The 60948-nt window shown below is 35.8% G+C and overlaps 13 protein-coding genes across 25 annotated transcripts; 6 read left to right on the forward strand and 7 right to left on the reverse strand.

The window, feature by feature from the left end:
* Positions 1-2517: 2517 nt before the first annotated feature.
* On the reverse strand, positions 2518-6318 carry LOC18605211 (uncharacterized). 2 transcript variants are annotated; one of them, XM_018118115.2, is made up of 5 exons: positions 6055-6315; positions 5804-5923; positions 5616-5705; positions 4185-4793; positions 2518-3037 (listed from the first exon to the last, which is right to left on the reverse strand). In XM_018118115.2, the coding sequence occupies exons 1-5, from the start codon at positions 6199-6201 to the stop codon at positions 2717-2719; spliced, it is 1287 nt and encodes a 428-aa protein (XP_017973604.2). In that variant the 5' UTR covers positions 6202-6315; the 3' UTR covers positions 2518-2716. The 2 variants fall into 2 exon arrangements, with proteins under 2 accessions (XP_017973604.2, XP_017973605.1); XM_018118116.2 differs by having other exon boundaries at positions 2897-3246; positions 6055-6318.
* Positions 6319-6508: 190 nt separating this feature from the next.
* LOC18605212 (glycine--tRNA ligase, mitochondrial 1-like) lies at positions 6509-10271 on the forward strand. The gene is made up of 9 exons (XM_007038098.3): positions 6509-6797; positions 6995-7377; positions 7470-7587; positions 8106-8300; positions 8403-8627; positions 8848-8907; positions 8985-9065; positions 9240-9645; positions 9856-10271. Exons 1-9 carry the CDS (start codon positions 6612-6614, stop codon positions 10083-10085), a joined length of 1884 nt encoding a protein of 627 aa, XP_007038160.2. The 5' UTR covers positions 6509-6611; the 3' UTR covers positions 10086-10271.
* Positions 10272-10348: 77 nt separating this feature from the next.
* On the reverse strand, positions 10349-13116 carry LFY (floral meristem identity control protein LEAFY). The gene is made up of 3 exons (XM_007038099.3): positions 12643-13116; positions 11727-12085; positions 10349-10894 (listed from the first exon to the last, which is right to left on the reverse strand). The coding sequence occupies exons 1-3, from the start codon at positions 13094-13096 to the stop codon at positions 10532-10534; spliced, it is 1176 nt and encodes a 391-aa protein (XP_007038161.1). The 5' UTR covers positions 13097-13116; the 3' UTR covers positions 10349-10531.
* Positions 13117-16916: 3800 nt separating this feature from the next.
* On the forward strand, positions 16917-20811 carry LOC18605214 (Tetratricopeptide repeat (TPR)-like superfamily protein). Of its 3 annotated transcripts, XM_018118060.2 has the most exons (4): positions 16917-17097; positions 17405-19572; positions 20167-20342; positions 20469-20811. In XM_018118060.2, exons 1-2 carry the CDS (start codon positions 16986-16988, stop codon positions 18919-18921), a joined length of 1629 nt encoding a protein of 542 aa, XP_017973549.2. In that variant the 5' UTR covers positions 16917-16985; the 3' UTR covers positions 18922-19572; positions 20167-20342; positions 20469-20811. The 3 variants fall into 3 exon arrangements, with proteins under 3 accessions (XP_017973549.2, XP_017973548.2, XP_017973551.2); XM_018118059.2 differs by having other exon boundaries at positions 20167-20811; XM_018118062.2 differs by having other exon boundaries at positions 16921-17040; positions 20167-20811.
* A 188-nt stretch (positions 20812-20999) lies between these two features.
* Positions 21000-24087, reverse strand: LOC18605215 (uncharacterized). 2 transcript variants are annotated; one of them, XM_007038102.3, is made up of 6 exons: positions 23650-24086; positions 22408-22666; positions 22255-22291; positions 21940-22045; positions 21675-21785; positions 21000-21582 (listed from the first exon to the last, which is right to left on the reverse strand). In XM_007038102.3, the coding sequence occupies exons 1-6, from the start codon at positions 23785-23787 to the stop codon at positions 21466-21468; spliced, it is 768 nt and encodes a 255-aa protein (XP_007038164.3). In that variant the 5' UTR covers positions 23788-24086; the 3' UTR covers positions 21000-21465. The 2 variants fall into 2 exon arrangements, with proteins under 2 accessions (XP_007038164.3, XP_007038166.3); XM_007038104.3 differs by lacking the exon at positions 22255-22291 and having other exon boundaries at positions 21940-22034; positions 23650-24087.
* Positions 24088-29088: 5001 nt separating this feature from the next.
* GUT1 (Exostosin family protein) lies at positions 29089-33258 on the forward strand. The gene is made up of 4 exons (XM_018117853.2): positions 29089-29694; positions 31276-31664; positions 31897-32138; positions 32489-33258. Exons 1-4 carry the CDS (start codon positions 29586-29588, stop codon positions 33000-33002), a joined length of 1254 nt encoding a protein of 417 aa, XP_017973342.2. The 5' UTR covers positions 29089-29585; the 3' UTR covers positions 33003-33258.
* Positions 33259-33859: 601 nt separating this feature from the next.
* Positions 33860-35232, forward strand: LOC18605218 (Rubredoxin-like superfamily protein). The gene is made up of 4 exons (XM_018117854.2): positions 33860-34268; positions 34369-34427; positions 34714-34831; positions 35000-35232. The coding sequence occupies exons 1-4, from the start codon at positions 34042-34044 to the stop codon at positions 35082-35084; spliced, it is 489 nt and encodes a 162-aa protein (XP_017973343.1). The 5' UTR covers positions 33860-34041; the 3' UTR covers positions 35085-35232.
* Positions 35233-35444: 212 nt separating this feature from the next.
* On the reverse strand, positions 35445-38261 carry CRL (crumpled leaf). Of its 2 annotated transcripts, none has more exons than XM_088804309.1 (9): positions 37784-38261; positions 37624-37673; positions 37302-37362; positions 37180-37215; positions 36984-37037; positions 36612-36704; positions 36179-36283; positions 35864-35956; positions 35445-35767 (listed from the first exon to the last, which is right to left on the reverse strand). In XM_088804309.1, the coding sequence occupies exons 1-9, from the start codon at positions 37961-37963 to the stop codon at positions 35627-35629; spliced, it is 813 nt and encodes a 270-aa protein (XP_088660435.1). In that variant the 5' UTR covers positions 37964-38261; the 3' UTR covers positions 35445-35626. The 2 variants fall into 2 exon arrangements, with proteins under 2 accessions (XP_088660435.1, XP_007038170.3); XM_007038108.3 differs by having other exon boundaries at positions 36984-37034; positions 37784-38259.
* A 1108-nt stretch (positions 38262-39369) lies between these two features.
* Positions 39370-40557, reverse strand: LOC18605220 (uncharacterized protein At4g14100-like). Its single transcript, XM_007038109.3, has 2 exons — positions 39812-40557; positions 39370-39731 (listed from the first exon to the last, which is right to left on the reverse strand). The coding sequence occupies exons 1-2, from the start codon at positions 40275-40277 to the stop codon at positions 39547-39549; spliced, it is 651 nt and encodes a 216-aa protein (XP_007038171.3). The 5' UTR covers positions 40278-40557; the 3' UTR covers positions 39370-39546.
* Positions 40558-40888: 331 nt separating this feature from the next.
* SDHAF2 (succinate dehydrogenase assembly factor) lies at positions 40889-43158 on the reverse strand. Its single transcript, XM_007038110.3, has 5 exons — positions 43000-43158; positions 42811-42918; positions 42590-42716; positions 41332-41400; positions 40889-41243 (listed from the first exon to the last, which is right to left on the reverse strand). The coding sequence occupies exons 1-5, from the start codon at positions 43083-43085 to the stop codon at positions 41097-41099; spliced, it is 537 nt and encodes a 178-aa protein (XP_007038172.3). The 5' UTR covers positions 43086-43158; the 3' UTR covers positions 40889-41096.
* Positions 43159-43657: 499 nt separating this feature from the next.
* LOC18605222 (short-chain dehydrogenase/reductase 2-like) lies at positions 43658-46924 on the reverse strand. 2 transcript variants are annotated; one of them, XM_088804405.1, is made up of 5 exons: positions 46760-46924; positions 46522-46636; positions 45666-45924; positions 45298-45492; positions 43658-44492 (listed from the first exon to the last, which is right to left on the reverse strand). In XM_088804405.1, the coding sequence occupies exons 2-5, from the start codon at positions 46614-46616 to the stop codon at positions 44097-44099; spliced, it is 945 nt and encodes a 314-aa protein (XP_088660531.1). In that variant the 5' UTR covers positions 46617-46636; positions 46760-46924; the 3' UTR covers positions 43658-44096. The 2 variants fall into 2 exon arrangements, with proteins under 2 accessions (XP_088660531.1, XP_007038173.1); XM_007038111.3 differs by having other exon boundaries at positions 46522-46924.
* A 2307-nt stretch (positions 46925-49231) lies between these two features.
* On the forward strand, positions 49232-52926 carry LOC18605223 (stress up-regulated Nod 19 protein). Of its 3 annotated transcripts, XM_088804740.1 has the most exons (6): positions 49278-49438; positions 49544-49660; positions 50099-50945; positions 51034-51192; positions 51962-52216; positions 52640-52926. In XM_088804740.1, the coding sequence occupies exons 3-6, from the start codon at positions 50103-50105 to the stop codon at positions 52775-52777; spliced, it is 1395 nt and encodes a 464-aa protein (XP_088660866.1). In that variant the 5' UTR covers positions 49278-49438; positions 49544-49660; positions 50099-50102; the 3' UTR covers positions 52778-52926. The 3 variants fall into 3 exon arrangements, with proteins under 3 accessions (XP_017974009.2, XP_088660866.1, XP_017974008.2); XM_018118520.2 differs by lacking the exon at positions 49544-49660 and having other exon boundaries at positions 49232-49383; XM_018118519.2 differs by lacking the exon at positions 49544-49660 and having other exon boundaries at positions 49283-49438.
* A 1078-nt stretch (positions 52927-54004) lies between these two features.
* LOC18605224 (calcium-dependent mitochondrial ATP-magnesium/phosphate carrier protein 2-like) lies at positions 54005-59055 on the forward strand. 5 transcript variants are annotated; one of them, XM_007038115.3, is made up of 5 exons: positions 54006-54597; positions 54711-55244; positions 57419-58204; positions 58349-58442; positions 58619-59055. In XM_007038115.3, the coding sequence occupies exons 2-5, from the start codon at positions 54800-54802 to the stop codon at positions 58809-58811; spliced, it is 1518 nt and encodes a 505-aa protein (XP_007038177.1). In that variant the 5' UTR covers positions 54006-54597; positions 54711-54799; the 3' UTR covers positions 58812-59055. The 5 variants fall into 5 exon arrangements, with proteins under 5 accessions (XP_017973553.1, XP_017973554.1, XP_017973555.1 ...); XM_018118064.2 differs by having other exon boundaries at positions 54005-55244; positions 58352-58442; XM_018118065.2 differs by having other exon boundaries at positions 54005-55244; positions 57419-58201.
* The last annotated feature ends 1893 nt before the right edge of the window (positions 59056-60948 follow it).

Below are 60948 nucleotides of genomic sequence, written 5' to 3' on the forward strand. Positions count from 1 at the left end.
ATCTCTGGTTTATGGGGCTTGTGCTTTGGATATTTGTGTTGATTGGTTTTATTTTAAAAATTTTTAATATAGTTTTATGAAAATAATATACATATGAAAAATATATTGTAAAATAGTAAAATAAAATATATTAGTGCTATAGTATGAATATTAGAAATATGGGAAAGAAAGTTACTTAAATAGAAAAATGGAAAATATATAGTTATAAAAAAATAGACTTTTATACATGAAATCAAATATAAGGAAAATAAAATAGGTAATAGAAATGAAATATTTAGCTATACAATCTATATATATATATATATATATATATATATATATATATATATATATATATATATATATATATATATATAAGTATATATAAAACTAAAAAATATGATATAATAAAATTATAAATATAAAAATAGAGTAGATGTTTGGATTTATTCCGATGATGGAATTTCATCCGAAAAGACAAAGAGTTGTTATTTTTGGGAAGACTTTCCTAGGAACGGAATTCAATTAAAGTTTTCTCCGAGAAGTGTTTGGATAAATCCTAATTTTGTATTTCAACATTTTGATTAATTCAAGCAATTGCTTTAAAATTAATAAAGAAATAAATTCATGTAATATTCTATCTAAAATTAAAATTGATATAGTTATTAATTAATTTAAACAATTATTGCAAATAAAAGATTAGTTGTTTATTCAAAAATAGTTTGAAAAATAAAATAATAATAACGCATAAAATTAATGAAAAATTATAGATTTGAACAGAACATTTTTTAAAAGTATATAGTAAAAATAAATGAGGTATTAAAGTTACATTAAACTTTTAAATATATATTTATATAAATTGTAATGAACAAAATTATATTCATCAATGCGCTTATGTGACATTATCCATAATTTTATTTTAGCATAGCTTATGACATGTTTATTTTGTTAATAGGATGAGAATTCCAATGATGGGATTTCCTCGAAAAACTTGTAAAGATGAGTTCTTCCAGGGACATTCCTAAGTGAGGAAAACTTCGAGACTTCACCAAAACGTTGAGATGATTTATAAAAAATTTTTCGATACTAGGTTTTCACTTCTCGTTATTTAAAATTGATAAATCATGACAGCATTTCATAATTGCATCATATGCATCTGTAAAGCTGAATAATCAAAGTTTAGTTTAAAGAATAATAAAAAAAATAAATAAACAAAGGTTAGAGAAACATAACAGTAAAATTAAAAGTTAAGGTTGATACAGGATAACATATGATTAAATGGTATCGTTCGTGAAACGGGTGTCACGAGATGCTAATTCTTCCCCGTGCGTAACTGTACTCCTGAACTCAATTCTAAAAAATCACAGAGCAAATTATTATTCTTTAGACGGATTTAAAATCAATTTAGGACTTTGTTGAAGGGAACAAATTTAATAGGTAACTAATTGCACCTAGACAAAAAAAAATTGATGACGACTTCATAATTTTTCTACGTCTAGCGATCGGGTCTTTAGGCCCACATGTTACGACAGTGGCTCACCCCTCCTGCTAATCCATATGGTAAGACATCAACAATAATGATGTGGAACACTAGATGGACTTCAGTTTGGGCACCAACTCCAGCTTGTATGCCACCATGCAAATCCTCTTCAATACTCAATAAAGCCCCTCGTAGCGCTTAATCAATCACTTATGGAGCCCCCTGTGTCTTAACACTAAATGAAGCTTCACCATCACTAAGTCTCTCACCTTTAAATGTGCTTCCTTCTGAAACTAATCAGTCCACTTCTTCGCTCTCTTGGTGACCTTATGTAGACAAGCCGAGCAAACTCCTGTTACTCATGCCAAACTCGAGCATACTGGTATGTTGCGTGTGCTAGACCAGTGTATCCCATTTCCACGACACTCGACATGAGAGGTTACTGCCCGATCACTACTTGGAAAGAGCTTTGTCCCGTCACCTCACTACGTTACAGGTTGTGTGAAAGCTGCACCATGCTCAACCACCTTGGCCAGTTGACTTGTGTGCTGCAAATAAAATGGCGCAAATATAATTCCAACAAGACATTCACCCTCTCGGTCTGATCATCCGTCTAGGGGTAAAACTCAGTTGAAAAGTTAAGTTCAAAACCCAACAGTACAAAGAGCTCAACCTAGAACCATAATTCCCATAAATCGACCATCCTTGTCACTTGTGATGGTTCTTGGCACACTCCAATATCTGACCACGTATCTCACAAATAACCTCGTTGCTTTCTTGGTAAGACACTCTCGTTGGCAAGAGCAAAAGTAACGTATTTGGAAAACCAATCCACCACGACCATGATATTCTCCACCTTCGGAAGTCTTATGATGAAGGCGATACAGAAAGTTTCTCTGCTCTCATGGTTTCTAGAGGAAAGGAACAGGGTTACATGCGCCAACAAAATCCGATTCATTTCCTTACATTTATGAGCTTTTCCCTCAACAAACAAATAAATTAGAGTCAGAAATGTTCTTACTGCCTTTTCTTTTTAAAGATCAATAAAGAATCATTCATGCCGATTGCCAAACTTTTGAATGTCGCTACAATATCAAGCTGCCGATTATTACGTTACTGAAACATGCGTCTCTAGTTCCCGAACCAAAAAAACAGAACAATAGCATAATATCGCAGGTCCATTCGCTCATTGGAGAAGTACCAAGGTTCTTTTTATTATAATGACATTGACAATGCCAACAAACTTTACGAATTTCATCAAGAATTCAGGGGAAAGGGGCTGATGCGTTTCCGCCAAACCACATGCTGAATTGCCGATGAAGGTGATAAGCCCAGGGGGATCCGAGTGTCCAGGCATGGGGTTTGTGGACTCAGAGCTTGCAAATGACTCCCAATGACTGGGCTGTGAGAGAATGCAGGTCTTTCTCTCCTAGATTGATGACGCTTCTTGTTGCTCTCAAAGTACAGAAGTTCTTTAGGCCCCATGGGACTCCCAGGTGTCTCAAACTTCCTCTTCTTCCTCTGCAGTTCCCACACTAGCTTGTAATCGTTTGCTTCAGCTTCCTCCCTGCCAAAGAACTTCAGGGAAGTAAAACAGTAAGAGCAGTTTCCCAACACTGTCCAACAGTCCCCATAATTTGCCCTTCAAGTGATTCCCCATCCCATTTGCAAGTTTAATGCAAATGCTCTTGCGGCCAAAGCAATCACTGTGCAGTTCACATGTCTTACTTCCAGTAATTCATGCAGAATGTATTGACGTCAATGTACCTTCTGATTTTTTCCATTGACTACAATAAAAAGAAACAGAATAGCTTAAAGGAATAATGGGTTTCATTATGCCTCTAAAATCTGTTCTCTCAATAGACTGTGCGAAAAGAATTATCAAAGAAAGCTTAAAAAGAATTTTCTTTAATAAATCATAATGAACTCCTGAAAGCATAAAAAATGTACAAAAAATAATGGTAGCTAGAAATTAAGAGATAGCTATAGAACTAAAACCAATGATAAACAAAGCAAATCATGGCATTGTTAAGACATCCTAAAAATCAATTTGCGCACCGAAAAGAATTTGCCCATTGTCTGTCTTAGTAGTGGACCGGGTGGTAACCATGCCAATGTCATAACAAGGAACGTGAGGAGAAAATTGAACTTCAGTTGTCTTTTCATCATTTAGGACACGTTTGTTTGGGCAGGGGCACAGTGGAAAATTCCGGGTGGAACCCCCCACACTGCACTGCCCAAACAAGCAGGCCCTAAATCAGATTGTTTAACCAAGAGAGTATTATGACTGCAATGTAATTTCCAATCAATTGATATTTTTATTTATATTTTTTAAAATAAAAAAAAAGAAAGACAAAATAAAAAATGAATAGAAAACCAAAACCAAATAAACAAAAAGTAAAAAACCAAAACAAAAGCCCAAACTAAATCAAAGGAGTAGTAACTAAAAATAAACCACTATCGTATTGCATTGACCACTGATTGATTAATAAATTACTAATCCACTCAGGTCAAGTTAATTAGAGGCTAAGGAGTCAGCAATTGTTCATCGCTTGGTGGTTAGCCGTGAGTGGCAGCCCTTAAGCTATACCGATGCTCCTTTTTGGACTACTAAACCTAGGGTTCGTACTTGGAACTGAATAGGAGAAAGCTTCTTAGGTCAGGGGTTCATTACACCAGACTGAAATAGTGAGATCTACAATGTAAAAGGCCTAGAAAAATGTACCTTTTGTGAAACAAGATGTTCAATATGCTCTTTTTCGATACCGGCAAGGAACTCAAGGTATTCGTTCAATCTCATCATCTTTTCTTCCGACTCCTTTAGCTTGCACAATGCCTTGATCCTTCCCTCCTCTGCTATTTTGATCCTCCTTCTTGCTTCCTCTAACTCAATCCTACCATTTCTCATAGATCTTTCCATCTCATCCACAATGGCCAGCAAGCGCGCACATGTTCCAAACTTCAAGTCAGCTTTCAGGCCTTTGACATAATCCACCATCGGGTTACACATTTGTTTAGTTAAATCTTGCATTAGGCTCTGTATACCATCCTCTACCGAGCTAAGGACTGCATCTGTTTTATCATATATGACTTGAAGAAGCTTCCGTGTGATCAGAATGGTGTCGTGGTTTTGACTTTGAAGAGACATAAAATTGGAGGCTTTCTGGAAAAGTTTTTGGAGGAAGCCCCGCCAAGTGGCAAGGCTCTCAAGAATGTCGTCCCCGTGAGAACTGACTCGGTTTTCAATTTGTCTAAGCAGGTGGACAAGCTGCGTTTGTTGCTTCTCAAAAAATTCTTTGCCTGCTGTCGTGGCCTTAGTAGCCCAACTTTCTTCCTGCAAAGTTGAAAATCTCGGTAAAAATGTGAAAGATGATTTACTTTAACACTTACGTTTGGTAGGAGAGAAAGAGGGAGGAGGGAAAGGCAGTGGAGAGATGAAGGAAAATGGATGGATTTACACATTTTTCTTCCCTTCAAATCTAATCTTTTCAAATTGGGAAGAATTCATTCTTTCTACTTAAGTTAATCATTTTATATATTTACAATTTTATTTTTAATCTTTTTTTCTCTATTTCCTACCTTTCATATTAAATACAAGAACGAAAAAAATCACTTTCTTGCCTCTTCTTTATTTTTTCTTTTTTCTCTATTTTCCTTTCTTTCTACCAAACTTAGTGTAAATGTTCTCTTTGATTATGCAAAGCCATGGCAGAATCTCCAACTGCAATCAATTTACAAGTAAGAGAAAGTAGTAGGAGTTAGATAATCTTCACCCAAGTTATATATCTTCATAACATTTGAAGGTACTATATGAGCTGAGTTTTGTATTAAAACATCACATAAACCCAATATTCTTGGCTGATTTCTTTTTACTCTGGCGAATTGAGAAATTTGGTTACTGTTGGGGACTGAATTTTGATATTTAATTCTAACATTGGTCATGAAAAAGTTCTGCGAATAAATGATTTAAGATGAGAGTCCAGGGGCTGAATTAAGATCGTAGGAGCTACTATCCCTACCTTACTGGAAAGGAGCTAAATAAAGACTAGAAGTGTGAACTTTGAACTTGATTAAATGTGCTCGCGAAACGAAAATAAATGAATTCTACAAAATTTATGAAATTTATTTCTATTTCATTGACAATCTACCATATTACCTCTCTGTGAATCTGATTGTCCCATTCTCCTCCGGCGGCAGTTGGTGATACCACTGGTGATTCGGTTATGAGACGGCTCCTGCAGAATCCCTGCCATGAAATCAAATATCTTTGTTTTTTTTAAGAAGAGATGAAGGAATAATATAATTCGTGAATTTAGGTTCTAAAAATTTAGAGGAGTTGATTACAGGGGAGAAATCAGCATCGACGATGATAGTGGTGAATCGTCCTTCTTCAGCCATTTCCTCTGTTTTCAAACCGACCAGTTTCATCAACGGAATCGCCAAGGAAGAGAACACCTCCTCTGCCTGGGAAATAAAAAAGAAATCAACGACGATTCCTCCTTTTAATTTCTCAAAAAAGAAAAACACGAAATCAACGGAAGTGGAACGAGGAAAATCACGATCAGTAAGAGAAAAAAAAATAATCAGAGCAATACTTCAGCCAAACCGATTTTGATCTGCAATTTTAGTTGGTGATAAGCGATCTTCACTTGCTCCTGCTGTGAAACTAGTCTCTTAAGCTTGACGCCGATCTCAGCCGTTGATTTAGACGCCGAGATCTGCAGTCTCCGTCGTTTCTCCATTTTTGGCGGGAAATAATCCAACTGTAACTGTAAAATGGAACCTATGCTCTCAAGCCTTCATTTCAAAATTATGAAACTGAAGAGTTTATGTACGGTAAGAGTTGTCCGAAGAAAAACCAATTAAAAAAAAAAGAAAAAGAAAAGGCAAAAACTTCACCGTTTCTTTGAAGGCACCGGAAATATCTTACTGGACCACAGGGTTATTCCCTAGATATTTCACTATTTTTGGAATCTCCTAGCTAGGCAACATGGGTGAAAATGACGGCGGAGGTCAAAAAGATCCGAAAAGAAAATATCGAAGAGAATATCCTAATCGTTAAACCACTGAAAGCAGGCTTCGGCGCTCAGAAATTGCCTTGCGAAATCACTCGCGGAGAAGCAAAAAGGCGAACACGGCCAAAACCAACGGCATGGCGAGTTACGGTGACAGTGACGTCGTTAACCGGGATGCTTTCCGTCAAGCCGTCGTTAACACCCTCGAACGCCGTCTCTTCTACGTTCCGTCGTTTAAGATATATGGTGGTGTTGCCGGGCTTTACGATTACGGTCCACCTGGCTGCGCCGTTAAGTCTAACGTCCTAGCATTCTGGCGTCAGGTTAGCCTTTTCATATCTCAACTTCCTACTGAAAATGTGAAGTCTTTAGCTGTTTGCTAAGAATTCGTTGCTGTTCACTACGTAGGGGATTTTTGAAATAAGATTCTTGGATTTGATCCTTGAACCTTAGACATCTTGGGGATAACAATCAATAAACCAAGTTTGCTAATTCTTTATTTGTTGAAATTTTATAACAGCATTTTGTGTTGGAAGAGAATATGTTGGAAGTGGACTGCCCATGTGTAACGCCAGAAATTGTGTTGAAAGCGTCGGGTCATGTGGATAAATTCACTGACCTTATGGTGAAAGATGAGAAAATGGGAACTTGTTTCCGCGCCGACCATTTGCTTAAGGATTTTTGCAAAGATAAGCTGGAGAAGGACATTAATGTGACAGCAGACAAGGCTGCCGAGTTGACGCATGTTCTGGCTGTATTGGATGATCTTTCTGCTGAAGAATTAGGTGAAAAGATTAGGGAGTATGGGATTGTTGCTCCTGATACTAAGAACCCACTTTCTGATCCTTACCCTTTCAATCTCATGTTCCAAACATCAATAGGTCCGTCCGGGTTGAGCCCTGGGTAAGCTTGTGGGTTCTGTTTATTGCATACGCTTTTTTGGGATCGCTTCGTGTGTGTAATGAGCCTTGATTTTATTGATTTGAAACATGCAGGTTTATGCGCCCTGAGACGGCTCAAGGCATATTTGTCAACTTCAAGGATCTCTTTTACTATAATGGGAACAAGCTCCCTTTTGCTGCAGCGCAAATTGGTCAGGCGTTTAGAAATGAGGTATAAATCCTTCAATACGAGATACATATCTTTTATTTTTAGTGGAGACTTATTGTTGTAACTGTTATCTTTGATGAAGTTGATTTCACTCTGTCCTCTGCTTCTTCTCTGTTTCCAACGTCATTCCCGTAGTAGTAATTGACTAGGGAACAGTGGAAGGAGCTATTCTAGTTTGAGAATTCTGCACTACTGAGCCCCAGCTCTACCCAGCCAAATCTTGTTGAAAATTTTTATGGGTTTCCCAACTCAGACATTCTCAAATCCGCTTCCATTTCCTTCTGATCACAGTGATGCTAGTTATTTGTTAAACGTTGACCTAAAGGCTTTCATGTGGTAGTAATAGTCGCTATGCTGGAATGGCAAACATTGGTGGTAAGAATAGAGGCTGTTGCAGTAGCAGTCTCTTAATTCATTCTTCACCGAACAGCACTATCCTTTTTCTTCTTTTTGTGAATATGAAGCTTATATCGCACTAAAAATGAGGAATTTAACTATTATCTGGAAAATTCAAACTACAGATATCTCCCCGCCAAGGTCTCCTAAGAGTTCGTGAATTTACACTAGCCGAGATTGAGCATTTTGTGGATTCTGACGACAAGTCACACCCCAAATTTTGTGAAGTTTCCAATTTGGAATTCTTAATGTTCCCAAGGGAAAAACAAGTGTCTGGACAACCCGCAAAACGATTACGCCTTGGTGAAGCAGTTTCAAAGGTTGGTTGGTTTATGTCCAATTTAATTTTAGCTTATACCTAGCATCTATCTCTCAAGCATGCTATTCATCATTGATTGTGTGACTATTTATTGTTTGCTCAGGGCATTGTCAACAATGAGACACTGGGCTATTTTATCGGAAGGGTGTATCTTTTCTTGACGTGTCTGGGTATTGACAAAGATCGACTCCGTTTTAGGCAGCACCTGGCCAATGAGATGGCTCATTATGCAGCAGACTGTTGGGATGCTGAAATTGAATGCTCTTATGGCTGGATCGAGTGTGTTGGTATTGCAGATAGATCTGCATATGATTTGAGAGCTCACACGGTAAGTGAACAATAAAACTCAACCTGAATATCCGACTTCATAGGCGTTTGAAGCCATGGCACTTTCCTTAAATATTTTGAAATAGAGGAAAAGGAAAACAAGTAAAACAACACACCTGTCTATCTTCTTGTTTTCTTTTTTCAGCTAAGATATCAAGTAATTTATTGTCGGATACAAATTTATTGATGTAAACATGAATGTTTCTTCTACCCTTTAATAGGATAAGAGTGGTGTTGCCCTCGTGGCGCATGAAAAATTTTCAGAACCAAAGGAAGTGGAGGTAAGTCTCTTAAATTTATCAAATTATGAATAGTCTTATAGTTGTTTAATGACTTTTTTGCCACTTTATGATTTCAGAAACTTGTTATTGCTCCAGTTAAAAAGGAGCTGGGCCTTACATTCAAGGGTGACCAGAGGATGGTTTGTGAAGCACTGGAGGTAAATAAATTAATTTGTGATGGGTGTGTGATGCACAAATTGGTGAAATAGAGAAAATAATGAGACGGCGGAAGGTTTAGGTGTGGCCTATTGTTAATATATCCAATCCCTTATCTTCGATATGAGGTATTTTACAACAAACTCTAGTGAACTGTGCTGCATTTCCTCCTGCAGGTCATGAGTGAAAAAGAAGCTATGGAAATGAGAGCCAATTTGGAGTCCAAGGGGGAAGCGGAGTTCCATGTATGCACTCTTGCGAAAGATGTCACCATAAAGAAGAACATGGTGACAATCTCCAAGGAGAAAAAGAAGGAACATCAGAGGGTTTTCGTTCCGTCAGTGATTGAGCCATCTTTTGGTATTGGACGGATAATCTACTGTCTTTATGAGCATTCATTCTACACAAGGCCTAGCAAGACTGGTGATGAGCAGTTAAATGTTTTCCGCTTCCCTCCGCTCGTGGCACCGATCAAATGCACAGTGTTCCCACTAGTGCAAAATCAACAATATGAGGAAGTTGCTAAACACATTGCCCAAATATTAACTGCTGCTGGGATATCATATAAGATTGATATGACAGGTATGCACCCATGCAGGGAAATAATAAACTGCTTGTGGCTCTTGGTTTTATATAGTTACCACCGCTGCATTTAGCAGATTAGCGAATGCACTAAGTGTTGGGTTTGTGTAGAGATGTAAACTTGGCAACTGATACCAATAGCACTCATAAACCCTCAAGACTTTAGCCAGATGAATTTAGATTCACTTGTTTGTATCTTTCTGTCTTCAGGTACATCTATTGGGAAGAGATATGCTCGAACAGATGAACTTGGTGTACCATTTGCCATAACAGTGGATGCAACTTCCTCAGTGACAATCCGGGAGAGGGACAGCAAAGTTCAGATCCGAGTTAATGTGGAGGAGGTAGCAAGCGTAGTGAAAGAGGTGACTGAAGGCCACAGCACTTGGAATGATATGCTCTCAAAATACCATAATCCATCTGCGCTAGATGATGAATGATTTCAAGAGTACATTTTCTGCTATTTTGCATGTGAACTATATTCTTCAACCCCAATACATTTTGATTTTATAAGGTCGGGGAAAGCACACAAAGGAAAGGTTATCCTTTTGGATTTTTTTTTTCAGTTTTTATCTTGTTAAATATGCATCATGCTACTATATATATTATATTGATATTGGCTATTATACACTCTGATTTGAGACAAAAGTAAATTATTTCTGGCCTAGTCCAGTTCAGAATAATGCACAATTATACAATCTGCTTAAGCTAAAATAAATACGTAACTACATTAATTGTCAACGATTGTGATTCAAAATGGACTTACCATACATACATAATATAACACAAGTAGATTTCTTCCTTACCTCATTAATCAAACTTGTGCCTAGTTCTATCTCTCTCACAATTATAAGCGAACTGCAGAACTGGTAGTGGAATCAAAGCTTTAGAAGGCCATATGATCAGGTCCGCCGGAAACGGAGCTAGAAGCGGCTGCATTGTTGCGTTCAGCGTGACAAAGCTGTCGGAGCTTGGTGGGAACATACCAAATAGCAAGACGGCGATGAGCATTGAAAATTGCATCAATGTCCCAACCCTGGCGCGCCGCTATGGCCACAAGAGGCTTGTAGCAGGCCTGTCTCCAAGCCCCAACATTCTCGCCTCTCTCCTTGAAAGCTCTCCTCAGAGCATTCGATGCCTCCTCGTCAAGGCAGTGCAGGGCATAGCAATGCACGTAGTGTCGCATCTTGGGTTTGTTAATGTAGCTTGCCCCAGCCTTCTTAGCATACCTGAAAACTTGATTGGTCACCTGTATAAAATTTTCAACCCCATTAAATTGGATGCTGCCCACATATAAAATGTGTCCAAAAATCTTTTTCTCCTTATGCTGAATAGGAGTAGAGTACAACCTTTTTACATGAGATTCAAATATAGAAAATCGTGAAGATTTGATTCTTTCTCTTTATTCCGTATATTTAAACGAAGAAACAAACATACGATTGTGTGAAAGACTAGTGCTAGTACAACAGCATATAATAGAATTTTGTTTAGACTTGAGAGTTTTTTTCTCGGGGCAGGAGAGGAAGAGGGAGCATATAGGCATGCTGTACAACCAAGACAAGCTAGGATCCAAAATGCAAAGGACTTGGTTCTGAAAACGTCGTTAAAATGGTGCAGCTGTCACATGGGGGGCATGCCACCTCAACCCATTCTGACAGGGAAAATATGGCTAAAAGACAGAAAATTATTGAAAGACAAAGTACCCTTTAGGGACCCTACCCTGCAAAAATTTCGACCCACATTTCCCAGACCCCACCCCTCCCGTACCTGACTTGTCACATTTTCTGTGGAACAGCTGGCTAGAACCCGTAGCTTTATTGGGAGGGTCCAATTCCAAGATTCTAACAAAGCCATGTTTTACAGCTAGTCACGAGCCAAGCCTCGTGCAGTATGCAGTGTGCAAAATGCACAATTGTGATCAATTTCCAAGTTTTCTTTCTTGTTCGGTTAAAAAAGCCTCAATGAATAACCACCTCTTAAAAGCGGTTAATTCTTCTCGTTTGATTGCATAAAAGAGAACAAAAATAGTATAAATCTGAACCGTCCAAATATTTTGATGATAAGGGTATTAATTTTGTTACCTTCGTGGGGCATTTTTCCCCACGCTCCTTGGCAATGTTTTGGACTTGAATCAAGAACTCCCGGCATTGCTCGTAGAGATGGAAGAGGTAATCGAGACCGTTCTTTTTGCCTCGTGCTACCTCACCAGGCTCTGTGACAATGAACGGGTGCTCTCGCTGTCTCTCGTAGCCTCCAATATCACCATTTTCATCATCTTCAGCACCTTCTAATTCATCTTCATTATCAACTTCTACCACTTTCTTCGGCCCCTTCCTGCGCCGCTGTTTCTTCCTTCCCCCAGCTACTACCACCTCCCACGTGCCCCCTCCACCGCTCCCTGCCGCCTCTTTCTCTTGCTGCACTGGCTCCTCTGATAAACCTGTCCATCACACTCTTTTCAACACCCCCAGCAAGAAAGAAGAAAGAAACAAAAAGAAATATTACTTCCATACACTTTACTACATCAAAATATTGCTTCCTCTCTCAGGATAAGATTTGAAGTTAAGATTTTTTTTTTTTTTTCTTTGGTCGAGAAGTTAAGATAATGTTGCACCAGCCAAGATAAAATAAAGAGCTACACGTTAATTTTTAAAATCTAAAGTCAAAACCATCCAGCAAAGTTATGTAGCTTGCTTCGCAACAATTTTCCCATTCAGATCAAGCCAACTTTATAGAACTATCACGATCAGGTTTTTGTACAGAAAATGAGCTCAGCCCTCAAAAGCAGCTGCTCAACATTTACGTGTTATAGTATCTGTCCTAAAATGAACATCATATATGTATATTACCAAAGAAAGAAAAAGAACAAAAAACTGTCACTGGATATGATACTCCTTTTACAAGTCATTTCTAGAGTCTATTACGTCAGGCGAGAGCAATCATAATAGTAATAGGAAGTAAATTAATTAGTATAACTCTATAAACTTATAAACAAACCTTCCTGGGAGAGGGCATCAAGAGCGTTGGTGGTGTCACCAGAAACCAGGTGTCGCCGCCTAGAATCCTCTTCTTCAAGCCTTCTCCTTTCAGCTCTAACGGCCGCCTTAATACCATACCTCTCACCCACTAGCAGCTCCCACCTGAATATCTGCGACACGCTATTCATCATCTCATCTAACTCCTCCTCCTTCATGCCTAAAAGGGTGCTCACAGTGAACCCTAACTCGGCTATCTTCGCAGCAGTGTAGTATCTGATCCCATAAGCTTGAAACAACTCCTCTATCCCTCCGAGCTCCCTAGGCGCCCTCCCCATGTAAGCAGCCGCAACCGCAGCAGCCGTCTGCGGCTGAGGAGGCGCCACAGCCTCCATCAAGCGCGCCGGGGTTGGCGCCACTACTCCTCTTGGGTCCCACTTGAAGAAGCCCCCAGTAGTGAAAGCCTCAGGGTCCATTCTCTCTCTCTCTCTCTCTCTCTCTCTCTCTCTCAAGAAAAATGGAGTGAACAAAAACAACAAAAAAAAACACTTTCTTTCCTCTTTATGTTTTGTAGGGTTAGTTGGCGAGGGAAGCTGTCGGTTGCTATAAAGACAGGAATTTCGGAATCCCCAAACTACCCTCGCATGACTGGTTTTTTTGCGTTGTTAGGGGGCAACCAAACTTTTGGAACCCAACCAGTAACCAGCGAGGGACAGTCATTCGGCTTACCCTTCCCTTGCAGTTAATGTTGCATTTCCGTCGGTTTGTAGTGTGACCAATAGGAACTCGACACGTCGTGGAAGCGAAAATGATTAGACCTTTCACGTACCTGATCCCACGAAGGGGTACGGCGGATTTCGGTGATTTAGATGAGGTTTAGGACTTTAATGTGGAATGTTTTGAGCCATCTGATTGGTGATTAGAGAGATCCGTAGGGTAATATTGATGCATCTGAGGAGTGCCAGATACTGTTTCCTTGACTTTTCTTGTTGAGCATGGGTTTTCGTTTTAAAACTTCGTTGGACTTGCCTGGTCTGATTTCGTTAAGCAAAACGATCAACATTCCATTGCTTTCAATGTACCAAAATGCCCCCTATTTTTGCCGAAAATACTGTTCCCCTCTCCTTTTCTAACAATAATATTTTTCTTTTTTTCTTGCATGGCTCCAATTTTTTTTATGTATGTAAGTTTTTTTTTCCTTATTTAGAAAATAAAATCTTTTGATTAAAGGATTCCAATCTAAGTCTTTGAAAATATGGTATATATATTTTTTATTTGATCAAAATACTTAACTGTATAATGTTAAAAAAAATAACCAATGGATAATTGGCTTAATAATTAGTAAATTATTTGTCCTATTAATCCTAAATTTTACTTTTATTAATAACCTTTCACTGCTATATTGAAATGTACAACACAAACAACTTATTTTTGCCATTTAATTTATTGGGTAAAATACTCCAAACTTACTAAATTTTAATCATAATTACACAAAAATTTAATAGTTTTCAAAATAAACATTCTATCTCAAACATTTTAAACAATATTAATGTTAAATATAAAATATTTAAAATACCTCTTTTTTTTCATTATTTTTTTTATCTCAGGTTGATTGGCAACATCCCTTGCACTAGTTGACCACCCAACACTCCCCAGGGAGGGGAGCTTCGGTCGAGCTCCCCAAGTGGAGCATCGGTGCTCCCTGAGGAGCTCGATCAAGACAATTTTTTTAAATTAATAAAAATTTGATAAATTTATATAATAGTATTTTTTAAAATTAATAAATAATAAAATTATTTTTTTAATATTATTATGTCATCAAACTAACGGAAACACTAACAATTGATTAACAGTTGAACCTGTGTAACTAGCGGAAGATATTTTTTTGAGACAAAGTGTCCATTTCGAAAATTAATGAACCTGTTTAAAATTTAAATTAAAATTTAAGAGATACAAGTATTTTACCCTAATTTATTTGATACTTGTATAATGTCTTTTGTTTACATCACATAGTCATTGTACTTATTCTTATTGAGTTTGAATTTTCAAATTTAAATTATTTAATAATTACATAAATTAAAATTTAATTGAGTGATTTATTTATTTACACACTTTACAATATTGAATATGGCTGACTAGATGCAATCTTACTTCTCCCAAAAAAAAAAAAAAGGAATAGATGTGAACATAGATTGAATCCACATATATTTATATAACTTTTATCTGTCCTTTACTGCAAAAGGCCATAGATGCAAGCACACTCAATGAAATATATGCAATATAGGATAATGTAAATATTATTAATATAACTAATATTATTAATTTGTACCTAGTGCCACCTATTGGATGCATGTAAAAATAGTCAACTTTAATTGAGTGAATATTTGGGATAAGATCTAAATTTATCATTTGAGGGTGATAAATCAAATTTATCATTAATTTTTGAATGAGTGTGATTTTACTATTGTATTTTATAATTTATCATTAATTTTTGTACAATATTTCTTTTTTTTTGGACTTGATGGAAAAAGGATTTAAATCATATTTTTTAAATAAGTAAATCATACATCAATTACTAAACCAAATGTTTGAGTGTTTGTAAAATACTTTATTTTCTTATAAAACATTCCTTTATTTTCTTATAAAATACTTTTTTATCGTTAAATTTTAGCTAATTTTGAATTAAATAAAAAAATATAAAAACAAAATTATGTCCATTAAAATATGAGTGATAAATTTGATTTACATGGAGTTTAGAATTTGAACCTTATGAGTGAATATTTCAAACACTTGAAGCTTCTCCTCACAAGCTTGATTGAATTCAAAGTAAAAAATTACAAAAGAAAAAAATAATTGAGTTTGATTGAATGAATTCATTGTGTTTGAAAAGTTAATTACTTATTTTTGTTATAACCAGAGAGCAAAAATATATTGTGAATAGGCAAGTACATTATCTACGTTGGCTTGGAAGGAAAAAGATGAAAAAAGAAGGACACTTGTGCATTAACTAAATGCAGGGGCAGGAATTTAAAGAGAGGGCAGATAGGGTTTCGCTCCCCGAATGCCACCCAAGGCAAGGAAAAGTTGTAGTTGTAGGGGAACAATGGAGCCCTCTGAAAAGGCTTTTCTGCGACTGCCAATCTGAACCTGAAGCCTTTCAATTAAGACAAGTTCTGGAAAGGCTAGCATCGTAATTTCAAAGAAAATAGCCAAATTAACTTTCTAGTTAATTTTTTTTTTTTAAAAAAAGACCATTATTTTATTAATTAATACACTATTCATTGGCAATGCAAAACTTCAGAGAAGTACAGAAATGGTCAGGTGTTTCAGCTGAACCCGGTTGCCGAAGCTCTCTGATAAAGACTGTTTTCATTTGTACTTTCGAAGACAACATCACTTCTCAAAGCCATGATCTAATGCTCTTCTTCCTGTCTGCTCCCACCATCAAGACCAACATGATTGGTCCATGACACGAAACACTGAACACATGTGCAGATGTCATTGGTGGTATGTATTTCTAGGTTCAAAAGTCTACTGTTTGGGGATTAAGGAAAAAACATGGGAAGAAAGTGAAGAAACCTCCTGCACCTATGAGAGATCTTTATCTTCTTTTCAGAATTATTAAAGATTAAAGAAAAAAAACTTTGGTCAACCGGATGGTCACTTTCAGTTTGACCAATGGAAAGACGACACGTCATGCCTCTGCTGGATGCTAACAATTCGCCTCATGACTGAGTCAGTGGCGTTTGCTTCACCAGAGAAGGCTGATGGGCTTACACCCAGCAACAGTACTCTTCCTTTTACAACTTTCTTTGTCTTTTCTTTCTTTCTTTCTTCCTCCCCCCCTCTCTCTCTCTCTCTCTCTCTCCTCAATACCAACATCTTTTTGTTTTGTTTTTTTTCTGTTATGCCCTTGATTCAGTTTTGGGTCCTCTTCCTACCCTGCTGTGCTGGCTACAACCTGAAACTGTGCTACTGTTTTGGAACAGATCCTCCATATAATACATTTAATTTTTTAATTTTTTATGTTCATTTCATATTATAAATTCAAATTTCTTATAATATTGATATACAATGTTTTTTATATATAAAAAAAATAAGAGGGCAGTTACCATATATCACAAGTATTAAAGTCAAGCTTAGAAAGCGAGTTTGGACTTTTGGGTCTTGAAAATAGAAATCCTAGGAAACCAGAACGAGCCCATGGGTATGGGTTCATTCAACCTTACTGGAAAAGAAGGCCAGCCCAGTCCCACTTACATGTTGGCAACAACCCATTTCAATTGGCAATGTTATTTTCCCTCAAAGGCTGGCTCAGTCCAACGGAAGGGAAAAGAGGCAGAAACAGAAAGGTAGAATAAAGATATGCAGAGAAATGGAGTGAAGAAGCTGATTCAACAGACCTCCGCGGCAATCAGATGTACCCATTCTCACACTTCACTCTCTTTCTCTCCTGATTTCCTCCACCATTCTAGAGGTGCCTGTTTTCCGTTTATTCTTATTTCTTTCAATTCATATCTTTCTTTTTACTAGTAGTAGCAGTTAGAGGAATCCAACAAGTTAAAATACATAAAATGGTAATTGAAGCAATAAAATATGTTCATTAATTGAACTCAATTCTATGATGCCGTGTACGCTTTACCAATTGTTATGGTTTTGTATCTGAAATCATTGGAGAATTTCGGGGGTGGTTTGGTTTAATGTCTTAACGTTTAAAATACCATCTTCTATGAACCCGTCTTAGCCTCAACTTGATTAGTGCGGCACTTTTTATATTTTTATAGATCATCGTACAGTATGTGAGATTCTTGAAGCCTGCAAGCTCTCCTCAGATTATAAGACTGCAAGTGCAATCCACGCAATAATCTTTAAACTCGGGTATGGAACTTATCCATCTCTTGTAACTACTTTGATATCGACTTACTTGCAATGTGGTTGGCTCGTTCTAGCTCATCAACTTATTGATCAAGTTTTTCGATCGGATTGTAATTTGGTCATTCTGAACTTAGTTATTGAACATCTAATGAAACTTGGAGAATATGGTTCTGCAAAGAAGGTGTTTCATAAAATGCCCGTTCGAGATTTGGTGACATGGAACATAATGATTGGAGGATATGTTAGAAATGCACGCTTTGAGGAGGCTTTGACCTTCTTTCGTGAGATGCTTGGCTCAAATGTAAAACCAGATAAGTTTACATTTGCATCAGTTATCACAGGGTGTGCACGACTTGGAGCTCTTAATCATGCCTTATGGGTGGAAAGTTTGATAACTGAGAAAGAAATTGAACTAAATGCCATACTGAATGCAGCTCTAATAGACATGTACTCAAAGTGTGGTAGAATTCACACTGCAAAGGAAGTTTTTAATAGCGCAGAGCACAATGATGTGTCTATCTGGAATGCAATGATTAATGGGTTAGCAATTCATGGGCTTGCTTTTGAGGCAATTGCTGTTTTCTCAAAGATGAGGGTGGAAAATATTTTACCTGATTCAATAACTTTTATTGTACTCTTAACTGCGTGCAGCCACTCTGGTTTGGTTGAAGAGGGTCAGAAATACTTTGATTTAATGAGTGGCCATTATTCAATTCAGCCACAAATTGAGCATTATGGGGCAATGGTTGACCTCTATGGTCGAGCTGGCCAGCTAGAAGAGGCTTATACCATTATTAAAGCAATGCCTATGGAGCCAGATATTGTTATTTGGAGGGCACTTTTAAGTGCTTGTCGAACTTATAGAAAGCCAGAACTGGGTGAAGTTGCCATTGCTAATATATCACGTCTTGAGAGTGGTGATTATGTCTTGCTGTCAAATATCTACTGCTCTGTGAAGAAATGGGAGAGTGCTGAAGGACTCAGAGAAATGATGAAAAAAAAAGGAATTCGTAAAATTAGGGGTAGGAGTTGGATTGAGTTGGGAGGAATCATTCACCGTTTTAAGGCAGGTGATAGATCTCACCCTGAAACAGAGGGATTATACAAAGTGTTGGAAGGGCTGATACAACGGACAAAGTTGAAAGGGTTTCTTCCTGAAACGGAGTTGGTTTTAATGGATATCTCCGAAGAGGAAAAGGAAGGAAATTTGAATCATCACAGTGAGAAGTTGGCACTGGCGTATGGAATCCTAAAAACTAGTCCTGGAACAGAAATTATGATCTCAAAAAACCTCCGGATCTGTCATGATTGCCACAATTGGATAAAAATGGTTTCAAAACTATTAATCAGGGTGATTATTGTTAGGGATCGAATTCGTTTTCATCGGTTTGAAGGTGGTTTATGTTCTTGTGCAGACTATTGGTAGCTTGTCTTTTTGCTCTTTCAAGTTTTATTTTTATTGTTTAAGGCATTTCATAAACCAAGGTAGCATTATTAGTATATCCCCTGGTGCCCATAAACACTGGGGAGCTGGTTGGCCAGGATTGAGGGTTCTTCTGGGAAGAATAGTTATTCTGACATTTTTGGTAGGTGTATCTCAAAGTATTGGTGGGAATTATTTGTACTTAATGCGGCATTCTTCATTTGTTGCTGTTCAAGCAGTATCCTATCATTTGCCTTCCTCCATTGCCTAAAGAAAATGGGGAAAAAAACAAGTATCCTTATGAAGCCAATCTTTTGTAACACATGAATTAGTATTGTCGTATTGCTTGGAAGAGGATCCAACTTAATTGATATCTGGTACCATGCTTGTCAGCTTATACCTAAGCAATTTGGACCCTTTATGGAATCAGCTGAAATTTTTGGAAGGTTTTTGTGTTTCTATCATTGCTATATATCATTGATGGCTGATAAGATATTCTTGGCTATAGGATGACATTTGTTTAACTTCAGTACAGCAATTATTTGATTAACTGTGCAGTAAAATTTGTTTAGTTAGATACTTCAGCGCTGTTGAGGGATGATCTCTACTGCTAAACTGATTTGTTGGAGCAGATGGAAATGCTGTTAGACTCAGGTGAATTCCACATCATTTTACTTGGAAATAAATAACCCTCAATACAATCTTTTTTCAGTAGCATTACGGTTCTTGGTTTTTCTTTGGTGCCATTGTACCTTATTAACTAACTCATTAAAGTTTAATATTCATAGTTTGTCATGGACAATATTTAGAAACTTGTATAATGATAGGTGATTAATTTCTGTTTAATGAAAGCTTGCCATTGTCATTGTTCTACTATTAACTATGTGCTAATTTCTGACTAAATCATTAACAATGAGACAAACAGCGCTCACTTCACTCCCTTTCATGTCTTAATAAAATGTGAAATTGAAAATTGAGTCTTTTATAATCTCAATGTCAGTACCTATCGTCCTTTACTGTTTTGATGGAAGATAATTTGGTGTCTTGGCTTCAGTTTAATTATAGCTATATTGGTGTATCTAACATCTGCACAATCTTTTATGTAGCTGTCCATGTTACATTTTTTATAACTGCCATACATCTCAGTCTCTTGTGTTTGTCTGACTTGTCATTATTGGTTAGTTTATTTGGTTTGGTGTATAAATAATTGTAGATTAAATGTCTTTAAGATTTTGTGTTTCAATACAGATCTCCAAGCCATATCTGGGTGTGATTTTGGGGTCACACAGCAACTGTGTTGAATGTGAATCATCCTACTTCAAGGATGGACATCATGCTTGTGGTCCCAATGCCTGTGAATAGTTTCCTTTGGTGCCTGTGGCAACCAGGCATGTCTTCACCTTATCTCAAAATGTTGGTATGAGGTCAGTTTGTTGCTCATAAGCTGCCCTAATCCTTATGATCATGCTGAGCACGTTTCTCTTCAAGGATTTTCTCTCTCTTCCTTGAGGTTCAGCATGCTGCATTTGGCTCCGTTGGTGACCTTGCAGATAACCTGCAGTCAGGAACTTGAAAAGGATTGCCCAAATGCTTGAATTACATTTCTAAACCAAGTGCTCCTTTGGCTGCTGATTTGCGTGGCAATAATGAAAATGCTTTGACAATATTTGCTGGGCAGCATCCTCAAAGTCAGAGTTCTGCATTTGCACCTTGCGAATTCCTTTTCTAAACTTATAAAGAGTTTTGTTCATCGCTTGGCTTCTGGTTCTGGGTCATTTTTGGACATTAGGCATATACCTGAACTATAAAGTTGTTGATTGAGCTGCCATCACCTGAACCTGGTGCCTCGTTTTTCTTTAACTTACATTTGAGTATGCTTTTTTTTAGCAGTCATGGACTAATCCACCTTAGCTTACTATCATGTTAAATTCAATTACCTTTAGACTAAATATTTTGATCATATTGGATTCATTTCTTTTTCCTGTTGTTGGATGATTGAAATTTTGACTCATCCAAAATAGGAAGAAGAATACCGGCTAGAAGCCTAGAACAGGTTAAATTCTGCAGAAGGTAGCAAAGAATGAATGGAAATTATAAGGTTCATATCCAACCGATTATAGACAACAAGAATGAGATAGAATCACAAAACAATAATTTGCATATATTCACTCTTGCACGCTGGTGAGAGAACTGGAAGCCTCAGTTATGTTTCACCACAATAGTAGGTTTCCACTAAACTATTTTTTGCTGCCAATATTTCTCTTTATAAGTTTTGCAGATCTTGTTGGGATTTACTGTCTTATTGAAAACCAACTTATCCTACTGCCCGTTGATAATGGCTAAACCTTTCCTGCATACGAAATCTCTGCGTCTCTCCAGTTGCTTATTGAGCTTCCAAACACTGCTCTCAATCCCAAGTTACTCTTTTAATGGACGTCATGAAATAAATGAAGATATATAATTTCAGGGAACAGATGGATGCATCCCATTAAAGTCTTTTAGCAGACTCTTTTAGTCTAAAGAGTGAACTAAGTTCATATATAGTATTTAGCAGTCATGAATTGGAACCAATGGCAGTTTGCCACCATATGTTTCTGGGAGCTGGCTCTCGTCTATCTCTTCAAGCAGAGTTGATTTGAGCGTCTTGTTCCCAACGAATACGATCTGTGAAGATGCACACAAACTTTTTATGTCAGTCTACGGTAATGTGATAGCTAATTTAGCTTCAATTTGTTGTCAAGAATTCAGAACTTTACCTTCTCCCGGGTTTTGTTGTCGATAAAAGGGTAAACAATCTTCCAAGCTGTCATGAATATGTACGGTGCATGAACTATGAAGAGCTTTTCTAGTCTTTCAGGGTAGTACTCCTGCCAGTTTCAGGGAAGAAATTATGTTACGTATAATCTTACGGCTAATGACATATCTTTTTCCCCTGATCATTTGAGCAGGGAAGAAGATAAAAATGGAAAACGATGTATTGGTACTGGGCAGTTTCTTATATATTTAATTAAAGTGCTGAACCTGCACGAGAGATAGAGCTGCAAGGTATGCACGGATGTCGCTGTTTGCATATCCCCAACCTTCAAGATCTCCAATAACAACGAATTTCTCTTGTCCTGGAGGCATCCTGGCACAGCAAGATTGCATCAGATATTCAAATACAGCCTATAGATAGGTGCCATAATCCCAAAATTCTATGCTGCTTCAGTCTGATTACTGATCATGAGCACGTGATTTTATATTGTGCTAGGCACCTCTGCCTGTGCGTACGAGTGATACAAATGTATCCTCAAGAACAATTGATGGGCTGATCAATAAACATGGATAAGAGATTACCTAGCAAATATTTTGTCAAAAGCGTAGACTATAAAACCTGTATATTGAAGTAGCAGATTAAAATAAATAAAGAAACATGTCGGGGCAAAATCAGATCAAAATTATTAGCAGCCAGACTTTGATAAATGTTTTGGAGTTGGAAAAGTGACGTACGCTTGAATTCTTCCACACCCCCTTTATGTTGAAAATGTCTTGCAGCAAGAACAACTGCTATGAGTCGTCCTTTCTTGTCTGATCCTTGCAGAAACATCTTGTTCTGTTCAATTTCTTGTGCAACTTCTGATGGAGATATGGAACCGTTCGGAACAAAGTTCCGTCTCCACTTCAGGTACTTAAGGAACATGGCAGATGCTTTCTCTACATCTAAATCACGAGCTCGCAGAAATCTTCTGAATGTCAAATCATCTACTTCCTGCAAATTGAAATTCAGCGCCATCTTCTCAAACCATCAGCAGTCCAGTGGCAATGAAATAGAACACAAGCAAAAGCTCGGTGACTTCAGGCAAAGGACTTGATAGACTATACATTTTTCCATGTTGGTTATTTTAGTACTTCTGAGTGTTCGTACGTCGTGGATTTCCACTTTCTGCTCAACTTTGTAACAATTGATAAAGTTAAGCAATAATTTTCATGCTAGAAGAAGATATTAAAGGCAACACGTACTGTCAAGGAATTGTACAGAATTTCTTGCCCATGTATTGTAAGAGAAGGGTAGGTTGAGATTCACATGTACAAGAAATGAAGGGCAGGCAGGCACCTCCTGACCCCAGGCTTAGGATCTGAGGTATGTTGCTGGTAATGATTATCCATTTCATCCTTTTACATGGAAAACACTACATGAATACTTCAATTACATGATAAAATGAAAATCCAGATAAATGAAAAACTTAATGAAGTTATCCGGAGACACCTAGATTTGGTGGTAAAGGACTGATCAGGAGATTCTTGACGTCTTTTAACTGGCATGTTTATGGAGAATGGAGAGTTGTTGATGGTGAAATCTAGGCTGTGGCATAAGAGTTTCCTTCTTGTTATCCGGAAACATGAAGGAAGAATTAATATATCTTAGAGAAAAGTTTCCTCCATTGGTTAATTAAGGCTTTAACTTCATTCCGGGTTAGAACATGGCAAACAAACGTGAAGACATCATGATTTTGTAGACTGTATACGAAGGAAACTTTGTCTCTTTACAAGGTACCATGTGTTTCATTATCTCTTTTAGAATCTTACAACGAAGGAAAATCGCCAAAACTAAAAAAGAGAGAGAAAGAAACAAGAATGACTAACAATCAAAAAAGGAGCAAACCCTCTGTTCTGCAGATGGATAGGATAGCTGCAAGAAATACAACAAAACAGAAGGGAAAAGAAAGCCAGAAATTAGAGAAGCAAGCAAACCTTGGAAGAGGGATCTTGTGTTTCGACCAAAGTTCTCATAAGACTTATTTTGGTCTTCTCTATCCCATTGCTTTTAAAGCTCTCTTCTTCTGTTTCCGTGGAGCAGTCCATGCTATCAGAACTCATCATCATCATCATGATTCTCGGTTCCCTTCCTCAGTGTATGTATATAAACCATGCGGGAGAAGGCTACACTTTTCCACGCAAAGATTAATCTTTTCAGAACAGAATCTAGTCCTTATCGGTCACGTCTCTAACATTAAAAGCAAAATTCAAAGCTAAAGCTGTTGCCGTTGAATTCAGTTCGCCGCTTAGACAGTCCGGGAAGTTGAACTACACATTGAAAGCGTCGTTGTTAGGTAGCTTGGCCAGACAACGGTGAATCCTAGACCTCATTGAAGACTTTGAGTTTTTTTTTTTCGTTTATCAATTTTTTATTTACTCGCATAACTTAATATATTAATATATATAATTTTATGTACTATTAATATTTTAACAAAATCAGCCTTTAGATTTAATAATTTATTCGTGCTCGTCATGGATTAAGGTAAAGTTTTAAATTAATCCAATATTTTTATTATATCAATGGACAAAAATTATTAAATTATCATTAATAATATTAAGAGATTGAAATTCATATTTATTAAAGATTATCTTCACTTTATAACTGTTAGTCTTCTTAATTGTTTTTATTAATTTTTATCCATGATTTTTTAAAATAGATAAAATTTAATATGTAACATTTTAATAAATTAAATCTTAAAATAAAAAAATTTAACAAAGTTATATGGAAACCTTCTTTTTATTATCTTATATTTACAGTTTTCTATCACGGTTAACGAAAGATTTTAAACTCAACATAATTTAATACTATCTAAAAATGGCTTCATTCCACGGATATTTCTCTGCACCGTACTTGACCAGTTGGGTCGGTCAGAAATGGTTAAAGACTCCATAGTTGCTTTCATTTGTCGCCGACATAAATGGTTTGGTTACTTACAAACTTTTCTTTGCCGATTGTCAGCCATTTTGACCATACCCTTACCCGCCTCTCCACTCTCCGCACAACATGGAATTGTATAAGCCTATTATCCAGCTTATCTGAATAGAAATTTAATTAGTTATAACATGCCATTCACGCTTGCTTGGGAAGCAGGGACTGACGGAGTAAGGGTTCCAGCCAGGATCACGTCCAGGTCAAATCCATCCTAATATGAATAGGATCGCGTTGCTCATGCATCGAGATCCTGGTCAACTACAACGAACCCCAGATCTTGGCCATGAAAAACGCAGCAAATTTGTAACCTACCATGGATGATGCAGCCTCAGCCGCTGACTTGGGTACCAAGGAAAGCGAAGGGATTATATATGTTTGATAACAATGAATCTCTAACATCAATTAAATAATGTTAGCTAAAAAGAGAATTCAGTTCCCAAATTCTGGTAAACTAATTAGCTGATTCCATATACTTAATTAGGATATGTATGTAGTCATGAGCTTTTCATGTGTCATCTACTTAACATTTTCCCAACAAGTCACATCTAAGTTAACCAGGAAAATTAGTTCAAAGGGAAGTAAAATAACAAATTAAAGCACTAACCAGTATAGTTTCTTTCCACAGTTTAATCGTACAGCTTCGGTTGTTCATCATATTAATTACTCATTCATAAATTTTTTTTTTGTGATTGTAATTATCGCTGTGATAATTGAATCACATGTTGGGTAGGTGTAGGTCATTTTCTGTATTCAATGCAACATGCATAACTTTTTTGTACTATCGACTTCTCAGTACATTAGTAATTACTGTCTTTGTTTTGGGAATTTTTCTTTTGGATTGAATACTGTCTTATTCTGGTGGAGATAAATTCAAGTTAACTAGGAATTATATGCTCATAGTTTAGAAAATTAGTGGTAATTAAAAAGTTAAGTATTTGGTAGAGCGAGAAATGCACATAAATATTAATAAATTCTTCAACCATTTCAATTGTATATTCAATAAATTAAGATGTGGCATACAACTTAAACTTATGGTATCACTGTATATATGAAATATTAAGATATTTTTTAAATTCATATCTTGGATTTGAAGTCCAGAGTTAGAAACCACCATTAGCATGCACTTGTACAAGTTTTAAGAGAAGTTAGATAATCTCAATAATTAAATGTTCTCAAACCAAATATTAGAACTAAATGGAAAAAAATAAGAACATAATACTTAAAAAAGTATTGAATTATTCAGAAATATTTAAATAAATTTTTATTTTTTATTATGTTCAATCAAATTTTTATTTTTTTATTTTGAATTTAATAAATTTTTATAATTAATAATTGACTAATTATACGTAATTAAAATATCACTTATCATTATATGTCATGTGACGTTAGACATACTGACATGTTACAATTGATGATGACGTGATATGCTATCATGTGATATTTTTCACTCTTCACGTCAGTATTCAATCAACGTTATGTAAATATAAAATAACAAATCACAATTTAACTAATGATAATTAGTCAACTATTAGTTATAAGTGTTTATTTGATCTAACAGAAAAATATATGTTATTGATTAACCATAATAAAAAAAATAAAAAATTTTATTTAAAATTTTAAAAATAATTTAAGAAATTTTGTAACATTATGTCAAAAACGAATTAAAATGAGTTAGTTGAAGCTAATGAAATAGGAAAACTATCTCTCATTGTAAAATCTATTTAGCATTTAATAGTCGCACTTTACAGGTAGCACAATTCAGTCTTTATAAGGACCGAAATTACTGGCTGCTGATGAATTACTTGCCGTTTAGGTATCAATCCTTTTCTCTAATTAATGCAACATACATGTATACGTTTTCTACTTAAATATCATTCCATTATATTAAGTAACCATTACATTTTCTGAATTTTCTTTTAATCGATTAATTATCCACTTGCAACATACATAATCTGATTGAATAAAGTGGGGGGCAGCTTGTATCCGTCATAATCGTAATAATGTCCCATCAAATTCGAACTCAAAACTCCCAAATGATCCAATTAATTAGAGCCAAATTGAGTAGGAAATAATGAAAGAGTCATGTTTTGGGACTTGAGTTAACAACCCAATCTCGACAAGGGGCCTGAAAAGTACAAAAAAGGGAATGGGCCTATCGTGAGGGATAAATAAAGTTCAGGGCCCTTAGGGGCTTGGCCCTATGAATTACAACAATGAATTTGGTACGCATGAAAAATTAGCGAAATAAAAATAAAATTGACGTATTTAAATATTTGATTTATTATTTAGTACATAATTTTTTTATTTAAAAAATAAGATTTAAATTCTCTGTCAATAAATACATACAAAGGGCTATGAGTTCCAAGGAGCAAACATAAGACAAAGCAGGCTGACCCTCTTTGCTTACTGCCCACAAACAATTATAGAAACACTCTTCTTCAGCTGCAATTTTTGTATCATTCATAACCCTCTTTGCTTACCGCGCAACTGATCTGGTCAGGGCAGGCTGTAGGCTAAGGCAAGCTAAGCCCTTGCTTTAGGCCCAATATTTAATAGGCCTCATTTTTTTTTTAAATGCTATATCTTTATACCTTGAGCAAGTCAATGTACAAAAGAGCAGGTGATGAGGTGAACAAAAACCATCACTGCATAATGGGCACTTACCGTCTCAGTCTCTTGACGTCTTATAATTTTATAATAATAAAATTAATTTATATTAAAAAATATAAAAATTAAAATAATTAATAAAATATTTAATTATCATCTCATATTTAATAAATATTTATTTTTTCTTATTTTTCATATTTTTTAATTTTTAACTATTTAAGTTATTTTTTATTAAAAATATATAAAAATTAAATAATTAATAAAATAATATATTCTTTCAATTCTTTAATTATGTACTTAATAAATTTAAATTTTTATCACTTTTTTAATTTTCACAATGATATTAATTATCAATTATTTCTCTTATTCTAAATTAATTAATAATAATACGTATTTAATGCTCTCTAATTATTTCAATAAAAAAAACCTTAGTTTCTTAATTTTAAAAAAAAATTAATTAAATATTTAATTTTAGACTCTTGAAGCTATTGAGCAGCTCCTGGATCTAGTCACTCCCCAACCATTCAACAATAATCAACGGAAGGAGCTCGCTAGATGGATGACGAAGTCTGAGAGAAATGCCCCCTACTCTAAGCACGAATTGGCGAGTATGTTGAAACACATATTCCCAGTGGGTGATGTGCTACATCAGTGGCCCTTGGTTGATTTTGCAATATCAGCATCAAAGTTACAGACCATTTTCTTGAATTATTTCCACAATCCAGGCAATCTCTAGACTACATTTAACCTTAACTCCCGCTACCCATACAAGTTTTGTTATTCACGAGATTGTCAGGATTGGGTGCATCATAGGTTAAATGTTAGGTGTTGAGGAATTGCCATGCCTGCTTGAGAGATTAGAAGCTTTCAAGTTCTGACAAAAACAAGACAAGTGGTGGTGCATGACGGCCTTCACTCATTCATTATAAGTCTTTGCAATTTTGAAAGCAAGTCCTTGGCTCTTGTTTCTGTCAGGTTGCTAGCCATGCATAAGAATCCAATACATTTACTAAATACCATTTGAATTTCTCATACTCAACTCTTTAGACTTGATTTAATTCTTACTTAAAATACTTATTTTTTACTTTTAAAAGCAAAAAAAAAATGTTTTGGATACATAATAAATAATAGCACCATTGTATTTTTAAATGATTTAAACATAACTGAAGAGTAATTAATGTGATATTAAATTATTAACATAAAATATAACACATTCTACAAAATTTTTATTTTATTTTTTAAAGTCCCAACTCATGATCATGACAAAAACAAACTTTTCAAACCGCAAACCTAAATTAAAACCAGCCACAAATTCAAATCAAATGCGACCTATTGACCCATTTATATAAAAATAAAAGTAAATTAAAATATGTAAAAAAAAGAGCCTAAAATAGTTACTTGTACTTGATCTCCAGTATGGTTAATTCTTGAGCTGTAGAATCTAGCTGGAGTCATTAATACCTTGTAAATACTTTTATTTGGTTTTTTTTTTTGGTTTTTGCTAAGAACATAAACTTAACTGGCATAGCATAAATAAATTGCCTTTAATGCTAAACTTTAACCCTTCAATTCCTTCTTACTATAAACAAAGTAATCATCATTCCTTTCCCATGAAACAGGGTCTACCTACCCTCATTACTTTTAATTTCCTCTTCATTTTCAGCTAAAACCAGGGGGAAATGAAAAAAGAAAATACTGAGAAAATATCAAAGTAGAATCGTTGGGTGTCGGCAGCGCCACGTTGTATTTGTTTTAAATATTAAAGAAATTGATTAAATAATTAAGAAAAAAATATAAGAAAAAGGGAAGGCAGGTCGAAGGTTGATGACAATGGTTGGATTCTGGTACCTAGGAGATGGACTTCTCATCAAATCAAATCATATAAAAACACAAAATTAAACGAAAAGATAAATAAATTACTTAAACCCAGCCGTTTTCCATTTTGTATCATTTGTGTCAAATACCCACATTGGTATTTAAAAAAAAAAAACCATTATTGGAGCAAAAATTTGCTTGTCCTTCTCTATCAAAAGCTCTTGCTCTCTCTTTGTCTAACTAACAATAGAAGGGAAAAGAGAAACCCATTTCTTTCATACCCGTGAAAGTCTGGAAATCTTAAGAAATCTCCCTTTCTCTTAACTACTTGTTCTTGTGACATCACAACTGTTCCTTTTCCTTTGTTTTTTTTTTTTTTGCTCTTTATTTCTGTTTTATATCTCTTTGGAAGGGGGTGGTGTGCAGCTGTGTCTTGGGTTATTTCTTTGAGCTCGTATTCTTTGCTAGATTTGAGAGATTTTGTTTAGTGTTGAAGGAGTAATACTGGGAAGAGAAAATGAAGATTTGGAGATGGGTATTTGTTGGAATTCTTATTCTTGCCGCTTGTGCTTTCAAGATTGAGGCTTTCAATCTGGGTCGCAGTCAACCTACTGAGAGAATTTCAGGTAAGATTCATCCTTTACTATATTTCTCTGAGGGTTCATTTAGGTGAATTCAGCAATATAGTTTTGATAATTTTGTTGGGTTTTCTTTCTTATTAAGAACTAATGTAGTGAAGAATTTTGCCGATCTGCTCTGAGTTTAAGCTGGATTAGACATTTCCTTGGTGGTTTCTGACTTTAAATTTTGTTCCTCTGGCTTTTTTTTTTTCGTTCACTCCATTAGAATGTTTTGTGTTTACCAATCACGTAGTGTAGTTGAGCATTTCTTTCCATAATAATGTAGATTTTCATATAAAAATTTAAATGTTGTCAAGGTGGATACAGTTCCTGAGGTCTAAAAATTAGTTAATTCCAATGATAACGGGGAGAGAACTACCTATTAGTACCTTATAATACATGTGGGCATTGAGGAAATTTTGTTTGGACTATTAATCTATAATGCTAATACAGAGGCAACATTGTTCGAAAAACTGGAATCCTCATAGCATATCCTTACAGTGATATTAATCTTAGTTGAGATGCCGCATAAGAATTGTACAAGAATTAGAAAATATAAAAATTATAATAGTCTGATATCTGATGTTATGCTATGATCTTAGGTTTAAGGTTTGTTTGTCTGAATATGGTGTCTCATGCATAATTGCATATGTGTGATAAGTAGCTACATAAAAACATCCTGTAATATGATGAATAAAATTATATTCCTGACAATCATTTAGGGCCATTTTAAGTGAAATTATTAAGGCTCCATTTGGTTGACGCTTTTGCAATTTGTTTTGTTCTTTTTTTTTTTTTTGTACGAAAAAATAAATAGAATACAAAGGACAGATAGCAAAAGTATGAAGCAAATGGAGCATAAGGGGTTCTTTCTAAGCAAACTGGTCTAGGACATATGGATTATATCAACATTGTACAAAGTTTGAAGATCCTATTATAAATATAGCATGATCTACTTATAGGGCCTGTTTAGTTTGGGAACGTTCTTTTTTATCTTTTACAAGGGTTTCCACACTTACTTATTGACCTTATTCTTATTCATCAGATATAGAGTAAAAGGGGAGATGGAATGTGGAAAACATTTTTCAAATCTACACATACCTGTAACTTCTCTTCCATGCTAATTTATGGATGTGTTTGCACTTAAAGAGGTTGAAGAACAGGAAAAATACCTATCCTTGGTCAGTAGCATTTATTTCGGGCACCTCTGCCTTGTATATCTCAACAACATGTATATATCATTAAAACAGTGTAGGAAGTTCAATTTAGGAGCTGAGTCCTACTTTTTTGAAGTACGATGCAAGGCATATACTTTTTCAGATCTCAACTGTCAAATCAAGGCCTACTTATTCCTCTTAAAAAGTTGCATACCAAGATGTCCTGTGTATTTTTTTATCATTTTTTGTTTTCTCCACTTTGTGCTTCACACCTATTCCTCAAGCATTGCCATTCTGACATTCTTCACATGTTGTAAAATTCTCCTTTTACATCACAAATAGTAAAAGTATTACTACTAAACTATCAAATTTCTCGTGCTATGAATTGTTAAGCATTGCATTCTAATTTGATGGAGTTTCACGATTGCAGGTAGTGCTGGTGATGTCTTGGAAGATGATCCAGTTGGAAGGTTGAAAGTTTTTGTTTATGAGCTTCCTAGCAAATACAACAAGAAGATTTTGCAGAAGGATCCAAGATGCCTCAACCACATGTTTGCAGCTGAGATCTACATGCATAGGTTTCTATTATCTAGCCCTGTTCGAACCCTCAACCCTGAGGAGGCTGATTGGTTTTACACTCCTGTATACACTACATGTGACCTGACACCAAATGGCCTCCCTTTGCCATTTAAGTCACCACGAATGATGAGAAGTGCAATTCAGCTTATTTCTTCGAATTGGCCTTATTGGAACCGGACAGAAGGGGCTGATCACTTTTTTCTGGTACCACATGACTTTGGAGCATGCTTCCATTATCAAGTAAGTATTACTCCTTACCTTCCATTCTTCTCTACTATCGTGCACTATCTTGTATGCTAATTGACATATTTTCAACTGATTGGCTTGATTATTGTGATTTCTTTTAGTGCCCCACTGGATTTTAGTCTTTTGGGTTTGTGGGACTGTTATTTGGTCTTGCTTTCTGGAAATTGATTTTCACCCTATTTTTGATTCAGAATAGATAATTATTTATTCACATATGTTATTGCAGGAGGAGAAAGCCATTGAAAGAGGAATTCTCCCCTTGCTCCAACGTGCCACATTGGTTCAGACTTTTGGACAGCGGAATCATGTTTGCCTGAAAGAGGGCTCAATCACAATTCCACCATATGCTCCACCCCAGAAAATGCAAACACACCTGATTCCTGAAAAAACTCCCAGGTCCATTTTTGTTTACTTCCGTGGACTGTTTTATGATGTTGGAAATGACCCTGAAGGTGGTTACTATGCAAGGTATGTCTCATTATTGACTTGTTAATAAGGTGGTGTTTGAATGTTCAAAGGTCTTTATTTTTCTTATGAGATGTAAACAAAAGAAAAGTCATTGTGATGAAATATGGTTGCTAAAACATGTTGATCGGATCAGATGTTATGGCATGGAAATGAAGATATTGGAATTGAGGGCCTCCTTTCATGTTGCTGAAAAAGGCAATACGTAGGACCATGTAGAAATTGCCATATGTCAAATGAAAAATGATTGAATGAAAATTTTCTTAATACTGTGTGATGTTATTTATGGTTGCTTGCTGTAAGACAAATTTGAGCCTAGATACCTGAGTTTAGCTTGGTCTATGATTTTGCAGAGGTGCTAGAGCAGCAGTATGGGAGAACTTTAAGGACAATCCACTCTTTGACATTTCTACTGAGCATCCAACGACGTATTATGAGGACATGCAGCGAGCTGTATTTTGTTTGTGTCCTCTTGGCTGGGCACCTTGGAGCCCTAGATTGGTTGAAGCAGTCATATTTGGATGCATTCCAGTTATTATAGCAGATGACATCGTTCTACCCTTTGCTGATGCAATTCCGTGGGAAGAAATTGGAGTTTTTGTCGATGAGAAGGATGTTCCCAACTTGGACACAATACTCACATCGATCCCACCTGAAGTAATATTAAGAAAGCAGAGATTGCTTGCCAACCCTTCAATGAAGCAGGCAATGTTATTCCCCCAACCTGCTCAACCAGGAGATGCTTTCCATCAAGTTTTGAATGGACTTGCACGTAAGTTGCCACATGACAAGAGCGTGTACTTGAAGCCTGGTGAAAAGGTCTTGAATTGGACTGCTGGCCCTGTAGGTGATCTGAAACCTTGGTAGCAGTTGTAACATCAAGTTCCTAAAACCTTGTAGCATTCTGCTTATTAGACCTACCTCTGAACATTGTTGGGGTTTATTGGTGTAATTGAGCCACAGATACAAAAATGTAAATCTTAATTCTGCCAGAATGCATTTGATATAGTGTTCTTTTTTGCAGCTTTAGGGTTGTGACCGTGCCTTGTATGTTTTCACAGTATTCAGGACTGGTCAATCTTCAATTCATTCAGTTAACTGCATCATTGAAAGATGACAAAGATCTTTGTGTGGGTAAAATTTATGTCATACTTTTCTAGGTGGTTCATAAGAGAGAATATTATTACTATGATTTACATAAGCTGCAATGTGAGTTTGTTGTGCCTGTGACCTGTCCTCCTCCTCTGCATATAGAATGAAAAGCTGGCATGAAACTGGATACCGCCTGTGTGGATAGCAAGAAAGCGGCCGTTAGCGAAGAGTAAGCAAAAGCTAAGTGTAGCGAACAGCAGCCGTCGATTTCGTTTAAAGAACCAGAGACCGACCAGGTGGATTATTGTACTGTTCGAAGAGTACTGAGCACATTGGAAGCTGTGGTAGTTTAGACCGCTTGGTCACGAATCTGCTTTTCTTTATATATATATATACACGTAAACGCTTATTATTAATGCAAACGTTCAAAATTACCTTGGAAATAACTCTTTTGGACATCCACTCTCATTTCAGGCATTTATTCAGTCCTGATTTCTTCACCTCAATGTTCATAAGGCTAGGGCAGAAGTGGAATTTGACTTCTCTTTTGCATGAAAAATCAAGCCACCCAAAAAAATTGTCCTAACAAATACCATAAAGCAAGATAAGGTCAAAATACACAAAAAGTGGGGGTAGGGAAGACCTTGAGTGGGGAGCATGAACGCCACGCATCCACATATTTTTCCAAACTACAGGATTGACCTGCGTCTACCACTCTCTTATCTTCTCAACTCTTCTTTTCCATTCCATTCTGTTCCTTCCTCACTGCACAAAGCCTCTGTTAACGAAGGGAAAGTAAAAGTAAGTGTAGCAAATGGCCCTGCAGGGTCCCATAAAATCCTTAAGGCCAGCCTCTCCACTTGCTCCCACAGGCAATGTCGGCCTGCGGGCACCCTCTGATCGTTTTGCTCTGAAATCAGCATACTTTTCTCCATCACTTCACCTCTTGCTTCCTTCTCCTCAGCAGCTTCCCACTGCTACTGCACCACGGTTTTCCATGCGTGTGGCCTCCAAGCAAGCCTATATTTGCCGTGATTGCGGGTACCTTACTATTCTTCTTCCTTTGCTTGTTGTTTCTTAGACTATTTTTACTGTAACTTGAATGGGGTTCTTGAATTTATTTATGGGATAATTGTTGCAGGTATATATATAATGAGAGGACTCCCTTCGAGAAAGTGCCGGATAGTTATTTTTGTCCCGGTAATCATCTTCACTCCTACAAATGAATTGATTTCTTGCTCTTCTATATTTACATATAACAAAGAGAATTTGGTTTGCTGTGAAACTCAGGTACCTTTATTAGTTCATTTCCCACATGTTACGTGGTTCAGCTAGGGCAATGCCCATCTCCTTAAGCAACTCTATCTTGATTCTGGCCCCTAAATTATACTTAGTACTCAATATCATCATCCCGTTAAGGTTCCAGTTCAGTTGGATATAACCATCCAATGATGTATTTACCATTGCCTTGAATCGCATTTTGCAGTTTGTGGTGCTCCTAAGAGGAGATTCAGGCCATATCAGCCTGCCGTGGCAAGAAATGCTAATGACATGGATGTTAGGAAGGCACGAAAAGAACAAATGAAAAGAGACGAAGCTATCGGGTATCCACACTCCCTCCCCACCTTTAAGCCTAGACCACCCGTTTGCTTTGCTTTGTTTTGATTTGCACTTTAGATTATTTTTTCTTTTCAAGAAAAAGACCCCTAAACCACTTGTTGGTCTTTTATTTCCACCACTCATCCTTTGATTTCATGTTTGAACTTCTGCAGGAAGGCATTGCCAATTGCGATTGTGGTTGGAATTGCAGCACTTGCTGGCTTGTACTTTTACCTCAACAATACCATCGTAGGATGAAAGAAAGCTTGTCATTCTATGAATGTCCCAGAGTTTACGGGATTATTCGTGTAATTATGTTATAATTCTGTAGAATTTCTATTCAACCCACATTTGTTACTTGCTTGGATCCCAAGAACTGAAACTTCAATCCACATTTGAATGAAAACAGTGTGTAAAGCCCAGCAATGGAGATGCAAAGTAATCGGAACTGCTGATTAACCCATGTAGCAGAATTTGTGTATCCAATCAACTCAATGCTGCAGAGACGGATACTTTTTTGTTGGAAAAATGACATTGGTTACTTCTTGCCATCACTTTCCAAGACGGAACTCTTTCCAACACGTTACATTAACTCCTGAATCCCGCACTTTTGCCATATTCTGTGTGCCTCACCAAAGGTTTCACTGCGTACTGCATAATGTTTCTTGTGTACAGCATTGTATCTATAATTACTTGACCCAAAATCGGTAAAGATATAACTAACAGTACAGTCAGCGAGCTTCACTCGAGCTTATGTAAAGGACGTATAATTTACAAAGTACAAATGTATAACAACAAAATCATTCCTGCAAGACAAACGAACCCTCTATTCTTTTCTCCATGGGCTCTGAAGGGGGGAAATTTAGAGGCGAAAACATGCCATTGAAGCTAGAGGCAGGTGCAGGCTTGAACTCATAAGGACCTTCCTTCACTCCCCAGACCTGTAACAAACAAAAACAAACCACATTTATTAGAGGCTTTCACATCATTGTCATGGAAAATAAGGTGAAATGAAAACCAAGACCAGGAAAAATAACCTGATTTCCATCATCATCATAACCCCTATCCCAGGTATGTATCTCATTATTCTTTAAAATTGAAAGTTCTGAAGTGCAGTATGTTGCTCCATTCTGGCAGAAAGGCAAAAAATATATATTAACTACTAGCTAGTAAAACATCATTCACTGCAATAGAGAACATTCATACCAACTACTTGTTACAAAAATAACCATCCACTGCAGTGATGCAAAATGAACCATGTCAATATCCTGGTCCCAACTCCCAACCTTGCTAGTTTGGAAAAAATGTAACTTGAGAAAATGACAACATGATTCATAGGGAGAGGCATATACCCATGAATTTGGGAATCCACCTGGTGGAGTTGAACCTTCATATAAACAACGTTTCCCCCTTTCACAGCGTTTGAGATATATGGTTGTCAGATGTTCTGCAATATCCTGCGCATACAATATAATTTAACAAAACGTTAAATTACCATGCCCAAATCTAGGCCATTGACTGAAATTTATGCAGTAGAATTCTTATAGCAAAATCACTATAATGATTATCCACTAGTTTCTGGCTTTAAAAAGCAAAAGAGAAGGAAACCGTTTCGGGAGAGAGAGAGAGAGAGAACTAAGAATGTGAGCTATGACAAGGTAGACAGCCAATGTAAGCAACTCATGCACATAGAAAACTGTGGCTATTTGCAAATTGCAAAAGAAAAATCAAAGAAATTGTATACATGCATGCATGCACAAAAGAAAACAATGTGAAAAGGCTTACACCAATAACTTCTTCAGGTAGTGGGCGTTGATCCCTTGGGCGATCACAAAAATTCTTGTACTCCTCCACATCTCTAATTGCATATGAACTTACCTGTGGCCATAAATACAAGTTAAAAATCTGAAAGTTAGCTAGCTCCAAAGACATAATATGAAGGTAATATTTGATCAAAGAAATATGTGAATGTAATAAAGAAGAAGAATAACTATAGAGCAAATTGGTTTTAGTTTCAGAATGCATTGATTATAAACCCCTCAGATATAGGTGAGAACGTTTCCTAGCGTGCTTCTCTTTCTCTTCTTCTTAAATCCTAAACACTACATAATTCAGTAGCAGAGTAAGCTCTAATCATAAATCAGAGCAGAAACAAACCTCAACATCACATTTCAGATCTTTTGGACAAGGCTTCACCATGTAAAACCTCTGCTACAAAAAAACTGTCAGAATTATATGAGGTAAAGGTGTTCCACAGAAAAAAAAAAAGCAATGAAAGAGAAACACAGAGAATAAAAGCACAAATTTTAACTTCTGGTTTTTCTAATCATTAAACCTTCGCAACATGACTTACCTGCCGAAAGGGTTTCTGAGGAGTCCTCCAAAATGCCTAGCAAAAAAAAGGTGAAAACCAGTAAATTGATGCATATTAACTGAAATTGAAAGATTGAAAATTGGGGTGTGAGTTGAACAAACCTGTTCTAAATATAAAACTTTAGAACCATCCACCATCTCTGCTGCTGGGCAAGTAAGTGCTCTGCAAAGATAAAATTTCATAAATTCAACTGTAATAAAAGCATCAGCCCAATACCCATTGCTGGACGTAACATAAGTTATAACATAACCCAAGGAATGACAGCTTATTTCTTCTAAAGATGTATACTTTCAGTAATATCAAGTTCAATCAACGACCATTTGTATACCAAATTACCTTCCCTCTTGTACAATTTAGAAGCTACTGCTCAAATTAACCTCTTTTTTTCCCTATATATAATAAAAATAAGTAAATAAATAATACCTGATGTTGAAGTAATTATCCGGATCTCTAGACGCTTGCTCCCTCGAGAACTATCATCAACAACGAAAAACAAAATGAAATGAAATAAAACAAAAAGGCAAAAATTCTCTCTCTTTCTCTTTTTTTTTTTTTTTTAAATAAGCTGAAGAAGATTTTATACCTTTTCGCCGCTAAGAGAACGAGCAACGATTCTAGCGTGGTCCCAGCGAGTGGTGGATTTGGTTAATCGCTTGAGCAAAATGGCGCCCCCAATAAGCACCAGAGTCTTCACCACCAAACCTCGAGCTCGGCTCCATCCATTCGAGTCCGACTCCGACTCCGATTCCGAACCCCTTCCCATATATATTTATAATTCCCCCAATCTTCCTCACCTTATCCAAACACCCACCATCTTATTCTTACTCGACCTTCTTCCTTTTTTTTTTTTCCTCTGCAAAAATATTTCGGGAGTTGGAAATAGGAACTGTTTTTGTAAGGTCCTCACTTTTTTTTTAAAAATTTTTTATTTACTTTCCTGACTTTGTTTTTCCCAGAAATGAAGCAAAAATTCTGTGATAAAGCGAGAGGATGGATTGGTACGTTTGTTTGAATTGAAACAGGGCGTCGGAGTTTCGGGTGTCGGGTAGTAATCGTGCTGTCAGTGTTTGCCACGTCACTTTATGTGTTTGTTTTCACGGTTCAGCTCCAGCATTTCATACAAGAAAACTTCCGCTACTAGTATAGTTGGATGGATTGATGAATGTTCAAATTTTGTTTCCTTTTTGGTTAATTAGGTTAGTAAATTTTTTAAAGAAATTTTTATGTAAATTTTGTGCAAATACGATCATTTTCAAAATTACTAAATTCTCTTTTTTATGGAAGGAAAACTTTGATGCCAACACAACAAAAGATGCCCTCTTCACGCAATTATTAGGGTCTCATTGTTTTCAGATGTTTATCGTGTTCGATAAAGTCCAAAGCACTAAATCAATTTCTTGGGAGAATGATACTTACGCTGAAAAGATCAATTGTTTTAACTTTAAACAACTATAATTACTAGGATTGAAGTTCGACAGTGGTAATTTTTGTCATGTTTATCGAAGTTGGCAGTGGATAAACGTTAGCAAGAATAGTAGACAGCAACCATGGATAAATGGCTAAAACCCCTGAAAATTAAGTATCAAACACAAATCGTATTTTTAAGTAACATTTTGTATGAAAAAAATGAGAGCACATTTTTTGTAATATGTTCAATTAAATTATATTATAATGTTTATTTTATAACAGATTACTGTAGTATAAGATTGCAATACAATCATATTATAACTAAAGGATATAATGTAATTATAATCCAAAACTAATGCAATCACATTACATTGTACTTTTTAATATTTTTAAAAATATTTTTATTCTTCAATTTTATTATTTTGTTAAAAATATTTTGTAATATTATAATTAAAATAAAATATATTAAAATAAAATATATAATATAAGAATTAAAAATTAAAATAAAATAAAATATAAGAAATTAAAATTTATATAATATAAGTAAAAGAAATTAAAATAAATATATAATATAAAAATTATATTAAAAAATAAAAATAAAATATATGATATTAAAAATATATTTAAGAGATGATATTATATAAAAATTAATAATAAAAAATATAAGTATATTAAACTTATATTTTAATAAATATGAATAATTTTAAAAATTAACATTACATTTCCAACAAAATACTTATAAACTAAAACTTCAATGATATATTACCTGTATTTTAATCATTATTTTATTTATATACCAAACACTATAATGTTATTTTCCTTACAATTACATTACTTGTAATCATATTATTTATAATCACTTTATCTATAATCATATTACATTATAAAATACTAAACACCACCTTACAGCAACATACTAATACATAATACGAACAAAAATCATAGTGTCATAGAAGCCCTAGGAATCCCTTTCATTAGCTTCCATTGCTGACCACTCCATCCCACGGATTCAATCACAGGTTTCCTATTCTCTTCAGCTTCCTCGAAACAGTAAACAGGTGCCTGCCAGTGGGAATCCCCCAGGACTGCTCCCACTTCAAAGGTCATAACATGAGCTGTGTACCCTACACGCTCAAAAAAGATTTCCAAAATCAAAATCAAGCATAACAGATGTTATGAATATTGCTCGAAGTTAATACCATACCTGTGTAGAAGGCCCAGTAAACAGGTCTCTTAGTGATGACATCCTCGTAGTACCGAATGAAGTCGACCTTCTCCCACACATTGCATAGGAAACCATCTTTTTCTTGTTGGCCTAAATAATTGGCTCCATCCAGCCAATTCGGGCGGAGAATGCCGACAGGAAAATGCAAGACTCTGCATTCCTTGTCAGAGTCCGGACTGTAGATATAGGAGGTGCCATTGTCCCATTCCAGGTCGTAAACGAGCTTGCCCAGCTGGTTCTGGATAATGTTGAAATTCCGGCCGTTGGGCCAGTCGTACCAGAGGTCTACTTTCTGGAGGGTGCCGCTGTTGTTCATGAAGAGAATTGAGTGGAACTGGAGAGGCCATGCTGCTGGAGTTGGGTCCTTGGATTTTGATGCCATCAGGGAGAGATGGAATGAGATAAATACAAGAAAGATGAAGATGGGTTTAACTGCAGAAGCCATTAAAAACTGATGAAGGAAAGAATAGCAACAGGCGAAGCAGACTCGTTGCTATGGAGAGAAGCGAGAAAGAGAGGGAGAGGATCAGTAGTTTGAGGTCGGCATTTATCCACGCAAGTTCCTCATACTTTTTACTTGGGGTATAAGAACACAAAATTGTTACAATTTCACTCCATCTCCAAACATCAATATCAGTATTGGATTTTCATCTTTAACATTAATAGATAAGCCATCAGCCGGGACAATTAAGCGGTTCGATGCATCAGGGCTTAATTGTTCAAAAATCAAAATTATGAAATTTAGCCATTTAGCCAATGACCTTTCGTCTTAACAGATTGTACCGTGAGTTCTGCAGTATGGAAGGTGCCAAGTCTAAGGTTCAAAGATCCACCAAGAACCACCGTTGTACCCGTGAATCTTGGGTTTTGAAAGAAGGGAGCAGAGGTAAGATAAACAAGGATTTCATTGTTTAGAGGGGTAAAAGATTTATGAAACTAAAGTTTTCACCATTTGACTGAAGGAGAAATAGAAAGCAATTATTCCTAGTTGGAGAAGTGGAACATTCAATTAAGTACAACCATTTGAGAAAGCACAGAGGACAGACAAAACAAAGATTGAGCCACAAATTTCTGCTATAGATCAATTCATGAAAGGTCAATGACAAAAAGAGCCAGGGCTTCTTGTATCTTCAGCTTCACTGCAGCCGTGCAGCCATCTTTATTCATATTATAGTATACAGTAATGAACAAACACATTATGCACTTTAATTTTGTTGTAAAATAGTAGTCTTCAGAACCTGCTATCTTAAAAACAATAGCAAAGCTACTGATTTCCTGTGATAGGGCTGTCACGACCTTTCTTGATATCATCCCACCCTCTCACCCATGGCTGGCCAGGTGTTGCTCGTGTCTCAGGAGCAGAATGGCTGTTGAGGTTTTTCAAGACCTTCTCTTGCACTATGGAGAAGACCTATAAAACCAACAAATCATGTAAGAACACAAGAGAAACAAAGAAACAAGAACATGGTGCAACTTTTATCTTTCAGACCATGTCTTACAGGATTAATGCTCACTGTCTCAGGTGGTTGTTCTTGACCAGTTAACCATTTCCAGAGGTCAGGGTTTTCCTGTAGAACAAAAATCTAATATTAAGACAATATGACAAACATTTGGACAATGAATTTTCAATTTGCAAGTCTTTCTCACTTTTCTCTCTCACCACGCTGTTTCTTTCTTCTTCTTCTTTTTTATCAAGTATGGAAAAATCGAGATGCAATTGAGTAGCATTTCTCAAAAAAATATAAATAAAAAATAAAAGTGGCTCTTAATATCAAATTTTTAGGTCTCTACTCAGCTGAAAAAGGCAAATGAGGATGTATGATTTGAACTATCGCAATAATCCAAAACTTAAAATACTCTGATGGAGAAAGAGCATTTATAAAGGGTTTTCGTTAGATAGTTTCATATGACTTTATGGTTAGACACACATGGTTCACTAGTTTTGTTCATATGTTCAGCAATATATAAGGTTTTATGTGAACATTTGCTGGAAGGCAAATTGACAGAGTCTCTAGTCTCAGCTGTGAATTTCCAGGGGACAAATCAATATCTTCTCAGTGACAAGAAAAGAAAGATTAGCTGCCAGCCGCAGGTCAAGCTTAATTAATTACAAGCCAAGGATTACAATGGAAAGCAAATATTAGTCGCTGATAAGCCTAGATGGAATTGCAACAAACCATAATTTGCAAAAAAGCAAAGATCAAATGCTGATAAGGCAAACTTAGCAAGCTAAAGGTTTATTGGCAGCCAGCCATGATTAACAGACATGAGATTTGTTATATCAAATTGACATGCAAATCATTTTACATGTTTAGCCCAAAGAATCCAATATAATTAGATGACATTAAAGACTTAAAAATCATAATTATCTGCCCGTAAGCTCATGTGGGAAAATATAGAGCTGGTTCAAAAAGCTCTAAATTTTAAATCAATAAGAAGTAACCTTCAAAAGCTTTGGGATTTAAATTCACTGGAAAACAAATCATGAATGTGCAGGTACACTTCAAATTGAAAGGAGTCAGATATATTTTTGGTCACAACCAAGAACTCTTTAATTCTACCATTAATATTGCAAAACCAAAGATATTGCTCAACTAGCAAGCACACATTATCATCCACCATGGTTTCATATAAGCAACTAAAAGCATGAAACAAACAAGAGAGTAGTTTGAACTTAAAAGCTTGTAAATTCAGTTTATAAGCAAACAAAAGTAAACTTTTTTTTTAAAGAAAAGATGGAGAAAGAAAGAAGAATACCAAATCAAGGACATGAACAAGAGCTTTAATTCCATTCTCATCCATGGAATAGATGTGTTCCTCCACCCATTTTCCCAGAACCAAATCCAGTTCCAAAAACCCTCTCTGCTTGCTCCTATACAGCAATCTATCAAAAACCCAAGAACCATCAAAACGCCTGCTAAATTTTGTGATCAGAATAAAAAAAAAAGTACCCCAAGATTAAAATGAAGAAAGATAACCTGTTAAACAGACGCCTTTTGCTTTCTTCGCTCGAGAGGTCGATGTCTAATGGCTGAGTGTTACTGATATTAGTGGAAGAAAATCTTGATACCCAACCATATTGTGGCCTGGTAAGAAAAGGAAAATGTTTCAAGAAAAAAAATAACAAAAGCAAAACAAAGGTGAAAAGAAAAATAGGTTACAGGTACCTGATAACGATCGTAGTCCGACTGGGGACGGTGGAAGAATTAAGGATTCGGTGGGCGTTAAGAAGAGCTCTTCTGAGGGTGGCCATTGGCTTTGATAACTGATTCTGGAGAAATGGGAAGAAGGAACAAAAAAAAAGTAGAAGAAATTGCAGGGACAATCGTGGGCCTTTCAAATACAAGAAGTTGGCCCTGGAAGTCTAGTGATGGCGTCGTGGCCTTTTTGGGTCCACAGGGAATTTCAGGTCTGAGGATCCAATGCCTGATAGTAGAATGGATTGGATGGTAGGTTTGGTAAATTGTTAAATTTGCTTTTGATCAGAATACAAACTCAATTTGCAATTTGAGTTCAGAGTTTTTGTAACTAAAATTTGCTTTTGGGTCATGAAGATGACTTCTCAGTAATTTTCTTTTCAACCTTGTTATTCTTCCATTATCAAATGAAATTAAACGAGTAAACAATCATAATTCCCTGTTCCAACCCTATGCAGCATACCTCCCTTGGAGGCACTCAATGAAACTGAGGCAGATCACCACTAGTTACCATTTTGCTCCTAATTTATGTTAGCATCAAACCATTAACATGTCCTCCATCAGCATTGGTTATTACCGTCACAAGAAGAGAGTGTTCTTTGTTTTTTTTTTTGGTCATCACTCCAGCTTTAAAAGAATAAAAAGAGCTAACTAGTAGTCTCAACATAAATCGAGTCCTCAATCTGAAAGATCAAATACAAAAGAACCCATAAACAAAAATACTTGATGAGCCTTAAACTAGAGCTTCATTGGTGGGAAGGAGCAATAAACATATTTTGACTTAAAAAAATTACCATAGAACTCGGAGTACTGTTTACACTCTGTTAAGTGTGTGACTATAATCCTTTTAAGGTTAAACAGATTGCACCTTCCATGTTTTCGAATTTCCATTTCAATAATAACAGGTGCTAGCTCTCATCCTTCGGTAGTTACCACAAGGCAATTATTTTTTGCATAATGCAGGGCAGACAAACCTTCTCAAACAAGTTGCTTTCAGCTGTTTTAAGCCATGAAATCTTCAAGAATAGAACGGATTCCTAAACCCTGCAATAGTAAGCTTCATAGCCTCAGAAGTTCACTTCCCGTCTCTCTGCAAAAAATTTTCCAGTTATTGCCACATCAGGAAGCAGGGCAAGCCAGACTCCAGTGTCAGCTGCATCCTCAGCTGAAATATTGCCTGCCCAACCTGTCATAGCAGTCTTCACCCATCCTGGGCAGTAACAGTTGATATATATCTTTTCACCTTCTGGCCGATCAGAGAGTTCTTTTGCCACCAGCCTAGTGTAAGCATTAACAGCAAGTTTAGATATTGAGTAGTCAGTGAATGTCTGAGGCCAACCACCTGATTGCCAAGTGTCATCTTCAACTTGTTGTAGGAAAGTAGACACTGTCCTATCAATCAGTTCCTCAGACAGAGTGTCCAAATTGAATAGTTCTTCTCTCAAATTTGCATCTTGAATTCTCTGTCAAAGAAAACCTAAAGTTAATCTACATCCAAAAGAAAGAATATATTGTGAAGTGGTATCAAGGAAATTAAAGGCTAATGACTTCTTTCACTCCCTCCAGAAAAAGTAAAGTATTAGAAATGGAGATCTCAAGAAAAATTATGAACAAAAATGCAATTTACAGTAGATGACCTTCAGCAATGTGTTGCATAAGAAATTACATAAATTCATTTATTCATACACAAAATAATGATGTCAATGAAACAGGCCAAGAGTCTAAGGTTCTCCTCCATCTGCATCAATCCCTCCCAGGTAAAAACTTCAACTTGAAGGGAACAATGCAACTGCCATAGACACATAACAAGTACATGCTAACACTTGCCTCTTACTCAACAGTTAGAATAATAGACATGCCTCTTTAAGTACGCGTGCACGGGCATGTAGCTACGCTAGAAGGCATAGCTGATGCGTTATCTTCTCCCACGAGGAAAGAGGGGAAGAGCCAGAACCAAAAGAAGTAAATAAATAGATCCACAATTTATTCACATACGGGAAAAAAATACAATGCCTATATTACAGAAGCAGAGACTAGACTCCAGCCCTAAACAGAAGGGAAGGAAGATAAAGTGTAGCAAGAAAAAGATTCCAGGAAGGAAGTGACCATGATTTACTAATTACTCACCTTAAAGACCCACAAATAATTGCACTAAGAAAGTAAAGAAAGTGCACCAAAAAAGAAGAGAAAAGAGAGAAGAGCTTAGTAGAAAAAAGTGGGTTGACTCTGTATATATGTTGAATAAAAGGAAGAGAATCATTGACTTACATTGCGCCGGCCATTTAGTTTACCTAGCCGTGAGCTCACATTAACAATACGAGCACCAGCAGCAGAAGGTCTCATTAATGGAATCATTGCTTTAATCATATTTTTGGTTCCATAATAGTTGGTGTCAACTACCTGCTGTGCAAATTGCACAGAATTATCAGACCCAAGATTGTAGTTAACACCTGCATTATTAACCTGCAAAATATAAGTTTGCATGAAAAAATCAAGAAAAATACAAAAGGTTGGGCAAAGCAGTAAGCTAAGCTAAATGCCCAGTGAAAGCGAAAAGCCAATCAAGAAGTAAAAACTAACATCAACTTTGAATTCCTACAATGAGTGGACAAACGATCAATGAATTTACATCTTACCAGAATATCTATGCCTCCATATTTTTCTTTTATCCATTCAGTAAACTCTGAAATTGATTCACCATCCAAGACATCAAGCTGATGGACATCCACATTGAAACCTCCTTCTTGTAAGACCTTGGCTGCTTCAATGCCAACACTAGTGTCCCTTGATGTTAGTATTACTGTCAATCCATGCCCGGCAAGTTGTCTTGCAATCTCAAACCCAATTCCTCTGTTAGCACCAGTTACCACAGCAATAGTTTCTTGTGACCACCACCTACAAGGAAACCAAAATTGTAAATCTTTGCAAGACTGTTTGAATAGAATGTGAAATGAATTCGGCACCTCTCCAATGCTTCAGTCTATGCTTCTTGAGTGCCTAATGCAAAGACAAAGCGTAACATGTATGTATAAAAAAGGTAAAGACTAGATTCTTCCAGTCCCATTGCGGCACCGGAGATGATCCATAGTCTGCTATTATTAATAAATTGTTCCAAGTAATAATCGCACAGTGAAAAGTGATGATAAAAAGAAAATTCCTTTATAGAAGATCACCAAGCAAGAAAAACAATATCAAACTTATTACATTAATATTAAGAGCATTACCAAACTAACTGCATTAATACTTGTCGTAATTAGACGAACAATCTTAAGAAAACAACCCCATTAATAATAAGAAACTGCAATGCTGAGGAGTGAGGATAATTAAGCGCCATGTGTCATTCAGTGTCTTATCCTGTAGAATTTCAGTCCAAATCTACACACATACTCCGCTTTCTCACCCTAATCTGTTGATATACCAATCTGGGTACTACCAATATCAAGGGAGAAAAAAAATGGAAAATTTTCCAAGGGAAAGACAGAAAGAGCGTACCTCTGATGATCAGAATAAGGAATGGTCCTAAGAAGGGAAATCTCTTGGAGTCTCTTCTCCCTTTTCTCCTTGGCTTTTTCCTTTTTCCCTGTCATCTCCCTAGTGCTTGCTCTTTCTTTCAGGTTTTAGGACAATTTCGAGGTGATGATGGGAGGAGCATGCAGGAAGTGACAAAACAAAAAGCAAGTTAATCTACGTATGTAGCTGAGACACAACAAAGAAAGACATGGTTGGCAACCTGGTAGCAACAGCTGCTTTGCTGTCGATCTCTCTAACTTCGGTGTTGCTGGTCAAATGTTCGGAGCTTATTTTTAGGTCAAATTTCCAATTTTTTTGCCTTCAGAAAAGTGAGATACCGTTGCTTATTATTTTCGCACCCCTAATTTCCGATCCTTGAATTATGGTTTTTACTTGCTAGGTTTTTTTTTGCCTTATCCATGAGCCTAGAAATTCAGTCACGTGATTAATAATTCTCCAGCTTAGTTATTTTATATACACTAGGATTGTGCCCGTAACTATATTACAGAAAAGATTATAAAAAATATAAATTATGTTAGAGTAAATTTTAATTTGACACTTTCAAAAGAGTTTGTAAGAAAAATTATCTAAATTGTATGAATGAATAGCTCTTGTTGGTAGAAAAAAAATAAATTAATATTAATTAAAAATAGTTATTTATTCTGGTATATATGATTATAAAATAGTATTTATTCAAAAAAGATAATAATCTTATCAAATATTATTAAATATATAATAAAATATTAAAAAGTGAGAGAGTATATATAACTTGTACTATTGACAGATTAAGATAAATGATTTTAGAATATAGAGCAACAATGTAATGTAAAAACCTTATTAATATAATTATTAATTTTTAGTAATATATGTCTTTTACGTATAAAATGAATAGCTAAAGATTGTTAAATTCAGTTGAATTATTTATTCAATGATGACTGTGTGTTATGTATATTAAGAAATAAGCAAACTTTTTTTATTGTTTTATTTTATTCAATAAATTTGATGGATATTTATTGAAATTTAAATATTCATGTAAAAAAAAGATGTTTAAATACTATGAATTCAAGTTTATATAGAATAAGTGTATATAGATAAAAAATAATATTAAGTTACAATTGATAAATATTAAATGAATTTATTCTTTAAGTATTAAAAATTAAAAATTATTATTTTTAAGTATTTTTTATTAAAATAAATAGAAGCAAATAAAAAAAACCTTTGAAATGTTAAAAATTACTTAATTTTGACATAAGATGTGAAAAAAAAAATCAAATTAAGAATGACATATGTCAATCAATTAACCCAATCAATTGCCTTACTTTTATATATATTATAGATATAATATGAATATAAATTATTTACATTTTTTACTTTACCATATATGAATTCATAATGAAATCTGATCGATCAATGACACTAATCATAATTTACTTAAAAATGATAGCGTGTGTTTGAGGAAGTGTTTTTTTTATGTGCAAATTTTTCAATTGTTAATGTTGGAACATTATAGAGCCACTTGCAATTAATGCTGATGAAACTATAGTTTGAATTTAGAAATTGGAAACTATATAAATTTGTATATGGGCTTTGGCTGCCCCTGTATCTCATTGGATCATAATGAGACCAGGTGCAGTAAGTAATCACAATTACACAATTGAGCTATTAAGATTACATCACAGGATTAGACTAAGAAATTAAACTACTAATTTTTGTCACCATTTGTCACCATGGTTATGTAAGAAGACAAATTACAAATTTTGGTCGTCATGATTACCTAGGTTACTTATTAGTCTCACCAAATAAATTTTATTTAACTTCATTTGGTCCGATTGATTTTTTATTATATTATATTATTTTTTGTTACTTACCTTTTATTTTTATTTTTACTGTCTAATTTTTTAAGAGAAAATAGTAAAATATAAATCAAATGAAACCTTAATCTTTTTTTTTTCATTTTACCTTTTTTTTACGAAACCTATAACTTGTATCCATAAAATATAAGAAACGATAGCTTGTAAAATGAATTCGGCAAATGGTTGTGTTGTAGATTCGACCTTAAGGTCACCTATCAAGGTTGATCGTGAAATGAAAGGATGGGGGCAAAAGGTTCCAATGGTTGGAGACAATGGCGATCGTTCCAGTCGGTTCCGTCCACAACTAAAAGAGATAGGGGATGGGCATTGTTCTCCTCATCTAGATAGATGGTCAATGTCTCTTTACTTCCAAATTCCAATCTTTTATTGCCTTGGAAGGAGATATTGTCAGAGAAACGACACATGGAACAAGCCTAACATATGACTGGGAGACTTGTCTTCTTCTGCTTTAATGCTTTTGATGGAACTTTTCTTTTTATTTTCAGTTTTTGGCCCACCTGATGGAACTAGTGTTTTCTTTTTTCGATAAGTTCAACCTTGTGAATGTTGATGTTATCACCAGCAAAAGAAATGATTTTTCCTGGCGTTTTTTGATTGGAAATAGCCTACACAAGCAGCAGTTACTCTCCATGGAAATTGAAGTTTTGTTGGCTAATGAATGTTCACGTCATATCAGTGTGAAAAATTAGCGTCATGGCTTATGTTTCTGCATCTTAGATTTATCTTCTTTTATAGACAAAATTCCCATATTCAAACAAGTTTTCGGCTACTGTCATGAACAGGTAGTACGTAAGCAATGCTGTCATCAGAAGGCACGTGGCGAAGACCCGTGCACTCCCTTGACTTTGAATCCTATTGATATAATCTCAACTACAAAAGCATGGGCAATTGTCCAGCCTGAACTTCGAGCGTTCAGACGAGTGGTGCACGCAGACGCAGCGGTGGTTGAAGTTATCTCAGAAACGTTCGGGTACGGTGCTTTACGAGTTTTCCGAAGACAGCAGCTTTAAGTTTCTTCTTCATTGGTAATCCCATCCGAATTTCAGCGTTCTTTTTCTTTGGGTTTTCTTTTCATTGGATTGCTCTGACGATGGAATTGATAATTTCCCGTGTGTGTAATTCCTCCCCAGATTGCACGCAGTTGTAGTTCGCTGAAATCCCAATTGGAAATCCTCAGTGTTGTGTTTGTTTTATGCCCATGCACCACGCTGGATCCATTTCAGAAAACATATATCTCTTTTGCATGGGTGATGATTACTTTGAATATATATTAAAGCATAGTGATTCTTATTGCTTTCAAAATTATACTTGAAAACTATAGAAGCAAATTGGCTTAAAGTGACTAATTAAAAAGGATCCTTTTCAATTTTAAGAATATTGGTTTGCTTCCATGGAACTGTTCTGAAGAATCATAGTGGAAAGAAATCACAATTCACTAATGATTTTGTTGTTTTAACAGTCGTACGTCAGAGTTACATCATATAAGTATTTGTACTGGTTCCAAGTGAAGCATCTATTTGAGTTGCCTATACGAAATCTTTGTAGTATTTTGCAGATATTTTATAACATCCCATACAACTAACTGTTTTCTTATTTTATTACTTTTGGGATTTTTGATTCGATTGAAATAAATAGTCAGCTTAGAAGAGATCATATAGTCTGACTCAAGATGTTCAAATTGACAGGAAAATGAAAATTTATAATCGAGGACAGTTACTTTTGGTTGGAATTTTGTTGACGCTAAGTTTGCAAGCAATTTGGGGAAAGGAAAATAAGATAAAAACTGCTGTTTTTCTATCACCTAAGTTTGAGCTCGGACCAGGATCAGTGGAAAATAGATACTATTACGATATGGACTTTCCAAAAGGTCATATTGCCTTGAAAAGTTTCAATGGAGAAGTGATTGATGAGGCAGGCAATCCTGTTCCTCTCCATGAGACTTATCTCCATCACTGGGTTGTTGCAAGATACTATGCACGTAAAGGTGTGGACGTATCAAAGTTTAATGAAAGTAAAAAGCTTCACAGCTCAGATTATATTTCTGGGAGAAATAGTGGGATTTGTCAGGGTGGAGTTCTTGGTCAGTATTTTGGCCTTGGGTCTGAGACACGAAGAACTGCAACTCATGTTCCTGATCCATATGGAATAGAAGTCGGTAATCCTTCTGAGATTCCTTCGGGTTTTGAGGAGATATGGCTGCTTAATATTCATGCAATTGATACAAGGGGTGTGGAAGATAGGTTGGGATGTACCGAATGCAGGTGTGATTTGTATAATGTAACAGAGGATGAATATGGAAGACCCTTGAGGCCAGACTACAAAGGGGGTTTGTCGTGTTGCTATGATCGCACACAATGCAGGTTGAAACAAGGGTTTGAGGGCGTCAGAAGAACGCTTTACCTTAGATACACTGTGAAGTGGGTCGATATTGATAGCTCTATTGTGCCTGTTAAAATCTATATATTTGACATCACTGATAGTTGGAAAAGGTCTGGTAATTCAACAGGGATTAATGCAGAGCACCATTGCAAGGTAGATGAACTGTTTATGTGCTGCAACAATCTTTTTGTCATTCAAATTCTTTCTGAAATATCAAGTCATTGGAATACCTTTGATGCAGGTGGAATATGATGTTGAATCTTGCAGTACCACTGGATTGGCTGATGATGGGTGCGTTGACACCAAAAGAATAAGCCTTGACATGCCATTTGGTGGTTATGTCATATATGGTGTTGCACACCAACATTCAGGGGGCTCTGGTTCTGCTCTCTACAGAGAGGTATTAAAATGGCTTGTTTCTACTTTACACTTTTGTGTAACTTTTTCCACTTTTTTTTGGGCCTCCATCAAAGTTGCATTTCTTTTTAAGTATATATATTGAAGCTTTATTAGTTTCTATAGTTCTATATATATTTATCAGGAATTGTCATTTGAACAGACTTATGCTTTAGCTTCCTTTCCTCAGTTACTCTTGGCTTCCATAGATGTATTGTTACAAAGATGAAGTAGATTTGCATTTGCAACGCCATTTTTTATACTTATCCCTTTAATTAGAATTGTCTTCTAAATGCTTGATGCAGTTTTCATCCTAGTTTTACATAATGATGATGTATCTTCCCAATTTTTATTTTTTATTTTTATCATGGAGGGACGACATAATAGAGAGTGGTCAGTGTGCAATTTCCAGTGGGCCTGCCCATGTTAACCTTATAACTCTAGCTGCAACTATGGATCCTAGTATTCAGAAACTAGGCTTGTTTTAGGATTGATATAGCTACTTGACCTCTGGTCCTCAAAGGTGCTCTTATTCCCTGAGGAACAGAGGCTCATTTATGTTCAATAACTACTTGTTTGCAATTCTATGTTATCCAGAATACCGCAGTTACTCCGGCTTGTTAGACCCCCTTCCCATATATGTTATAGGAATGTTGACAACTGCTAATTCTAAAGAAATTTAAATGTGTTATGTGATCATTTAGTGAACTCCAGTAATGTGATTTCTTGTTCTGATGACGATCTGTTTGCCTGTTTGCATATGGTGAATTTAGAATGGCCAACTTTTGTGTTCCTCAATACCGACTTATGGGGAGGGGGAGGAAGCAGGAAATGAAGCTGGTTACATTGTAGGAATGTCCACCTGCTATCCTCAACCAGGAACTGTCAAGATATCCAAGGGGGAGACTCTGATTCTGGAATCTAATTACAGTAGTATCAGACATCATACCGGAGTCATGGGCCTTTTTTACATTTTGGTTGCAGATGAATTGCCCAAGCCAATGCGTACCTTACGCGCTGTTGTTCAAGTAAGTTTCAATTTCTCAAATGGATGAAGAAAATTCATCAGTTTAACTAGATGTATGTTCTTAAGCATAGTCATTAACTGTAGGAGATAAAAGAAATTTCTGCTAGTATTGAGAGACATGATCAGACCGTTTAAGATCATTACTTACACGAAGCAAATATTTGATAGGTGCTGGTTAAATGATATTCATGGTTAAATATGCAGTCTAGTTGATATGGATCAAAATTTTCGTTTTTGAAGTAGAAATTTATATTTCTTCAACAAGTGTTTAGGCAACATTACATCAATAGCGATGAAAGCTTCTTTTTAGTAAAAGGCAAAAGAATAGTTTGCTCTATACTCACTGCATGCCTTGGTTGCAATGATGCTTTTTGATCATAGACAACTTAGATTAAATCTCTGATATTTTTATGATCTCATGCAGACACAGGACAGTATCATACTGTTAACTATCCTCTGGGCTGCGGTAGCACTGATGGGTGTGGTAACAGTTGTTGCTGTTGCCATTCGTTATCAGCTTAAACATGAGAGAGAAGATGGCTACGAAGCAATTATGATGTGAATATATATATATATATATATATATATATATGTTGTTATGAGCTGTAGTGTGTATTGCATTTAAAATTTCCAGGAATTTTGTAGTCAAATTAGTGATATATAGGCATGAATAATGCAACTCTTTATAATAGTTTGAACATATTAATACCAGTCTTTGTCTCCATATTTTATGAAGTTCTTTTATTATTATGAACTTCCATATATGGAAGCCATTTGTAGCCTTTAGAACAGGGTAAGGTGTTTTAGTGGTCCAAATAGGATTTGGCAATTGCTCAGACTCTTTGCAGTTCTGCTTCTGCATATGCAAATCCTGCAAATATAGGCAGGACAAGTGGAATGAGGGTGGCAATGCGCCCTTTGCTGCCACGGATATCTCTGGAAAATTTTATTCACATCTATTCTTAAGCATATACATGGCAGTTGGCACCTTCTAATGGTTAAAAAAAAATTCACAAAAGGTTATGCTATTGTGCAGAAAAACTTTTAATCCATTGCAACTAGCCCATATCATTTCCTAAAGGTACTTTTGGACAAAAAATATATATATATATATATATATAATACTTCAAAAATTATTTAAATTATTTAAAAAAAGTTAAATAAATTATTAATTTCTTTTCACAAATTAAAATTTTTTATATTTTTATTTTAAAATAAATAAAAATTTATAATTAATAGTTAATTAATTATCATTTGTCTAATTTGTTATTTTATATTTCATTATATTAATGTAATATGTTAACATGTTATAACAAATAAAAATATGAAATACAAGTGTCAATACACATATAATATTTTTTACTCCTCATGTCAGCGTTATATTAGATATAAAAATAATAATATTTATTTTCATTAATAATAATAATTAATTATTAATTATAAATATTTATTTAATTTAAAATAAAAATATATAAATTTGATCAAACACATAAGAAAATAAAAATTTATTTAAAAATTTTCAAATAATTGAAGAATTTTTTACAAATATTATATATACAAAAATAAATTAAAAATATATTTAAAAATCTTAGTTGAGATTTACTCAAGACTTGGATAAAAAAGAAGAAAAGTAAAGAATAGCGAAATTTCCAAACAAGGCAGAAGAAAAAAAGTAGGCACAACCCTTCACCAGCCAAATTTAAGGAGAGAAAAAGAGAAGAAAAAAAAAAAGCATTTCGTAATTAATCAATTTAAAATTAAAAAAAAAAAGATGAGATAAAATATCTTTCTTTCTTTCCTCAAGTAGCCTCTTCTTCCTTGAATCACCGTAGACAGAGGAAGGGAGCAAGGTTAAAAGAAAAAACCAAAAGGAACCCAGAAATTTAATCTCTGTTTTTCTGACTATTGACTTGGCTCAAAGCCCACAAAAAGGAACTTGGAAGATCTAGAGCTTTGGGGCCAAGACGTGTTATCTCAGTCTCTGGAACCACACCCTTCTTCTACCTTCAATAATCTTGCACGTGTATTTTTCCAATTTGTAATCACTTTAACAATCGATCTCTTCCTCTCTCCTTACCTTCCTTTTTTCACCCGTATGTTCTTGGTTGGAACCGCTGGTTTTGTTTTTCCTTCTTTCAATCTGCTATTAATATTGCTTCTACGATGGATTGATACCGGAAGGGAAAAGGAAAACCCATTAATAAACCTTTGAATGAATGTCATTTATTTGATGTAATAAGCCTGTTCCTTTGGAATTTTGACTCCCTTTTTCCTTCTTTTTGACCTTCCCCTCTCTAAGCAAAGAAAAGTCTGCATCTTTTGTCCTCTTTTTCTCGCTAGTTCGAGTCAAATTTTTGGATCCTCCTCCTATTTGATTATTGGGTATATTACTCTCCCTCAAAAACAGAAGAAAACAAGGGGCCCTTTTTATGTTATTTATTTATTCCCCATCTTATAAAACAGATCTCTTTCTTTCCAAATCTCCATGCTTGCAGAAAAGAAGAGCAACCCCAAGACACAGCATTCGCGGAAAAATTGGTGAAATTTGCCGAGGTAGTTAGAAACGTTGTCGTTTTTCCTTGTCATGTCTGGGGCAGCAGGGCCTGTGGAGCATGTAGGCTTGCCTAAAATGGAGGCAAAATCCAAACCCGGATGCTGCAACCCGGTCAAAAAACCTGGACCCGTCTCAATGGATCATGTTCTTTTAGCATTACGTGAGACCAAGGAAGAAAGGGACTTGAGGATTCGGAGTTTGTTCAATTTTTTTGATGCAGCCAATGTGGGATTTTTGGATTATGCCCAGATCGAAAAGGGTCTCTCTGCTTTGCAGATTCCGGCTGAGTATAAGTACGCGAAAGATCTGTTGAAAGTTTGTGATGCAAACAGAGATGGGCGCGTGGATTATCACGAGTTTAAGAGGTATATGGATGATAAGGAGCTTGAACTTTATAGGATTTTCCAAGCTATTGATGTGGAGCACAATGGGTGCATTTTGCCTGAGGAGCTTTGGGATGCGCTTGTTAAGGCTGGTATACTATGCTCTTTACTATTATTTTATAATTGGACTTCTTTGTTTTTTGATTTCTTAGTTTTATTTCTCTTATCTTGATATGTTTGATTCGTTTGGTTGAGGTGGTTGCATTGATTAGGTTGATAGTGAAATCAATAAAAAGTTTGGACAACTTGTGGTTTTTTGCTTATAAATTGAGAAGCTGTATGTTGCTTTCAGTCTTTTTAATGTCCCTTTCAGTGGAAGCACTTGCAATCATTGTGAGATTGGAGAACTTGCTTTCGCATTGCTTGTAATTGGAACCGCTGCTAGGTACATGTAAAAAAAGTAGATAGCATTAACTAGTAATTTATCCCAAGGCATTAGTTTGGATTGCAATATAATTTCTACTTGTATGTTTTTGTTGTTTGCAAGAGAATTTGTGGTGCGGTTTCTTGTTCTGCAACAGTCAGCACACGAACTAATTACACACTAGAACTTTATGTTCTTACTTTGTACAAAATCTTTTACTAATAATTTCTAATTGGCTAACTTCCTTGGAGACTAATTAAAGTGATTAAATATAGAAAGCTGCTATGCTCAATGAGGGGTGACTATAGTAGCACATTTTTCAATTTTTGTTGGTGGCAGGTTGAATTCATTTTGTGATATTTTGGTGCTTAAAATCTTTTCCGGGGTGAAACACGTATAATTATTTCCATTATCTAGATATATTTTGAGATTTTGGTGTGGGTTCCTGGATAACAAGCTTGAATGAGACAGTCTTAGGGCCAATGAAATGTTGTTTATCTTAGGTAAAATTTTTGAAATAGTTGATGCTAAATGGATTGCATCATATTTATCAGGTGTGTAGTTTATATCAAAACTTATATATAATGGAAGTATAATTGGATGTCTTCCACTTTCTGTCAGATGTCAGTGTATGTTGACAGTTGTGTCACGTGGCCTTTGGAGTGGCAAATGGCAGTACAGAAATATAAGCCTTGACCTTGACATTGGAGATCGTTATAGAGCTTAACTGAACTGTATTTTAACTGTTAATATAGAGTTGTGGGTATGTAATGTCTTGTTCAAATTTGTAAAGGAATTTGGAAGATGTTATGCTTAGGTGTTAGGAAGCTGCCTCCACCAGTTTGTTTCAGCAAAGCCTTTGTTTGAAATTAACATTGAAGTATGTCAATGGAAAACTATGAGAGGCCATAAAGCTTCATATGCCAGATGAGTTTCCTATTGTGTGGATATGTTAAACTTATCTTATTTCAGTTCTTAAAACAACAGAAGAAGAAAGGACTTTGAATGAATTTTTGAGTCTGGTGTTCTTTTTGTGCTCAAAGATGTGCTCTTTTAGTTACAAACTTTTCTGAAACCAAAGTTTTGGTATGCAGAAATCTGAACTATGGTTTCATTCTATTTTAGAGGAATGCTAGTAAGTATTTTCTTTTCTCTAATATCTATGTTAAATGTGAATCTGTGAGTTTTATGTTTCTTTTATGAATGCATGTGTATTTGTTGAGGTACCTCAATTAGTCCAATGGTTTGGCACCAAAGGTTCTATGTGAGCTTTTTAGGGAACGTTGCCACTACTGAAGGAGAGTGTTTGTCTGGCCTGATATTTGAGACTGTCTTGTTGGTATACTCATGTCATGGGTCAGTTTGTTTGGCTTGATAGTCGAGACAGTTTCTTGTTGATATAAAACTTATGGGTCGGTTTATTTTGCTTGATGCTTGAGACAGTTTCTTGTTGGTATAAAATTTATGGGTCAGTTATTTTGCTTGATGCTTGGGACAGTTTCTTCTGCTTATATATTTATATTTCTGTTGGTTTTTTTACAAAATGAGTAAACATGTCACAGACTTGGACTTGTGCATGTTAATGATGAATCTGGTGCTCCCCTTCATGATCGTTCTTTCATGTCTCTAAACTTTTTGGAATCATAATTTGGGATTTAAAGAGATTGGGAAGCTGTGGATTTCTTCTATGGTACTTGACCTGTGGTGTACTTTGTGGGCTTAAAGGAAGTGCTTCCTTATTGAATTTACACTTATCCAATGAAAATGCAGGATAGTTCCTTGCATCATGATTTTTCTGATTTAGTTCTTTTAAATGCTTCATGTGGAAGGGCTGGTAGTTCCCATGATTGCAAGGAAACAGTTGTTTTCATCTTATAAGCCCTGGCAGTTTGTTTTTTGCAGGGATTGAAATTGATGATGAGGAGCTTGCTCGTTTTGTAGAGCATGTTGACAAGGACAATAATGGGATTATAACTTTTGAAGAATGGAGAGATTTCCTTCTACTCTATCCTCATGAAGCTACTATTGAGAACATCTATCATCATTGGGAAAGGGTTTGCCTTGTAGATATTGGAGAACAGGCTGTTATTCCTGAAGGAATCAGTAAGCATGTTAAGAGAAGCAAATATTTTATTGCAGGAGGAATAGCAGGAGCAGCTTCTCGTACTGCAACTGCTCCTCTTGATCGCCTTAAGGTGGTATTGCAAGTGCAGACTACACGTGCTTGTATTTTGCCAGCTGTAAAGAAGATATGGAAGCAAGATGGTCTCTTGGGGTTTTTTCGAGGTAACGGGTTAAACGTTGTGAAGGTAGCACCTGAAAGTGCAATCAAGTTCTATGCATATGAAATGTTAAAGAATGTAATGGGAGACAGTATGGGGTATAAGAAGGGTGATATAGGTGCCAGTGGGAGACTTATTGCTGGTGGCGTAGCAGGTGCGGTGGCACAATCTGCTATCTATCCAATGGATCTTGTAAAAACTCGGTTGCAGACTTGTGCTTCTGAAGGTGGAAGGGCTCCAAAGCTGGGGAAACTAACTAGGGATATATGGGTTCAGGAGGGACCTCGAGCATTTTATAAAGGTCTTGTGCCATCTCTTCTTGGGATTATCCCGTATGCTGGCATCGACCTTGCTGCCTATGAGACCTTGAAAGATTTTTCAAGGACATATATTCTTCAAGATGGTGGTACTTTCTGTCAGCTTCTTGTGTTTTGGGCTTCTAATTGGTTTTTTTCTTTTTTTTTTGGTTACTTATTTTTCATTAATTTGGGAGTTTCTTCTGGATATCTTATTCAATTTGCTTTCTGATGATTTGTTTTTTTAATTGTAGAAGATCCAGGTCCTCTTGTGCAACTAGGTTGCGGAACAGTTTCAGGAGCTCTAGGAGCAACCTGTGTTTATCCCTTGCAGGTTATTAGAACGAGGTATGATTTTTACTTTCAAAAAAAAAAAAAAAAGAATGAGGTATGATTTTGAAGTGTACAAGTCCCTTTTTTCTGATAATATGGGTTCATCCACATCAGGCAATGGTTTTGATATTTGTATCCACATTTTTGTTGTATTTGCTTAGTGCTGACATTTAGTTTTTTTGTTTTCCCAGACTGCAAGCTCAACATGCTACCTCTGCTGCTGCGTATAAGGGAATGTCTGATGTATTTTGGAGAACACTTCAGAATGAAGGTTATAGAGGTTTCTACAAAGGACTCGTTCCTAATCTTCTCAAAGTTGTCCCAGCTGCAAGCATTACATATTTGGTTTATGAGGCTATGAAAAAGAGTCTAGATCTTGACTAGGGAAGTTCTGTAGTCAGGCCCAGTGACCTTAAGTTTATTGCAGAAAGGAAAGTAGAGGTGATGATAAATATAACGATAATAAGATAATTAAACAAGTAGGTGATATGATTTTTGGGTTATATGATAGGTGGTAATTCCCTTCAGAGAATGGGGTGCATAGTTTTGTAGTAAAAAATATTTCTCGGCTTATCTAAACTAAATGTTGAGAATCGGGTTTAAATGGCATAATCATGTCTTACTTCAAGGTGATAGGTATGATACTATTCATTTCTTCTTCTTTGCCTCTCTCTCTCTCTCTCTCTCTCGTTCAAGATGTGTTTTAAGTCAGATACAAGAGTCTCTCATGGATATTGATTTATTTTATAGGTTAGAAAAAGGATTGATCTGCATTTAATATGCATTGCGTTTATGGTGAAAACTTTCAGTAACTAAGGATTAAATATAATGGTTCTTTGTTAAGAAGGAGCCTTTTTTAATGGGATTGCTGATAAATATAGCTGGTGTTATACCGGTTTTACAGAACTTATCCATTTAACATGAAAATAAGATGATGTTACAGAACATGGTTGCTTGCTGCTTAAAAAAAGGCTTGGCATTGAGAACTTATATGGGCTTCAATTGATTGTGCGAAGTGCCAAAGACAACTTGCCTATGGGTTTTGACTTACGCATTTGCTTGTTTGTGTAGTAGCATGTACACACAGGAACATCCTTTAAAAAGCTTAACTTTTAAGTGTGGCTTGAGTAGAAGAAAGGCAAGGAACAAACGAAATTGCATGTCCTGCTCCTGCCCACATGAATTGATATTATGAGTGAGATTGGAATAATGAAGTTCCTTACTTTTCATGACTTTGGTTGAATTTTTTCTTTTAGGGTGAAAGAAGCTCGAGATTTTGTCCTGCACATTGGGGCAGCAATGCACATATTTGCCAACACATTTTAAGACATGAAATGAAAGTGCCAAGAATTACCCGCAAAACATGTGGAACATGAACTTGGTTTAGAGACTGAAATAACAACTGGTGAAACTGAGAATGTTGTGTACAATAGCATGTCCATGTGAGACAATTTATTCATACCCTGAAACAAGCCCAAGGTTGCCCTACCGCGCATTTCACAACCCCAATTTAGCGGCTTCCACCTCGCAAACGAGCAGTCTTCAGCTGAAAATCCTTGCCCTGAAGCAACAACTCAGGTGACCCTTTTCGCAGGGTCAAACATTTCAAATTGTTTACTCAGCTAAGAAAGCTGAGTCTGAAAACATCTTTGAACCAAGGGAAACGGAAAGAGCAGAATATAATGGCAAAGGCAACGCTACAAACAACCATTTTGCATACAAACAGTGGAAATCAAACAGCTTGGAACAACTCAATCTGCTAGTATTTGAATTGTTCGGGCGTATTTTTGTGTTATTTTTTTTTTCTTCAAAAGCTCAATTTGATCTGAATTTCTAGTTCAGACGCAAGAGTGAAGAAGAAACATAAGAAAAGTAAAAATCCGGAAGAAAGGCATGGCCTTCCCTTTGCCTCTATGACTTGCCGTTGGCCCCTTCGTATCCTCTAGGAGGAAGAAGAGGGCAATATTATCCAAGACATGCAATAGTGCTCAACAGTTGTCTTTTTCTTCTTCCTTCTTCTCCACATTTTTGGGCTGAAAAGCTCAGAGCTCAGATAGAAGAAATAAGAACAGATTGCATTGTCTTTTTCTTGCAGCACCCCCTGCTTATAAAGACCCTGGAGCCTGTTAGACAGGTGTCAAAAGCTCAGTCTTTGAGGTTTTGTTTCTTCTTTTTAAAGAATAAGAGACGGAAGAAAACAGATCAGCCAAGAGTGTCAAATTTGCAATGGTCCCGTCGTATTATTCTCTCATTGGGTCATCTTATCCTCCACTAAGAATAAATTATTATTCTTTTACTTTACCCAAATCATCATGTTAGGTACTAATATTATTACTTACATACATACTCATGGATTTTATTTATTAATGTCCCTAGTCTTTTCATCACCATCTATCTCATCTCATCTCATCTCATTACAACCGTCCATCAAACTAAGATTTACATGGATTGATAATTAACAAGTTAAACAACATGATAGGAGCCTAGTCATGCCATGTGGAGAAAAGATAGAACCGATAAA

The sequence above is a fragment of the Theobroma cacao genome, chromosome 3, assembly GCF_053813885.1.
Source record: "Theobroma cacao isolate CCN51 chromosome 3, ASM5381388v1, whole genome shotgun sequence".
NCBI lineage: Eukaryota > Viridiplantae > Streptophyta > Magnoliopsida > Malvales > Malvaceae > Theobroma > Theobroma cacao.

Bases quoted from the DNA above. Each gene is read 5' to 3' on its own strand.
- LOC18605214 (XM_018118059.2), top strand. From the start codon at position 16,986: ATGCAGAGAAATGGAGTGAAGAAGCTGATTCAACAGACCTCCGCGGCA. The intron at 17,098-17,404 runs GTGCCTGTTTTC...ATATTTTTATAG, and splicing joins TTTCCTCCACCATTCTAGAG to ATCATCGTACAGTATGTGAG.
- SDHAF2 (XM_007038110.3), bottom strand. From the start codon at position 43,085: ATGGCCACCCTCAGAAGAGCTCTTCTTAACGCCCACCGAATCCTTAAT. The intron at 42,717-42,810 runs GTTATCTTTCTT...GGTTTTTGATAG, and splicing joins AAAAGGCGTCTGTTTAACAG to ATTGCTGTATAGGAGCAAGC. The intron at 41,401-42,589 runs GTATTCTTCTTT...TTTGTTCTACAG, and splicing joins TTGTTCATGTCCTTGATTTG to GAAAACCCTGACCTCTGGAA.
- LOC18605222 (XM_088804405.1), bottom strand. From the start codon at position 46,616: ATGACAGGGAAAAAGGAAAAAGCCAAGGAGAAAAGGGAGAAGAGACTC. The intron at 45,925-46,521 runs GTACGCTCTTTC...GTTTCCTTGTAG, and splicing joins CCTTATTCTGATCATCAGAG to GTGGTGGTCACAAGAAACTA. The intron at 45,493-45,665 runs GTAAGATGTAAA...TATATTTTGCAG, and splicing joins ATGGAGGCATAGATATTCTG to GTTAATAATGCAGGTGTTAA.
- LOC18605223 (XM_018118520.2), top strand. From the start codon at position 50,103: ATGAAAATTTATAATCGAGGACAGTTACTTTTGGTTGGAATTTTGTTG. The intron at 51,193-51,961 runs GTATTAAAATGG...TGGTGAATTTAG, and splicing joins GTTCTGCTCTCTACAGAGAG to AATGGCCAACTTTTGTGTTC. The intron at 52,217-52,639 runs GTAAGTTTCAAT...GATCTCATGCAG, and splicing joins CCTTACGCGCTGTTGTTCAA to ACACAGGACAGTATCATACT.
- LOC18605211 (XM_018118115.2), bottom strand. From the start codon at position 6,201: ATGGAGAAACGACGGAGACTGCAGATCTCGGCGTCTAAATCAACGGCT. The intron at 5,706-5,803 runs GTAATCAACTCC...ATTTCATGGCAG, and splicing joins TCGATGCTGATTTCTCCCCT to GGATTCTGCAGGAGCCGTCT. The intron at 3,038-4,184 runs GTACATTTTTCT...ACTTCCCTGAAG, and splicing joins AACATCTTGTTTCACAAAAG to TTCTTTGGCAGGGAGGAAGC.
- GUT1 (XM_018117853.2), top strand. From the start codon at position 29,586: ATGAAGATTTGGAGATGGGTATTTGTTGGAATTCTTATTCTTGCCGCT. The intron at 29,695-31,275 runs GTAAGATTCATC...TCACGATTGCAG, and splicing joins ACCTACTGAGAGAATTTCAG to GTAGTGCTGGTGATGTCTTG. The intron at 32,139-32,488 runs GTATGTCTCATT...ATGATTTTGCAG, and splicing joins GAAGGTGGTTACTATGCAAG to AGGTGCTAGAGCAGCAGTAT.
- LOC18605215 (XM_007038102.3), bottom strand. From the start codon at position 23,787: ATGATGATGATGATGAGTTCTGATAGCATGGACTGCTCCACGGAAACA. The intron at 22,667-23,649 runs GTTTGCTTGCTT...TTCAATTTGCAG, and splicing joins CACAAGATCCCTCTTCCAAG to GAAGTAGATGATTTGACATT. The intron at 22,292-22,407 runs GTACGTCACTTT...TTCAATATACAG, and splicing joins GGGTGTGGAAGAATTCAAGC to GTTTTATAGTCTACGCTTTT.
- LFY (XM_007038099.3), bottom strand. From the start codon at position 13,096: ATGGACCCTGAGGCTTTCACTACTGGGGGCTTCTTCAAGTGGGACCCA. The intron at 12,086-12,642 runs GTTTGTTTATAA...TGTGATGGACAG, and splicing joins TGATGCCCTCTCCCAGGAAG to GTTTATCAGAGGAGCCAGTG. The intron at 10,895-11,726 runs GTAACAAAATTA...AATTTTATACAG, and splicing joins GGGAAAAATGCCCCACGAAG to GTGACCAATCAAGTTTTCAG.
- LOC18605220 (XM_007038109.3), bottom strand. From the start codon at position 40,277: ATGGCTTCTGCAGTTAAACCCATCTTCATCTTTCTTGTATTTATCTCA. The intron at 39,732-39,811 runs GTATGGTATTAA...TTGAGCGTGTAG, and splicing joins TTACTGGGCCTTCTACACAG to GGTACACAGCTCATGTTATG.
- LOC18605212 (XM_007038098.3), top strand. From the start codon at position 6,612: ATGGCGAGTTACGGTGACAGTGACGTCGTTAACCGGGATGCTTTCCGT. The intron at 7,378-7,469 runs GTAAGCTTGTGG...TGAAACATGCAG, and splicing joins CCGTCCGGGTTGAGCCCTGG to GTTTATGCGCCCTGAGACGG. The intron at 8,301-8,402 runs GTTGGTTGGTTT...TTGTTTGCTCAG, and splicing joins TTGGTGAAGCAGTTTCAAAG to GGCATTGTCAACAATGAGAC.
- LOC18605218 (XM_018117854.2), top strand. From the start codon at position 34,042: ATGGCCCTGCAGGGTCCCATAAAATCCTTAAGGCCAGCCTCTCCACTT. The intron at 34,269-34,368 runs GTACCTTACTAT...TAATTGTTGCAG, and splicing joins TATATTTGCCGTGATTGCGG to GTATATATATAATGAGAGGA. The intron at 34,428-34,713 runs GTAATCATCTTC...CGCATTTTGCAG, and splicing joins GGATAGTTATTTTTGTCCCG to TTTGTGGTGCTCCTAAGAGG.
- LOC18605224 (XM_018118063.2), top strand. From the start codon at position 54,800: ATGTCTGGGGCAGCAGGGCCTGTGGAGCATGTAGGCTTGCCTAAAATG. The intron at 55,245-57,418 runs GTATACTATGCT...TGTTTTTTGCAG, and splicing joins GGATGCGCTTGTTAAGGCTG to GGATTGAAATTGATGATGAG. The intron at 58,443-58,618 runs GTATGATTTTTA...TTGTTTTCCCAG, and splicing joins TTGCAGGTTATTAGAACGAG to ACTGCAAGCTCAACATGCTA.
- CRL (XM_088804309.1), bottom strand. From the start codon at position 37,963: ATGGGAAGGGGTTCGGAATCGGAGTCGGAGTCGGACTCGAATGGATGG. The intron at 37,363-37,623 runs GTATTATTTATT...TTATCTTTGCAG, and splicing joins GATAATTACTTCAACATCAG to AGCACTTACTTGCCCAGCAG. The intron at 37,038-37,179 runs GTAAGTCATGTT...GTTTTTTTGTAG, and splicing joins CTCAGAAACCCTTTCGGCAG to CAGAGGTTTTACATGGTGAA.